Here is a 55,470-nt window from a genome sequence, read left to right as displayed (position 1 = left end):
GCATGGTCCGGCAGCCTGTGCACCTGTGGTCACCCACCTTAACCTAGCTGCTTTTCTTTTAGCTGTGGTTGTTTTAAAATCAACTGACCAACACTTCTGTCTCAAGGTCAGATTCATGCCCAGGCCCCCTTGGCCTGAGGAACAACCCAGCTGCCGGCTCACTGGGCAGCAGTTTGCTTTCAGACCCCTGGAACATGAAGGTCAGAGGGTGGATGTGTTTTTTCTCTATGGATCCCAGACATGGAGAATGATATCGGGGCACATAGGAGCAGTGGTCACCAAGGAGCATTGCGTTGCTGCGGCCACTTTGGACAGCTCAGAAATGTGCACAGAATGGAGAGTGCTTCTTGCCTGGAAGATCTGCTTGCCGGTGCTTCAACCCAAGATGTCCAGAGAGGTGCCTCACGTGGTTTTAACTGAGCACACGTACAGGTGCTGGGCCCTGGAGGTGAAATGTGGAATGAGGGAAGTGGCTCTTCCCTGGGGGAGGCGACACAGGAAATATGTGATCCACCATTGTGCCTAATTCCAACCAAGGAGAAGAGAAAGTTCTGAAAGGAGAATAGGGAGATCCGAGAATATGGCCAGGGTCAGCCAGGGAACTCTGCTTGGAGGAAAAGCCTCTCCCCGTTGTCTGCCCGTCCTGCGGATGCACTGTGGAGGGCAGGCATCGTCTGTGATGCCCGCGCTGCCTTGCCGATCTTCAGCTCCAGCTTCCTCCTTTGAAATGGCAAAATAACCCTCTTTCTAGTTATATGCTTGCAGGAGTCATTCTACCTACTTGCATTTGAAATTTATTACCAGGATACACCTTAAAAGTTTCATGGAACACATCAAGTGTATATTAACAATATACTTTAGTAATTTATAGTTATTTTGCCTGAAACTTTAGGATTCCCTCATCTTTTCCTCTCAGTGCTGTGTTTTGAATTGTTTCTTTTCTTCTGTTATCCCTTTGGTTTCTTCTGGCCTGTTTGTCATCCCCTTGGAAGACAAACTCTGCTTTTGATTAGGATTGCAAAAACGTGTAGGGAAAGGAACAAATAAAATAGGTTGAGTGATAAGGTTGTTTTTTTCCTACCTACTGTCACTGATACAATAGTGCTTGTTCAGTTAATGTTTCAGTCATTTGAGACTGCTCATTTGTCATTTGTGAGCTGTAAGGACATTTCCCACTAACAAGCCATCTCTAGATTAAATGTTAATCTTTCCTCTATTAATTAAACCTCCTGTTATTAAATAATGAAATGTGGTCTTCCCCTGGTATACAAGGGGATTGGCCCCAGGACTGCCCTCTTGTACCCGAATCTTTGCATACTCAAGTCCCACAGTTGGCCCTGTGGAACCTGTGTGTACAGAATGTTGGACCTCTGTATACATGGGTTTTGCATTCTGCAACTGCTGTATTTTTTATTCATGTTTGGTTGAAAAAAATTGCATATAAATAGACTTGTGCACTTGTGCAAATCTATGTTTGAGGGCCAATTATGCCACTTTCTGAGTAGGGTGTGCAGATGAGGTGAGTGCACGTGAGTCTCTGTGGGCCTGGTAACCCCCGGTGGGTGGAAAAAATGGCCTCCCAGAGATGTCCAAGTCCTAATCCCCAGAACCGGTGAATATGTCCCACATGGCAAAGGAGAATGAGGTAGCAGATGGAATTAAGGTTGCTAATCAGCTAACTTTAAGACAGGAAGATTACCTTTTCAGCAAATGATGCTGGGAAAACTGGATGTCCACATGCAGAAGAATGAAGTTAACCCCTTACATTTTACCATATAGAAAAACAAATTCAAAATGGATTGAAGACCTAAATGTAAGACCTAAATCTATAAAACTCTTAGAGGAAAATGGGGGAAAAGCTTCATGACATTGAATTTGGCAGTGATTTCTTAGGAAACCAAAAGCACAGGCAACAAAAGTAAAAATAGATAAATTGGACTTCAAAATGAAAAAACTTCTGGGCATCAAAGGACATAATTAATGGTGAAAAGGCAACCTATGGAATGGAAGCAGCTATTTGCAAATTATATCTCTGATAAGGGGTTAATATCTAGAATATATAAAGAACTCATATAACTCAACAACAACAAAACCAAATAATTCAAAAGCGGACAAAAGACTTGAATAGACACTTCTCCAAAGAAGATGTGCGTATGGACAAGGAGCGGGTCAGAGGATGCTCCACGCCACTAGTCGCTAGGGAAGTGCAAGTCAAAACCACATGGATACAAGTGAACAGCCAGATGGAGAAAAGTAAAATGACACAGGAAAACAGAAACAAAGGAAAAATGGGTACTATGAAGAAAACAGGATGTGGAGAGATCGCATGCAACCCTCATGCACGTTGGTGGGAATGCAAAATGGTGTGGCAACTGGGGAGAACAGTATGGCAGTTCCTACAAACATAAAAAATAGAATTACTATGATCCATACCACTTCAGGTCTGTACCCCAAATAATCGAAAACAAGGTGTCAGAGATATTTGTGCCCATGTTCATGGCTGCATTGTTCCCAGTAGCCCACAGGTGGAAGTAACCCAACAGTCCCTCTGTGGATGAATGAATAACAAAATGAGCTATATATGATTCAGCCTTTCTTTTTCTAAATTTTTTTGAGACAGAGTCTCACTCCCTTGCCCAGGCTGCTAATGCAGTTGCCCCTCATCGTAGCTCACTATAACCTCAAACTCCTGGGCTCAAGCAGTCCTCCTGCCTCCCAGAGTGCTGGGATTATAGGCTAGAGCCGCCGCGACCAGCCTCCATGTGTATTCTTATGAGGGTGCTAATCCAATTCATGACGGCTCCATTTTCACGACCTAATCACCTCCTGAAGGCCCCACCTCTTAATACCACCGGGTTGTGGATTAGGGGCTTCACATAGGAATCGGGGGTCACATTCAGTCCGTGGCAGTGCGCTTTATCAAGTCGGAGAAGTCCATCCTGTTGTCCCTTGTCACATCCCTTTGCCCTCCCCTTTTATAATACAGCATGTTAAACGTTTCCTCCATCCCTACCTTCACCCATAACTGTGTGCTGCTGTCCGAGCCTGTCTCCAGGACGGTCCCGTGGTCCTCACCTCCGCGTGTCACACCCTCATGCAGCCCTTCCCACATGGAATGGGGCTGGCCGGCGTCACCAAGGGGATAGTGTGAAAGCGGTGGAGCGTGGCTTCCAATCTAGGCCATGGGAGATGCTGCGGAAGCCTTGTTCTTTTACATCGTTTGCTCTGAGAGAAGCCAGCACCTTGTCATTCAGTGGCAAGGAACCGAGGCCAGTCGCCAATAGCCATGGGAGCAAGCCACCTTGGAGAGAAATCTACCATCCCCCGCAAAGCCTGGCCGATGTCTCCAACTGAAACTTCATGAGAGACCCTGGGCCAGAACCGCTCAGCTAAGCCACTCCCAAATTTCTGATCCTCAGAGACAGTGTAAGGTAATAAATATTTAGGGCTGTTTTAGGCCACTAAGTTGTGGAACAATTTATAAGGCAGCACTAGGTCACCATTAGAGATGCGGGAATTTATTGGAATCCAGCAAAGAATGGGCATGGCTCCCACACAGATGTCACTATGCTGCTGGGAGTGGCCTGAGGCCACCTGGGAGGCGGGCAGTTAGGCTCCCTGAAATATTCATTGAAATGTCTAAAATGTGCTTTAGCCCACAGCTCCACTTCTGAGGATTTATCCTAGCACACTTGCATGTGTGCATAAAGGAGACAACCTAAGTGTCCATCCACAGGGGGCTGGTTCGATCCACAGTGGAACATCCTCGCAAAGGAGCTGGACAGCTTAGAAAAGGCAGCAACCTCCTGGGCGCCGTGGCCAGGCTACAACGTTAACTCACAGCTCGGGGGCCTGGTGCAGAGCCATTTGGTCATTCCCAGGAGAGCGGGAGGTGACTCAGCAGTCCCACTCCTGAGAGAAGCTCCCATGCACATGGACTTGGGCATTCACAGCAGCACTGCTTTTTAAATCAACTTTTAATTTTGGAGTAATTTCAGATTTACAAAGACATTACAAATTCGATAGAATTCTCATATACCCCCCACCCGGTTTTCCCCTTTGATTAACAGCATACTTAACTGCAGTACCTTGATTAAAACTAAGAAATTGACATTGAAATGTTATTAACTGAGTGACAGAGTTTATTGGGATTTCATAAATTTTTCCATGAATGTTCTTCTTTTGTTCCCGGATCCAATCTAGGATCCCACATTACATTTAGAAAAACACTGGGTTTTTCTTTTCTTAAAAATAGATCTATTGAGATGTAATTTGCATACCATATAATTCACCTATTTAGAGTGTAGAGTTCAATGGATTTGAGTGTATTCATAGAGTTAGGGAAATATCATTACTAATTCCAAAACATTTTCATCACCCTCAGAGGGAGTCCCCACCCATTAGCAGTCTCGTCCCACTGCCCTCTCCCAGCCCCTGGCAACCACAACTACTTCCTGTCTGTGTGGATTTGTGTGTACCGGAGGTTGCATGTAAACGGAATCATGTAATATGTGATCACTTGTGACTGGCTTAATTCACTTAGCATAATGTTGAAAAACGTTGCTTTTAAATTTTTATTAGAGACTATTTTTTTGAGCAGTTTTAAGTCTACAGCAAAATTGAGCAGAAGATACAGATATATTTCATACACCCCTGCCCCCGCCAGCACTATCAACATCCCCCACCGGAGTGGCACATTTGTTACAATCAATGAACCCACACTGACACATCATTTACCCAGAGTCCACATTTTACATTGGGGTTCAGTCTTGGAATTATACATTCTATGGGTTTGGACAAATGAATACTGACGTGTATTTACTGTTACAGTATCGTATAGGATAGTTCCACTGCCCTAAAATCTGTGCTCTATCTATTCATCACTTCCCCCAAAGAGCATTGTTTATAATAGTGAAAAACTGGAAATCTAAAGATCTATCTACAGATGAATGGAGAAATACATTTTGATATATTCATATAACGAAATACTATTCAACTGTGAATACGAATGATTTAGAGCTACATCTGTCATCTTGGATGAATCTCAATACTATTGAACAAAATAAGCCAGCTGCAGAAGAATTCACGATTCCCAGCAACTATCATAGTATCGATGATGTCGTGGCCAACACGTAACTGAGTGGTGACTATGTGCTGGGCACGGTTCCCTTTATAGGGGTTGCTGATTTATTATGCATGAAGTAGAGAACATTTATGTAAGGTTTTAAAATGAGCAATAATACTATATATTGTTTATGGGACCGTGCATATGCAATAAACATATAAAAACATGCCTAGAGATGGTAAACACCAAGTTCAGGGCAGTGGTTCCCTCTGGGGCGGGAGGAAAGAGGGTGGAATCCGAGTGGGAGGAAGGGACTTCAAATGTACCTGTGATGTTTGTTGTCTTAAACTGGGTGGTGGCTGTGGGTGTTCGTTATTCTCCATCCTTGTGATATGCCTGATCTATTTCATAATAATTTTAAAAAGAGCAAGACTACTGCAGAACAGTGTATGGAGTGAGCTATATTTGGGTTATTAAAATGATTCATAGGTATGTGCTTGCAGATGCACGCACTAGCCCTGGAAAGGACCGCAAGGAACCCTTAATAGGCCCAGGCTTTGCGGAGAGCCTGGGGCCTGGGGAGCAGAGGTGGAGGGGAGACACGCTTTTTCCTGATACTTTTTGAATTTTGTATTGCATGTATTGTTATTAATTAAAAATAATCCAACCTGGCCGGGGACAGTGGCTCACCCCTGTAATCCTAGCACTCTGGGAGGCCAAGGCGGGAGGATCGTTTGAGCTTAGGAGTTCGAGACCACCCTGAGCAAGAGTGAGACCCCCGTCTCTACTAAAAAAAATATAGAAAGAAATTAGCTGGACAACTAAAAATATATACAGAAAAAATTAGCCGGGCATGGTGGCGCATGCCTGTAGTCCCAGCTACTCGGGAGGCTGAGGCAGGAGGATTGCTTGAGCCCAGGAGTTTGAGGTTGCTGTGAGCTAGGCTGACGCCACGGTACTCTACCCTGGGCAACAGAGTAACACTCTGTCTCAAAAAAAAAAAAAAAAAAATCCAACCTATATTCATATATTCCCTTTCGCTTTGCCAGGCAATTTCCCATCCAGAACCTCATTCCCTTCACAAAGGTCCTGGGGCTTCCACGATCGTAGCATTCAGATGAGAATGCTGAGTGGCAGACAGGTTCCTGCGTTTCTTTCCTGGTGGCTGGCTCCCAGCTGAGGCTCCTCCTGCCCTGCACGAGTTCTGTTAAATATTAAAAGTCTGTGATGGGGAACTTGTGTTTTTCCTTCATTCTGTTTATATGAAATGCCCAGAATAAGCAAATCCGTAGAGAGGTTAAGTAGATTTGTGGTTGCCAGGGGCTGGGGGCAGGGAGGGGGAATGAGGACTGACTGTTAGTGGGTACAGGGTTTCTCTTTGTGGTGATGGAACTAGATAGTGGTGACGCTTATACAACATTGTGAATGTACTTAGTGCCACTGAATTGTATACTTAACAATGGTCAGTTCTAAGTTCTTTACATTTCAGAACAACAAAAAACCAACCAACCAAACAAACAAACAAAAAAAACAATGCTCAGTGAAGACACTCCACCTGAACACACTCTTGCCAGTATCTGTCAGCTGCCCACCCATTCTCCATTATCCTCTGCTTGCTCACAATTTGTTCCTCCCCCACTTTGTTCCTGGCAGCACTGTGCCAAACTAACTGCTCACTTTCCTAGTCTGCCTTGCTTCTACGGGTGGCTGTGGACATCACCGTGGCTGATGACATGTTGGCAGACATTTCTGGGAAAGCACTGCCTTTTCTGTTAAAAGAGACAGACACAGGTGAATAGTCTTGCCCCTTCTTCCTGCTTTGGAAGAGAATGTGATGTGTAGAGCAGCAGCAGCTGTTGGTTGCCATGAGGTGGCAAGTTTCAGGGCAAGGCTGAAAGAATCTCAAACTCGGCACTGTTGAGCTGTCAGACCAAAGCCAGGGACCACCCACCCCCTGTCCAACACATAGTTAGTGAGAACATTCTTTTCTAGGTGCTAGGCAGTGAACAAAGACAGACAAAATCCGGGCCTTCCTAGAGCTGACATTTTCATGTCATATGAAAAGAATAAACCACTATTTAAGCCACTTTCAATTGGATTTTCTGTTATTTGGAGCCAACATATTAATAGTATTAACTGATACAACCATTTACTTAAATCGTTTGATCTACTTCCAGGGGTAAGAGTGAAGATGTTCACATCTGTGTTAAGGTGCCCTGGCCACACAGCTAACAAGTCCCTGAACGTGGATGTGGAGAAGTTTCTGGAGCTGGAGCCCAGACTGTACTTCCCATATAAGTCTTTCTTATATCCACCCCACCTCTCTGCACAGCCCCTACCCAGTGTCTGTCCTTGTGCGGCAGCAGGTCTGTGGTGATGTGACAACGACGGCCTCGAAGAGCTGGATGTAGGACGATGCTGTAATAATAAAAATTGGAAATTATCCTACATGTCCAACTAAAAGAGGATCATCAAGGAAATTAGGGCATACCCACTCAATGGGCTGTAGGGCCACCGCTTCCGTGAGGGCTGGGGACGCAGGCAGCCACGTGAACCAGGCTTAGTGTGTAAAGGAAAGCAGGGAAAGTGGGGACAAAAGTGTAAGTGCATCACGATTCAAGCTCAAGTAGGGGGAGACGGACGCCGGAAGACTGGAGGGGTTTCGTATGGCCGGATGCTAAACCGGCTGGCGGGCAGGGCTGTGGGTACCTGTGTATTTCTTGGTGTGCGCCTAATGTAGTTTTGTGGCTTTGAAATTCAAAACCGTAACTCTATTCAAACAACAACTTTCAAACATGTGCACTCCCAGCGGGACAGTGGGGTGTCTCAGCCCCCCTTCCGATGGCGCAGGGCACAGAGCTCTGAGGGCGTCGGCACCCTCGACAGCGCCCCTGCCCTTGGTGGGAGCCCAGCCGCTGACACCCGCCACTGGGGCACGGGGGAACGCCATCCCTGTCTCCTGGCTCCGGGATTGGCTGAAAGATGCCCCTCCTACTCCAGCCGAGCCAATCCTGGGTCCACCGTCTTTGCCAGCGATTGGCCCACGTGCCGTACGTGCCCAGCGGGCCCAGCGTCCCCTGCGCGCCTCGGTCAAACTGTGAGGCGGGCGCAGAGCGGCGGTCCGGCCGCTGGGGTGCGGTGAGGCCGCGGCCGGCTGTGCCCCGGGGAAGGTGGTCCGGCCCTCCACCCCGTCCTTCAGACCTTGCCCCACAGAACCCCTGCCGGGGAGCACGGAGCCGCGGGGCCCGCCGCCCGGGACAAGCGCGGACGTCGCACGGTGAGGACAGACTCGGTCGGTGGCGAGCTGCGGCACCGGGAAGGGGCAGCGCCGGGTGGGCGACCTGCGTGGTGGAGGGAGCCTGGGGGGAGGCGGCGGGAGCGGGCAGGGTGCATGGCGCGGGGGCAGGGCTGCCGCAGGGCCGCTGTCCAGGTGGTGATGTCGCCGAGCGCCGGCTCTGCAGCCTCGGAGGCCCGAGCGAGGGGCATGTGCCGCACGCCTGTAAGCCCTTTCCGGCAAATGCTCTACGGAAGCCGGGCGGGCCCGTGGTCAATTCTGGCAGCCTGGAACTTTCTCAGGCTGGCGCGTTAAGGTGGCCTGCGGTCCTGCCAGGCTGTGGCTTTGAGCTGGCAGAAACCCTGTTAGTGCTTAAGTCTTTAGAAGTTGAGGGAGAGGGGTGGACAGAGTCATTTGGTTTGAGAATCGGTAGTTGTATAGGCCGAGGTTGAGGCCTGGTGGAGGGGACAGCTCAGAGAAGCCTGGCTAGAGTTTGGCTGCGCATAGGCCGTTAGTCATCTCCCAGGGGTGTCTTCGCGGCCCTTGAAGCCACTCTCAGGCGAGCGTAGAGCAGAAATGTGTGCCTTCGTGCAGAAGCTGGGCATTGGGGTAAGTTACTCAAAACACCTGATTCTGGGAGGATGGCGGCGCTCCCTGCGGGTCCTCTGTGGGTGGCTCTGCACGTGAGTCCCCTGTCCTGACATTCCCCTGGTACTGCAGGGAGCTGTGGGGTTTGCCACTCGCTGACACAGGGCTGGTCTGGGCAGGCGTCTTTCCCTCGTGGGCCCCATCCCTGTGTGCCAGAAACCTGAGGCCTGTGGTGGGTGAGGGCGAGTCTGAAGGGTTTCAGCCCAGGTGTCTGTCCGCCCGAGACAGTTTGCTTGTCCTGCAGCCACTGAGGAGGGGTTCGGGAAGCGCTGCTTTCCACACCCTGGGACGGGACAGGAGAGGTGTGTAGCTCGACACAGAGGAGAGGAGGCGCCTGGTGATGTGGGGGAGCAGGGGCCACAGAGCAGCGGTCAGGGCACGTGGAGGATTCCCAGTAACTTTCCAGGCAGGGGACAAGGAGGGTCAGCATAGGGGCAGGCAACACAAGGGAGGAGTCCCTGAGCCTCTAGGGAAGTCCTTCCTTGCCAGGTGTCTGAGGACTAGATGGAGGCCACAGGAACTGCAGTGGCTGCAGCTGTGAGGGGTGAGCGGGGCCTCTCGGAGATGGGAGGGCCGTCTCTGGCGTGGAGGGCTGCAGGGTGGTGCTATCGCAGTGCACGGAATTGGCAGAGCTGCCCTCGTGAGGCTCGTCTTCCAGAGGGGTGGGTGCGGTGGGAGACAGGCGATAGTAAGCAAATAAGTAAAGAAATAAGCCAGTTGGGGGTATTGACAGGTGCCATGGGGAGATGTGAGAGTGTGTGATTAGAGTGAGTCCTCCTCTAAATCTGGTGGTCCAGGAAGCCATGCAGGCACAGGGAAGAACATCCCAGGTACCAGGAGGAGCCAGCAGGGGCAGCCCTAAGTGACCGTGTGGCTGGAGCAAGGTGAGGAGGGCGGGCAGGGGCCCAGGTCTCTCAGGATGGGGCAGAGCTTAGTCAGCTGTGGCTTACATTTCATGCTACGTGCAGCCCTCTTATTTTGTGGTCTCCTTTCCTCCCTCCATAAGGAGCCACCACACTCCCCACTTAGTGCTCTGGCTGCTGCCAGAGAGAGCTGGTCACATGCCTGTGTGGGGGAGGGGAGCTGGTCTTTCCCAGCAAGCCTGCTAAAGGTCTCAGGCTATGTGGTTTTCTCTGGGCACCATGTCTCTATCAGGGCCTTTGTAGTCACATTTTATAAACTCCTGCTTGAAAACAGAGCCTTTATTTTTAGCCTGCCCAGATGGCAGGCTCCAGGCCAGGGAAGGCTGCTGCTGCTCCCTGCCTTTGGCTTTAAGTAAAGCTTCAGAGCTGTGTGGGCCTGTTGTGCTTGTTTCCAGACTCCTTCTGTAACCGTGGGCTCCTTATCTCATCCTTCATTTGCTTGGCCTCTCTCCTCTGCCACTGAGGGTAATAGCAGAGGGAGAGGAAAGGGCTGCCCCGTTTTGTAATAACTGGCAGGGGGAGGCTGTGGGCTGGGGGAGAAAACACCATCATCTGGGTCAGGGGCTACGCCCGGCATCTGTGGTTGCAAGCAACAGAAACGGGCTCTGGCTGACTTAGGCCACAGAGAAACATGTTGGGAGTGTTCTGGGTCGTTCCCAGCCATGAGGGGGAGAGTTTAACAGGAGGGAAGGATGGGGCCCAGGGCAGCTCTGCTCCTGTGGTGAGGACTCGGTCTTCAGAGTGACTTGTTCCAGCTGCCTGTAGGCCACATGGGACGGCATCTGGTTCTTTGAGCTTCAGTTTCCTCATCACCGTGGTGATACTTACCCTATGAGAATTAAAGTAGATGCCACATGTCACATGCTCTCTAAGCCATGGAGCCTTTTACAAATGTCGGGTCCTTTCTCTGAAAACCAGAGGTTCCCTTGGCCTTGCTTCTCCTGATCTCAGTTGAGCAAATTAAGGTAACCAGATTCCCACCAAATTAAGTCTCCCTTTTCCACAACTCTGAGGTGCTTTAGCCAGGAGGCGCCTGCACCTTGCCCGGCCTCCTGAACCCTAGGCCCCGTACAAATGGCTTCAGAAGAGGGCAGGGAGAGGGAGTGCCCTGTCAGCAGGGCAGATTATGACCCAGCAACAGGTCCCAGGACACCTGATTGGGTTCTCTTCTACAGACTTAGGGAAGCTGTATGGCAAACCCTTCTCTACTCGCTGTGGACCTTGGCAGGACTTAAGTTTCCTCGTCTGTGAAGTGGGGCTCTTAGTTTCTAACTCACAGGGCTGTCAGATACTCTGTGGGTCGGTACTCTGAACAGGCCTGGCACACAGAGAGCACTGGGTGGACTGACTACCGTTCCCAGGCTGTGCTACCCCTTGGGCTCACACACAGACCTAAGCTGCCATCTGCCTTGTGCTTGTGGCCCACTCCTTGGAGTGCCAAGGGCTGTGTGCTCCTCCCACTTTCTGGGCTCTGGGGTTTGGAGAACACGTATAATTCCGTTTCTGCAAGCCTTGGGCAGGTAAGACTACAGGTGGGCAATGGCACGATGGCTTGCCTTCTAGGAGCCCGAGGACAGGGGTGCTGGCCATCAGATGCAGGTGGCTGATGAGCTGTCTCCACACTCAGTCTGGCTCACCGGGCTGTTCCTATGATCCCCACCTCATATAGGGCCCAGTGGCCATGGGCAGTGCTCCAGCTCACCCTTTGACTCTTGGACACATGCCGCATACTTTGAGCAGAGGCAACGGCACGTGGAACAGAGTGGCTGAGAAGCCTTGGCCACCTCTCCCTGACCACCTCTTTAGATTCTTGGATCATTGGCCATGTCTGTTGCCTGAAACTGAAAAATCCGGATATCCAGTTGACTTCTGGCCAGCAGCATTGTTGGTAGTCTTGCGAGGTCAACAGGCACAGGGTAGAGTTCCAGACCTGAGCAGCTTCTTGCTCCCTTGAGATATGTGTGGCAGGACAACTCAAGGACATGCTGACAGACACAGCACATGGTATTGCCCTGCCTCTGGGCATGTCAACAGCCTGAGAAGACCTGGCTGCTGGTGCTTCCATCTGGCTGGAGAGTCCCTCAGAGGTTCACTGCTGCTGCCATTGATCTGGTCCACAGGCAGACGTGGGTTCCCGATGTGTGTGCTACACCCCAGACTCATCTTTTAAGATGGGAAAGGATGTTCGGGAAGGCTGACATTTAACATTAAGTGGAGTGCGACAGCATTGAGACATTTCTTCCGTCATTTTTCTTTTAAAAGAAAAACGTGTGTTGCCATTCCTTGTCAAAAATGGAAATAATTTTTCTGTGATGATTGCCCTCAATCACTAAAAACAAATATTTTGTATATTTTTAACAAAATGTGAAAATGATCAGTACTGCTGACTTGGGCAAGCATTACCAACAAGTGCCACCAGGGGGCGACACAACACAAGGGAGGAGGGTCTGAAAGCCCAGGATTCTGGGTCAAAATGTTTTTTCTCCATGAAAATTCTCAAACATGTTTTGTATTTTAATTAAATGAAAATACTGAAGTGATATAGTAGAGAGTACTTTTAATTGAAAATTAATTGATAACACAATCTTATTTCAATTTACTTTTATTTTTAACTGAAGTGACTGTGTATGTTCCACAGTCTTGTGATGAGAAAGGCTCCAGAATCGTGTCCAGGTCTTCTCAACATTTCATAGCGAATTGTTTTTTTCTTTACGATGTGCATTGATATGGGCTTCTCAGTTCAGAAAACAAGGCACTATAACTATTTTATTAGCTACATTAATACATTGAAGATATATTTATCCTTTCATTAAATATACAGCATTTGAATACAATATGGTTTTATGCAGATTAGGTTCAAAACACCCAAGGCACACACTTTATTTTTTTCCTTTTTTTTCTTTTATGTATTTATTTGAAGGCTCATATTAAAGTTTCAGAATTGCTATGAACAAAGAGTTCCAGAGTAGAAGCAAGGACAGTGATTGTTGTAATTTTAAACATGAAATGCTAAAGACTGTGAAATGTAGAAACATGTTACAGGAACAGTAAAGAAACAAAATCACTGATACAGCATGGAGTAAAATTGAAGTGGTCAGATCTGCTGAAGTCTGAGAAACAAGTTTGGAAATTATCCGATTTCCCACAAAGCCCGGGCAGTCCCGTATGCATGCAGCTGCTGTGGTCACCCAGCCATGGTGGAATTTTCACCCACTTGGATGTGTACATGGATATCTACAAATACAGAAACACATTCCAGTTCACTAGCTGTTAAAATGCCTCGGATAAAGTTCAAGTAAAAGAAAACATCTTCCAATATTTTTTCCCCCAATAAGACAAACTAATATATTCATCTAGGAAAAGAGGTCTGGAAAAAACCATTGGACAGTAAAGTTGGGGGACATGTTAAGGTTTGGGAGAAACTATTGGAATGGTGAGGCAGGAGGGCTTTGTAAACTACAAAAGATAAGTGGATTCAAATTTTTCATGAACATGGAAACACAATGGCTGCTGCTCAAATGGCAAATGTGCCAAAATAGAAGAAACCATTCAGGAACTAAAGACAAGTTTTCACTGATGAGGCCAAAGAAGAGGTTCAATGTTTAAGTTAAAATTTGCTTTCCTAAAGTGAAAGGGGTGGCCTATGTCTTCCTGGCTCAGTTCTTTGCCAAAAGACACAAGTGCTCTCTTGCTCCAAGCCTTAGTACCTTGTTTGCTTCTCAAAACATTGTTACATTTATGTCAAGCAGAGAGGCTGCCCAGTTCTGCAACTCCCATGGCTAGAAGGCAACCAGCTGGGGATAGGGGGAGCTCTATACTCTGAGGAGAGAGATCCAAACCTGGCTCACCTCTGTGGCATCCCGGCTTCCTCCCCAAAACAAAAAGAAAAGCCCATTCCGACATTTTTCACAACTCTGAAATAATATACATGTTTCCATTTATACATTGAGAATAGTTTAAGGAAATGGAACCAAGGCATATTTTTAGCTCAGTGGGAGGAGCATTTTTACTCTTTGATGAAAGATATTATCTGGTCAATTTTATAGAGGTAAAGCCAGCTATGATGCTTCAAATAACCTACATTAGATTGCAAGTTTGGCAACTTCTTGTTTGTTTAATTCAGACAGTTTTCACTGTTTGCAATCAGAACCACAACCTTAGTGCAATAGTATATTTATTTTTTTACAGTAATTTTGGTTGCCATACAAGAGATTAAAGGATTGGGAGAAAGTGCAAATTACAGGAGTTTGGTTTTGTTTTGTTTTTTTAATAAAGTCTAAAAAGAATAAAAGCACAAAAGTAACAGCAACATAGATAATGCGAACACATGTTGTTACACAAACTATAGTGTGAAACATATTAGTATTTAAAAAACAAAAAAAAATTGTTAATGGGAAAATCAATATTTGTGGCCCACACACAAAAAGTCATTGCCAGATCAGTTGGGTGATGCTTGTTCAATAACTGAGAAAAAATTCACCATTTTATTAACTAAAGTATCACAAATAATTCACTTTGTGATATGTAAAGTTCAGCAAATCAACAGTCACATTGAGTCATTTTTATATTATATGAATTAACTTAAAATGTGCACAGACACCCTGGAGAAGGTATCTTGGCAGGTATACATAATTTACATCTTGATAGATTTGGGTTTTGTATACACGATATTACAGAAACTAGGTATGTAAATGCAGTTTATTTAAATTACAATATATAACAAAAGTTGATCTTAAAACCTGGAATAATATTAACATCTTTATATGAGCAGTTTAACATTTGTCCCACCATTAAAGAGGGTCATGGAATAGGGCCTGGTCCTTACATGTCCTGAAGGGGGAGAACAGTGGGTGGTGACTTGAATGAGGAGCTATATTGCTCTCTGTAGCAAGATCAGCAAATAGAGCTAGAGACCGATTCATCTTGGCAACGTGTTTATTGGTCAGTGCAGGTTCTGATAGATCCTATTACTTTTCTATAATAAGACAATGTAAAAAATAAACTATTTTATCAGCTGTTTAGCCAGCTTGCTTCTGGTTAGTGGCATGTGGCTTGAAGTCTCTTAAGAAAGGGAGTGACAGCCAGCTCTCACCACCTGGCTGCCAAAGTTTAATGAACCCAAAGTCACCGTGTTGTGATTGCGTACAATCTACCAGAGGTTTCTTTTATTCTCCTCTTATCTAGCATTTTGCCTGGCACTGAGCACAGAGGTAATACCAACAGTGGGCAAAGGAAAAAGAGCCATGGTGAAGTGGTGGGCTTACTAAATTTTGCACTATCACCAAATGGAAGACAAATTAATGGCCAAACCACCATTTTTACATTTTTCTAAAATATCGGGCAGCCCAGGCCACCTATAGTATCTTGGCTGGAAATTTCTCTAGAGTAATGTTTGTTCATCCCCCCGTGGAAAAACTGAAAGTACACAAAAGGTAAAACGCCTTAATATTCAATTATTTCAAGTTGGATTGGATCATTCAAATATAAAGATTGACCTGCAAAACATTTTGGAACAGGAGAAAGTCTAGACTCAGTTTCCAAATCAGGGGCGTGTAGCTGGAAAAGTTGTGTGTGTGTGGTGTGTGTGTATTTTGGTTTTATTTTTAGAGAAACTGCTGCATTGTGAATTATAACCACTTTTTTGAAGAAATTGTCGTTCAGTGATGAAGTTCTAGCAAAGATAGAAAATATAACACAGCTCTGCTGGTTCAGATGCATCCAAATAAGGTTGATTTAAAAAGGTCATACTTTTATAATTATTCCACAGAAATAGTATTATTAAATCACAAAAGTTTTTTTTTCTTTAACTTTCTAGCACTGAAGTGGCACAAAGGCTGCCTAGTAGACCAGCCACTTTTTTTTTCTTAAAATATTGTGCTTATAAACTATCTGTACAACTATTTAAACTTGCAGTAAAGAAAGAGATTTTAAATTTCTAAATTTTATGTATTCATTCTAGAGCTGTTCCAGACCTAACCAGACACTTGGTCGTGAGCATAAAGAAAAAAAAAAGAAAGAAAAAAAAATCATGTTTTATAATTAGAGATGGGCTGAGCTAGTTCTGAAATCATAATAAAACCAAAAACCTGACATTCGAGTATCCTGCAAATGTGGGAGAATGTGCTGGAAGCCTGACTGGATGTTTGGCAGCCCATGTGCAGTTGGTGACCTCCCTTGGCAATCAGAGGTATCGTTACCGGGAGCGGGGCTGCAGGGCAGAGCCTGGGGTGCTCAAGGAAGCCTTGCCGGAGAGGCCGGGCTGGCTGTCCAGGAGACCGCCCTGCTTTCCTTGCCTTACTTGTCTGCTGCTCCCCCTGATCCTGCGGCCCACCTGTGTTCTCAATCCTGGGTTCTGTCTACACTCCATACCCACTGGGTCCTCAGAGGACCTGCTGTACTGTTAAGACAAGCTGGTGGGATTCCTAGACACCCAGAGAAAAAGGAGAAAATCCCCAAAGTACCATCTTCCCTGGCCTCTGAGAGCAAAAGGACCGTCTCAGCGGAGATGCTCACCCTTGGCCGGGCTCAGAACTGAGGGCCCTGCACCCCCCAGCTCCCAGAGAAGACACCGTCTCACAGGGCAGCAGTGATGCCCACCGTGAGCTGTGCATCTTCTTGTCCTTCATGTCAGAGTAGATGCTCACCTGCTCTGGTCTTTGCTGAGCTCAACACACCTTTATGAAAAAGAATTCTGAGAGGCAGAGAAGCCCTTTCTCCATCCTGGATGGAGACTCCTGGCAGACACAGCAGCTCTCGTCCGCGAGGAGACCTGGGACCAAGGCAGCTGCACACTGGCTGGTTCCATGGCCAGGTCTCCTCTCCTTTTTGGAATCGTGACTTTGTGCTTTGGCTAACTCCATGTGCCATCTGTTTGGCCACCTTGGAATTATGCTAATAGATTTGCAGAAATAAAGAAAGAAAGCTAAGCAAAGCTGGGCACGATCCCATTCAAACCCCCCACCACTGCCAAGAACTTCATGGCCAAAGAACCATGGATGCTCATCACAGGATGAGATGGGGTAAAGAATCCGTATAGGGCAAAAAAGTTTCTCTACCTTTCAGGCCCAAGAAGGGGCACCAGACAAACACATCTGGGAGCATCTCACTGCAAGCAAAGTACAGGAGAGAGAAAGGAGCAAGTGAGCATCGGGTGTCCTCTGAGAGGCCACAGGACTGAGGAAGGCCTGGTGCTGGGGCCTAGGGTGGTGAGAGCTGCCCGGAACGCAGAGGAGGGAGGTCTCAGGAGGTATCTAGAACACACTGGTGTCTGCCTACAAGAGCAAGGATCCCGTGCGAAATCGACGGGGAGCTTCTTGGTCCCGGCAAGTGAGGTCACCTGCATGCTGGGAGGCAGGCTGGGAATCTCTTTCCATGCTAGAAAAACACTCTCTCCTTGTCCCCTGTTTGACAGAACCTGCCCAAGAAACCCAGAGAGAGATGAGGGTTTCAAGGCCTCTGCTCAGCCACACTGTGGACACACACAGTATTTCTTTGGGTACCAGGAGACAAACCCATGGAACGGGGTTGATGCTCACAGACTTGCTTGGCCATCCTAGTATTTCAGTGCAAGCCCATCTCTACTTATAACAAGAAGTCTGTAAGGGTAAAGCGCAGCCGTCCTTATCTGTCAAGCAGCTGTTTCAAAGCCCTTTCTATGTTCATTCTGTGCCCAACTCGAGTCACCCCAAGGTCGATTAGGTCTTCCTTCTGAAGGTTTGGTAAGTGACTGCCATCGATCTCATTGTCCATGAAGGTCTCCTTATGTTCACCCAAGTTTAGACTTTCCAGCCAATCTGCCACATCTGGTTTAGTCCACAGGTGGACAGGTTTAGTTGTAAAAGGCTTATTTGAGATTGGCTGTTGCAGTATCGAGGGAGATGGCGACCTGCTGCGTCCCACTGGGTTCAAGCCAAATAGGTCCCCGGAGGGGGGCTGGCTCGGAAGGCTAAAGACATCGGAGAGAGTGGGAGAAGGAGAGGCAGCAGCAGCGGACAGAGGGGCAGGCAGAATCTCTTTGTTCATCTCCGTTGGCGAGACCACAGGGCTCGGGGCACGTCTCGTTCCTGAGGTCCTACTTTCATAGTCGTGGGGCCGGCTCTGCAGGGTGATGGGCTGGGAAGTGCCAGGGCGGACAGTGAAGGTGACTGTCGTGCTCCGTGTACCTGAGACGGTGCTCATGACCTCTGGGCTTCTGAAATGGCAACAACAGAGAAAATCATTACAAGGCAGGTTACCGTGTCAGGGTGGCAGGATGCAGATGACCGAGGAAGGTGAGGGGGACACCCAGACCACACCAGAGCATCTAGTGGCAGATGTGCTCACGTGGCAGTGAGCAAATGATAGGACGGGGAGGAAGGAGCAGAGGCAGAGTTGTAGGGAGACACCAGAGCACACCAGGCAGCCCACTCACCTGAATCCAGGATGGAGGTGCTGGTGGGAGGGGAGGGCCAGCTGGAAGGTGGCCCATGAGGCCCTTGTAAGGCTCGAATAGAGCATGAAGACAAGGCCAGAATGGAGTCCTGTCCCCTGAGTGGGACGTGCCCAGTGACCTCATCACTACCCCTTAGGGAAACGGCGTGCCCCATGTCATCGAGCAGGAGGCACACCCTTGAGGAGAGAGCCTCTTCTCAACTGCCCAGCGTCCTCCGCTCGTTGCCTTGAATGGCCGAGTGCAGGGCGGGGCCTTCCCAGGCCCTCTTTCAGTAAGTGGAAAGCCGTGGCTGCCTGGGGGCACTCAGGGATTTTTAGGTAATTTTTAGCCCTTTTCCTGTGAAAGATTCATCAGTAGGACATACAGTCCTTATCAAAAAGCAGAACTCTGAAGGGAGCCCCGTTCTCCCAGTGGCCATGGGAGTCCCTGGCAGTCCCCTGTGCCCCTCCTGCTCTGGTTGGGCAGGTAAAGCCCCCACAGCTGGAGAGGGGACAGGCTTAACTCTGGGTCCAACCTTTACTGGCCCCAGTGAGGTAGCTGGATGACTTCCGTGGGGAGGAGGTCACAGCTCAGTGCTGGAAAAGTCCCTAGTCCCCACGCTCACCTATGTGGAGGTGGACTTTTCATACACCACTCCCCCACGGGTTTTGGCCAAGGCCCATGGTGGGCTTTCTCACACACCTAGGGAGGAACCACCGCCCCTGTGGGCCCTGGTGCACATTCTGCTGTCTCCAAACAGAAGGCATGTCCATCCCACTGGCCCAGGGAAAGCCACAGCCACTGGGGAGGCACAAGGGTAGGTGTGTGTCTTTTCCTTTTGGGCTCATTCACATGGATGTGGATAGACCACCCACTCCCTTCTGGAAAGATCTATCCTACCACAGGCCCCTCCTCAGGATCTGGACTCGAGAGATGTCTGTTGGAGCCCTGGCTCTGCCAAATACCGGCCCATGAGCCTCCATGTCTTCATCTGTAAAATGGGTTCCTCCCCTTCTAAGTGGTGGGACAGCTGGGAGGAAGTGCCCCGGACAGTGCGGGGAGCGGCATGGGAGTGGCACCGTGGCTGCGAGTGAAGGTGGGCGGCCACGGTGTCTCAGTGGAAGGGTCGTGGACGAGAGGAGCACTCTGGCAGCTGAGATGCCGCCATGTGGGGAGACTCCCCAGGGACAAGACTGAAGCCCTGCAAGTCTGCTGTCAGCCAGTCTTGTCCGTTTGCATCTTGATTGTCGCTGGGGATTAGCTGCTGCCCAGTTAGAGCGGCAGTTCTAAAAGTCACCCAGGACTCTGGTCAAGTGAGGATTCCTGAGCCCCTCTTGAACCTACTGAAATAGGATGGGGACAGGGACCAGGTGCCTTACAATTAACCAAACCCCAGGCATTCTGATAGACGCTGGACTTTAGAAACCACTTGGTTAGGCCCTGGTTTTTCTTCCAGGACGTGCAAAAGGCTAAGGGGCTAGAACCTGCACAGAAGCTGACTGAAAGGGGTGGGCTGGAGACAGGCGAGGCTGCCGGTCTGGTCTGCCCGTCTCCCGACTGTTCCTTTCTTTTGCTGCTGTTTGTTTTCTTTATCACTGATGTGTATTTGGGTAAAACCACCAATCAGTTACCTAGGTGCATCCAAGCCTTGTGACACTTCCCCACTTGATGTCAGTCCTTGTTACTCCAAGTATGGAATATTCCACCATGAAAAGCAAAGAGCAGATCTGAATAGGGGCCAGTGCTGTGTACTCGAGCGTCCATCCTGTCGTGAGAAGTGTTTCCAGGGGCTGGTAGGTGCACACTGCAGGGCCAGGCACCTCCACCCACGGAGTGCTCACATGCAGTTTCCTGGAGGGCTGGGCGCCCCAGGTGGGACTTGCTACCAACAGGGTGTTCCTACCTGGGGCCTGCCCATCCGCTCCCCCCGAGGAGGTGCCGGTCACTGGTTGTGCTGGTGGACTGTGTACACCAACAGGTATGAGGCAGCCGCAGGTGAGACTGAGGACTCTGCCACTGCTGCTAGGCTCAGTTGTTCAAAATCAAGAAATCGGAGCCCAGCTGGGCTTCACGTGCAGGGGAAGGGGCCCGTACTCTCTGGTGTCCAGATTTAGATTCTCAGGAGAGAAGTGGGCCGTGGACACAGGATATGAGAAAAAACTCTGGTGCTCAAGTAGGATCCAAAGATCTGCCCCAGTTCCAACCTGAGCAGGCTAAAACTGGTAGGGACTGTCGTGGTGTGTCCATCAAGATGGCCTGTCTCTGTGCGCCACAGCCATAAGGTGTGTGTGTTTTGGGGAAGGCTCACTTTTTTCACTTTGGCAAAATAAGATGATTGAAATAAGATGAGAAAGTGTGAAGCCACTGCATTCAGAGGCTATTTGTCGTGTTAATTAGGGCCAGGACCTTTGGGGAAGAAGGCATGCTTTTCGTTAAGTGGGAAAATATCCTGCAGGAACACATTTGCTCAGGTACGACTGGGGTGGGGGAGGTGACTTCGCTGGTGACCGTGCCCATGACCCTGGCTCTGGGTGGATCCACTGAGGCAGCACAGCTGAGGAGCAGCCCTGTTGCTCATTAGGCTTGTGAAGCAGAGGCAAGTTAATTCCTCAAGTGACAGCGACTGCTACAAACCTGGGCAGTGTTTAACAGTGGGTATCTCTGGCCCAGGGATGGCAGCAATGCCAGCCTCACTGTGGAAATACCCCAACCAGTCCCAGGCACGGAAGGGCTCTACAGGCAGGTGTGTGTGCGGGAAGTGAGGAGGCTCTGCAAACACCTTCGTGGGCAGCAGGAGCGAAAGACAGTGGCACACACGAGAGCACGCGGTGTTACTGCAGGCGGCACTTACTTCTGTTCAGCATGACCCTCTTCTGTTAACACCCATCATGGGAGCAAATGAAAATGACAAAATGCAATGACTTGAGACAACACTGCAAAATTAAGAAAGAAAAAAAAAAGCATCTTTCGATGGATGGAATGAAAACAGTGGCACAGACGTTGGCTGAGAATCTGTCCAAGGTGGTCCCTTCTGGAGGTCCACTTTGAAAACCAATATGGGCATCACTTTCATATTTAGAACAGGAAAATAACAACCTTGCCTTCTTTGGCTTGGGATAGTGTAACTCACTTAAAAAGAAGAAAAATATCCAGGAAAAAGTTAAGAAAGAGAAAACAGTGACATTGGAATGCTGTTAGCCTCTGCCTGAAGCCCTCTGAGAACCAGCTTACTGCTAATTCCCTAACTTGGGGCCTGAACCATGTTCTCTCTTCTGCAGCTTAGGGAGGATAAACCAACATTCCCAGTGGGGTGAGGGGAGGCCACCCTACAAGGATGAGATGACGGACAGCCAGCAGCTAATCACGGGGGCGGGCAGATGCCCTGCTGGTGCCCCGCCCAACATGCCTACAGGAAAGGACGGCCAGCGAATCTGGGAAGCCCAGCGAGGCCTGCCCTGGGCTGGCCCACCCCGCCCTCCTCCTCAGTGCGCGATTCTCTCCTGCTTCATCACACCCGTGTTCACTGGATCCTCCCGGTTGCACAGATCCTTACGTTGCTAAGCAACCACTGGGTTCCCAGGCGGAACACATGGGAATCTGATGCTCTGATTTAGAACAGACGCATATACACTCACACACACCCTGTCTTGGACTCTCACTCTCTGGCCTGCCTTTTAAATCAAATCCATATAGAAACATGAGAATTAAAAAAAAAAAAATCAAGAGGTAATTGAGACACTCGGAGATGTGCTGTTATTCCATCGGCCAGTACAAGTTAAATGGGGTGGGGGAAGTAAACGCGCAGGCAGCTTGTGCACTGTTTACAAATCCAGTTTGGCTCTTGGACAATAACTGACAGTGGGCCAGGGGCTGTTCATTGTGGCCCACTGGGCCTGCTCCTTCTGTCCCCCACACAGACTGCCTGGCAGGAGCCTGGCCCTGGTGCTGGGTCCAGAGTCCTGTCAGCATAAAATTCTCTCCTGCACACCAAGTCACACGTCTGTGTTTTAGTGACAAGCCACCATCCTGCATGTAAAATAGCGCTCATTTCCAGACTGCTTTCCAGTTGAGTTACGCTGTCTTTGTAGCCTCCTGGTAAGTGGGGCACTGAAGGCTCAGAACTGGGGCTGCTGAGTCGCTAGCCGTGTGCCCGAGGCCTCAGCGGAGTCAGCACCGCTGGCTTGCACTGTGCTTCATGTCCATCTCGGCAGCTGTCTGCACACTCAGGCCTCGCTGCCATCCGCGGGCTCTGAGCGCTGTGAGGGGCCCTCGTCTGTCTTCAGTCCTCAGTGCCTGGCCCAGAATGGGGTGTAATAAATCATTGTTGAATGAACAGTTAAGGGATGTTATGTCCATTTCCCAGATCACTTGGCTAAGTGACTTGACCAAGCTTACAGAGCCAGACCCGGGAGTGGGGTGGGCTGCCCTGGGTTCAGCAGCCCTCCTGGGAATCCAGGTCTCTGCTGGGAGGTTCACATCTAAGATCAAGGAGGCACCCAGCTTTCAGGGGGAAATGGGCACCCTGTTATACGTTCTTGCCAAATGCGTCCCGTGCAAACTGGGAAGGAAGCATCTGATTGGAGACCTGACCTTTGATGTGCAAGGACAGGTGCTCCCAGCAGACCAGACCAGCCCCTTCCAAATACGAGTCTAGGCAGTCACACTCTAACCAGTGTTCACCACATTATCTACAACTTCATTCACTGACATTATCTTAATGTTTCAGTTGGTGCCGTGAAATGATAAAACCACCCCGACGGTGCTGAGATTATGAAGCTGTCATTAGGCAGCTTCTATTATTGAGTCTGCTTTGAAGTCTGCTCTGGGACCAGCTGGGCAGAGATCATTTTTTAACAACCCAAATTGATTTATTTTAAAATCAAGAGGTGCTCAGGATGACACTGCCGAGAGCCGGTGAAGAGCCGGAGGCACCGGGAGGGAGGGGAAGCAGGTGCTGCAAGTCAGTGGGCACAGGGACGGGAAGCCGGGGCCTTGACAGTGACTGTGCTGGGAGTGGGCCCAAGCTCCCAGGCAGCCCGAACCCCCGGCAGGGGCCCCTTGTACCCGGAGTTCCAGGGAGGAATATCCTCCCCCAAGCCTAGCCATGCCTTCGAAAGGTGAAGGCCAGTCTCAAGGTCCCTTCTGGACCCACCAGAAAGGCTGACGATCTGGAGGGGACCCTGGGGGAACCAGCATATGCCGTGCCCTCTGATGGAAGCCACAGGGGACCCCCATAGCACGCACTTACTGCCCTGTTGCCCCCCACACGCAGGGTGAAAGTGAAGCTGACCTTTTCCATGGATATGTTGGCAAAGAACAACAGATTATTTTGCTGTAAAATTAGCGTCTGGTATTTGTCAATTATATCTCAATTAAGCCGGGAGAAATGATGCTTAGGTCTCCTGGGTCGTAGCTGGTTTGTTTTGGGTCAAAGCATATAAGCCAGGCAAACTGTGCTGTGTTTTTTGGGGTTCCTGAGGCACTTATCCCTGGAATGTACCTGCTTGTCTCTAGAGTGCAGGCCTGTGCCTGGGCTGCCCGTGCCTGGTTTTTTGCATAGCTAGCTCCTTTTTGTATTACAGGTCATTCAAATGTCACTTCCTAAAAGAGTCCTTTCTGCACGTGGTCACTCTAACCTGTTAGCACCTCCTAGCTCATTGGCAGCATTTGTGACATTGTTTATCCTTTATCACCCATGTCTCCCCTCAAGAATTTGAGCTCCTCAAAGGAAGAGAGACCTGGAATGTTTTCCTTGTTCGGTGATAAATTCTGGGCTCAGCATGGGGCCTGGCACATAAGAGGCGATCAATAGCTATTTGATGAATAAATGATTAATGACAGACTCTGGTACCTCACTTTGGAAGGCCCAGGCGTCCTTGTTGGTGTATTCTTGTTACTCTCCACCCTAGAAAGCAACAGTTCAGCGAACTAGGGCACCATGGGGCTGGGCCGTGGATCCAAGCCCCAGGACTGAGTGTCCAGTGGTCTCCCAGGTCTGCACCTGGAAAGTGTGCTTGCACCTGGCTCCGGGACTGTAACCAAGTGGCGAGAACACCAGTCAATGCCTAACACCTCCAGGGCTGTGAAAATCGCGTGCATCAGTAGATTTCTGAAGGTCTTTGAAAAGTAAAAAGCACAGTGCAAGTGAAGGACACTGTAGCTGGGCTAGTATTTTCACGCGCCCATTCTAGTGTGAGAGCTCCAGGCTGTCGCTGGCACTACAGGTTCACCTTCTTAACTCTGAGCTCCTGGGGGAGGGCAGGGCCGCAGAGCACCAGGATCCTGTGCTGGGACACCCCCCCCCCCCCCCAGCTAGCAGTACTGCGGTGGGGCGGGGGATGGGCAGGGAAGCCCACAGGCTAGCAGCTGCAGAGGGAGAGTCCCCCGAGTCTCCATGGAGACTCATGCTCTCCCCAAACCACGGCTTCCGTCACTGACCTGTTTGCTAATCGCTTATTCCCTTCAAGGTGAGATTACCTCCTGGGTGGATGATCAGGCTGGGTGGCCACCAGGACGCTTTTCCCAGAACTGCTGACTCCATTCCTGGCAGGGTGTTTTTAGCCCAGGCCTCAGAGATGCCTCTAGTGCTATGTACTAAAGAAAACTACTTGACTGGACTCCTTTCAACAGCATATTTGTAATCAAGACATCTCCAAATTCCACGTCATCCCTGATTTCAGGGAAGAACTTTTAGCAGCAGAAACACATTCGTTGCTCAAGTTAAATCAAATGTGCCCAAGAAAGCAAGGATCTAGTCATGTAATTTTCTTCTTCTTCCCTCAATCCTGTCCTGGGTTCTAGCAAGAAGTAAAAAGAAAATAATCTCCCCTCAGAGTTGTTGAGAAAGCACCCAAGGGTGAAAGTAACTTTAGAAGGGTCAAGTTCAGCTGAGGTTTTTGCCCACTTAGTGAAGGAGCAGCTGTGGAACAACTCTGAAAACCGTCCCTTTCTTGGACAATCAAAACTTGGTCCTGTGGAAATGGATTTTTGCACCACTGCTTGTCGTTTCAAAAAGCATGGCCGGCTTTCAATTTTCCCTAGAAAAACTCATTTCTTTTTCCTCAATAGGAATTCCCTTCATCCAATTTCGTGCCTCATTTTGCCCATGGCCATTCACAGCTTTTAATTTTTAGATGTATTTAAAGGGGTGGTGAGCCCCAGCTGGGAGCATGCCGGGTTTGTCTGATCCAAATGAGCAGATACCAGGCCTAACAACGAAGGCAATGCCCCAGCAATGAGACGTGCCGGGGGTACATCTGCGTCGGGAAAAGCGGAGTCGGGTGCTACTTGTTGGTGAGAAAGACGCACTCTGGGCTGGGGGAGTGCTTCGTTACGCCTTCATAACTCTGTTCTGGACTCACTAGTGGTTGTGCTGTCACTCCAATTTGCCCTTGTCAGCATGTCCTGTGGCTGCAGCTCACATCCACTACGGCCTTGCCTCAGGTGCTCAACATGGTGAGGTCATAAGATCCAAAGAGTGAGGATTAGAGTGCCTAGTTCAGTGTCTAAAGTGAATGACCTCCATGTTCATCCTCTGGCCCCATCCACAGGGCCATCCTGTGCCTGATCCAACTCCGAGTATAACCCTTGGCCAGTAGCAGGGAGGAACGGACATGGCCTCTGGGAGCTTGGCAGCGCCAGTGACCCTTAGTGACTAAGCCTGCCTGTCATTAGCCACGGGGTCACCAAAGAGCCATGGTGCTCAGCCCAGCCCAAGGGGAGTTAGAAGGCCTGAGAGCTCTCTTGCCCTCGGCAATCTCAGCCTTGCAAATGTTCAGTTAGATAGTTGGCCTTTCCTCCAAGGTGATCCCTGCCTCCTGCTGGAGGTCAGGAGTTGACCCCGAGCCAGCCCAGTTGCAGGGCTAGTTCTGTGCCTTCCAATGAAGTACCCCTGGCCCGGGGGCTTCAGCACTCTGACCTTCCGTTTCCTTGTCTGCATGAGCACAGGCCCTGCTGCCATGGTACCTGTGGAACACGATGCCTGGCATTTGGTGAGTGCTTAACAGGTGTTAGCTAATGATCTTATTGTAAATGAGCTGCATTACAAATACTAGGATGGCTGGGAAGTGGCTGTCCCTGGCAACCATGCACCAATCCAGTTGGAGGTGATCGTGCAGCTATTCTCCTTAAGAAATCCAGCAGGATTCTGCCCCGTGATGTCTGCTCTGAGCCCCTTCCTGCCTAGCGTCATCTAGAGAAATGCAGGGCAGGGAAGCCCTAGAGACATGTGCAAGTTGGAATCTTACTCTGTGAGCACCCAGGAGCTCATCCAGCCCAAAAGTGATCAGAGGGCGTGAGCTATCCAGCTGCTTTTGAGAGAGAGGCCCGTGGAAGAGGTCCCTGCACTCACCAGGTGGGAGTGCTTGGGGGTCACAGCTCGGTACAGGCTGCCCCACTGGCCTGAACAGTGAATTCCTTCCTCCAGCCTCAGAATCGCGCCCTTCCCGCTGTCCTTACTGTGGACATTGCTAACACGGGAAGCAGGAGCCAGAAACCTTAGCCCGAGTCCTGGCTCCATCTCCTACTGGCCATGCATGTGGACAAGCTACTTAGCCTCACTTAAAAATGGGTCTAGTTACTACTCACCTTCCAGCTCCCCAGTCGCCATAGGGATTATTCACCCATGTGAAAGTTGTAAAGTGTGAAACACTAAGTCTTCTTAATTGTTATTTTCACATAATGTAATGACTAAAGAACCATATCATTATGTAATGGGAAAGGGCAAAACTAGTCGGTTTTTAAGATTTCCTTGAGACGTTTGAGTATATAACATTAATATTTGTAGCTATGTATGTACAAATGTCTACCAGAAATGGAATTTTTAAAGAATTTCTCTTCAACTGGAGGTACTACGTGAATGTCACAGCTGGCGGTGGGTGCCTCATTCAAAGACAGCGGTGTCAACGTCTTCTCTAACTAGGCCGCCCGTCAATACTCCTCTGAGAGTAATGGGAGCCATCGAGTAGTTTATTTACATCCACACAGAAGACAGCTGGGAAAATTGTGGCTCTCAGCCTGCCTCTCAAGACCCCACTGTAGTGTGGTATCACTGATTAATGGACTTAGTTGTTTGACTCAAATGCCTGCCCAGCAGGAGTATGAAGAAAGACTTCATTAGTCAAAATGATGAAACCCGAGATCAAACAGAGGGGGAGATGGCAGAGCACTGCCACCTGGGGAACAGCAAAGTGGCGCACGTCTCTGGTGATCTCGGGAGCAGATGGGGCTCCGGTGGCAGTTGCCCCGAAGCTGCAGACAATTGAGGGCCCGTTCTAGACAGAGCCTCAGACGGGGCCTCCAGGTTGGGCTTAGAAATGATTCCTCCTTTATTCCCCCTCCAGTTCCAATGGAAACAACTTAAACCCCGCATGATGCTCTGAGTGGCGACTCGGGACAATTGGAGGCTTTTCCTCCCGGCGTCTGCCCCTGGAATAGGAGGGGCCGGCAGGGAGGGATGCATCTTACTCTGAAGTCCCCAGTAAAGCCACAGCCCAGCACCTCCCTGCCCTCAAACCTGCCCGTGAAGGGAGGGGAGAAGAACCCATACGTGCAGATCCCCGCCTGCCCCCCAGCTGGCGTGGTGGCTCCTGCAACCAAGCTTGGTTGGGCCTTGGTGTGGCTCTAAATGGCCTTTTAGGTGGTCCTGGCAAAGATGTGGAGGGCACAGAGGAGAGAGCAGAGCTTCTCTTTGGAAGCCAAGGCGCAGGTGGCTTCGTGCGACCTCATCTACACGTCTGTACGAGGGAGCACCATGTCCTGTTGGGATGCCTGTGGTCATCACTCTGCTGTCCCAGAGTCCAGGAGCATGAGAAAAAGAAGCGCGGTTACTGGGTAACAGATGTGGCTAACACAAGAGGCTTTACGGATCCCCTCTTCGCGTCCACCTGGGCTGCTCCCTGAGGGCTTTCCTGGTCAGCCCTGGACAGTGTGCACACAGAGCACTGTGTGCCTGAGCCGACCGCGGGACTTACCTTGGAGCGAGGCTGGTGGACTTGGCTCCCGTCGGTGAATCCAGACCTTCCCCCGGCTTTGCCGATTTCTCTCGGTTCATTTGCTGCAGGATTGAGTTCAATTCACTAATAACATTTGCCTTTGGGCCTGAGAGAATTGGGCTTTTGACCTCTGTGACATCGCCCCACAACTTAGAGGTCCTTGGCTGGATAACCTTGGCCATCCCGGGCTGGGCACTGCCCGGTGGGGGCGGGGGGGGCGGGTGGGGGGATAACAAAGCTATCTACATCCTCTTCCACGAGCGCATCTTGGTAAAGTGCATTGCTTTTGTGAATTATGGGCTTCATTTTTGGCTTAGGAGGTACTGGGGGTTTGTCAACCATAAATGCTTGCCCATCTGCATAGACTGTGCAGGTGTCCACGTTCTCCCCGCCCTCAGAAGACAGGGTGGAGATGCTGGACACTGTGGAGATAGTGCTGGTCGTCTCGAGATGGTGGTCGCTGCTACTCCGGCTGTCCACCTCCTCGATCCCAGAGTCGGTGACAGCGTCAAAGCTCTCAGGGGGTGGCAGGAATGAGGCAGGCAGACAGTTTGAAAGACCGGCTGGCTTCTTGCTGTCTGCAGAGTTGGTTGGTTGGCTGGAGTTCAATGAAGGGGGCTGAGGAGTGTCGTTTTTTTTCTGCTTGACCAAGTCCGTGAGAGCGGGGACAGAAGCAGCACGGTCGTCGGGGATATCAAAACTATTTGCAAATTCCAGGGGAGGAGGCAATGGCTCTGTAAAAATAAAATCCTCATCCAAGTCCACGGATGCCAGAGGGGGAGGAGGGATGCGGAATGGCAAAATCACCGCCTCTTCCATGGAGCCGGCCGCCACAATGGTTCTGCCGGGCGCGGCGGCGGGCTCGGGGGCAGCGGAGATCTGTAAAGCACCTTCGGTTTCGGAAACACCTTCTGGCACCTCAGACAGCGAGTTGTCCGGCTTCATGTCCACGTCTGCTTTCTCGTCCTCTTCCTCCAGGGAGTCCTGCAACTTGGTGGCGTCCACGGTGTGGACCATCAGCAGCCCGGCCGACTTCTGCTGGGACGTGTCCACGATGTCGATGAGCATGTTCTTCTTGTCGTCGCCTCTGCGGTCCCTGCCCAGGTCAGTCTCGTACTTGTTCTCCGTCTCCTGACGCCGCAGGGGCCCCCGGGTATTCTGCCTGGTGACCGGAGGGAAGCCGGTTTCTGTGCTGGGCCTCATTTTGGTGTCGACGTAAAGAGGTTTGTTGAGGTCAGCCCTGGGGGCCTCCCCCCTGGGTCCCTGCTGGGATTCCTTCAAGGCTCGGTCCCTTGCAGAGAGCGCCAGGGCCAGTGGGGAGCTGGGGCCGAGCAGCCTCCCTGTGAGCGGATGCACGTAATTCTCAGGGCCGGCTGCGCCGCTGCTCTTGGGGGGCGCCGCCGAGCTGCTCTCGGGCCCTGTGGCTTTGGATGTGGAATTCAGTGGCCTCCCGGCCTCACCCTGAGCACTGGCCTCGCCACCACCCACGAAATGGTTCTCGGGCTCCCTGGGTGCTGCCCCTGGCACTGGGGACGACAGCTGCTCGGCGCCATCCTCATCGCCAAACCCGCCCTCCTCGGGGAACTTGGAGGGCCGTGTCCTGGGAGCAGGTGGCCCCAGGCCCACGTCCTCATCCCCCAGGTCTGTGGAGAGGAAGGCTGGGGAGTTCCTCCTGGCTTCCAGCCGCTTCTCTCGGTCACGCACGGCCCCGGCGATGGCGGCTGCGAAGGGACTGCTGACGGTCAGGCTGTCGTCGGGCCGCAGCTGGCCTGGCTGCTCCGAGGCCTGGGGGTCGATCTCCATGCTGCTGCCCTGGCTGCTTTTGCCGCTGCTGCTGGTGGACGGCTCCTTCACGATGATGGTGGGGATGGGGATGGAGCACGTCTTCTCCGGGCTGTCCTCCACGTTGGACTGCTTCACCAGCATCCCCTTCCGCCGGGCGGGCTTGGCAGGGACGTAGACAGCTTTGCTCGCGATCTTCCCCACCTCTGAGTATGGGTTTTCAGGCATCTGGCCTCTCTTATTGCGGAAGGTGGCCTGGGGGCCGGCGTTCCGACTGTAGAGGTCATCGGAGTCTAGGGAGTAGCGGTCTAACTCTCTCCTGTAGAACATTCCCTTTTCCCGCATCATGGTGGCCACCGTGTCAGACCTCGTGGCTGGGGACACCTTGGCGGCAGAATTCTGATTGAATGCGGGCTTTATGGTCCCATAGACTCTTGGAGTTGGGGACTTAGGGCAGTTGTAAGCAGTGGGGGAAGGAGGTGGTGGAGACGGGGGCACAGACTGCGGTGGCGGGGGGATATCCTCAGAGGTGTCTGGCATGGACAGGCTTCTAGTGAACTTCAGCATCGGAGGAGCCAGAAACTGTCTCTCTTCCTCTGTTATTCCTACAAGTAGAGAACAGTTTTAAGTCATAACAATAGAAAACCCCACTAAGTTCCTAGGATTGTGCCGTATACTACAGCTCCACAAACTCACACAGTCAGATGATGTACGCTTGTTCATGAGACACAGCACAAACCACGATGCCAAGTGGTTAGTTATGTGGCCCATTCTGAGCCAGAAAGAAAAGAACGAAAAGAACAGAAAAGGCACGAGGATGCAGTGAGTGTGCGCTGCTGCTGCGGTGCTCTCCCGAGTGCGTGTGCACGAGGGTGCAGTGAGTGTGCGCTGCTGCTGCATTGCTCTCCCGGGTGCGTGTGCACGAGGGTGCAGTGAGTGTGCGCTGCTGCTGCATTGCTCTCCCGGGTGCGTGTGCACGAGGGTGCAGTGAGTGTGCGCTGCTGCTGCGGTGCTCTCCCGGGTGCGTGTGCACGAGGGTGCAGTGAGTGTGCGCTGCCGCTGCATTGCTCTCCCGGGTGCGTGTGCACGAGGGTGCAGTGAGTGTGCGCTGCCGCTGCATTGCTCTCCCGGGTGCGTGTGCACGAGGGTGCAGTGAGTGTGCGCTGCCGCTGCGGTGCTCTCCCGGGTGCGTGTGCACGAGGGTGCAGTGAGTGTGCGCTGCCGCTGCGGTGCTCTCCCGGGTGCGTGTGCACGAGGGTGCAGTGAGTGTGTGCTGCCGCTGCATTGCTCTCCCGGGTGCGTGTGCACGAGGGTGCAGTGAGTGTGCGCTGCCGCTGCATTGCTCTCCCGAGTGCGTGTGCACGAGGGTGCAGTGAGTGTGTGCTGCTGCTGCATTGCTCTCCGGGGCACGTGTGTGGTGTGGGAGCCGTGTGAGGAACCCGAGAGAGTTGCTGAGGGAGGGCAGCTGACCTCGGGGCTGCATGTGTGTGCGCTTTTGCTCTCCTGTTGGGGCAGAGTCTGTCTAGATTAGGAGGCATCTGTCCATCCATGCCCTTTCAGGCTTGGTAATGGCCCCTGGGTGGGGGTTTAGGGCTAGGGGTGCTGAGGTTGTCACCTGCCCATCTGAAATGAGGGCAAAGGGCACAGGGCTGCAGGTGCTGTTGCATCTGCTTCTGTGGCACAGATAGTGGCAGTGCCAAGGACTCTGCTCGCTCTGATCCTGCCTAGACTTGCAGGGAGGCCTGCTACCCACCAGCAGAGCCATCTGCTTGTTGGTGGCCCTGTGTGTCACTGTGATGGTATCTTCTAGGGTGACATGAACCTGTTTTGTTGCCTGACTTCTCTGGACCACACTGCGTGCGTCTCGGAGCTCCCTGGGTCCTGGGAAGGATGGCTGTGCGTGGCCGGCTCAGAGGAAGGGTCGCACTGGCTCTGGAACATGCCCCTGAGGGGAGGGAGCCCTCATTTTCTCTTTAATCAAAGACTCCAGCCCAAGCCGGGAGCAGGATCCCAAGCAAACCCTCAGCTGAGGGGCCTCAGTGAGCCCCTCTGGGTTATCATGGAAGCTCTAGAACTGGTCCCATCTAAGACCCTCTGGAGCAGGGGCTGAGGGTGCAGCAGGCTGCCACGACCATGACTGACCAGGGCCCAGGTTCAGCTGACTTGGCAGAGTCAAAGTCAGGTTCCGTGAGTGGCCCCAGTGAAAGCCTGTGGGTGTTGAGCATGTGAGGGTGTGGCTGAGGCTGTGGCCTGAGGGTCTCTGGATGTGTTGCTTGGGTGTGACTGTCCAGACTGCCCGACAGTCCAAGACACAGAAACAGTAGCAGAGGGCACTCCAGGGGGAGGGGCAAGGCACGCACACACACACCGACAGACACGCAGGATCGCACGTCAGGGGCATGCAGGTTTTTCAAAATAAATTACTTGAAATAAAAAAATTCCTAGGACAAACTACAATAATTTATTCCAATGCAAACTTCCATTTGATAAGGGTATTCCAAATTTAGCATACTCCTTGTGGGAAGATCTTTTGGCATCTCAAAGATGGTTGCTAAAGGCATTCTGCATCAGCCATTCACTGCATGTTGGTTGCCCGACAGTTCCGTTCCCAAGGAGTAATAATTTAGGAATACACCTTATAAGGTAAATTAGGTTACATTCAAATTACAGATTCCAAACTGTAAGGATTCACTGACCTGATAGAAAGATTCTGCTGTCTGACAGGAGGAAATCGACTGTTATTAACCAGTAAAAGAGCCAGGGATTCAACATGGCGCATACGCAGCTCTGCCGCGGCCCTGAGCTCGCTGGCGCTGGGTGGGTTTTACACACAGCAGACATCACCTCCACTGTCACTTGTTTAGTTACTGCCTGCTGTCATTCACCTCAAACTAGTAACACGCAAGTAGCCAAGACGCATTCCCAGAACTCCCAGTGCAGTGACCCCGGGGCGGGTCCAGGCTGAGCCAGGGTCCCCAGGGCTGCCGGTTGGCTCTTTACAGGGCGGGGCCCAACAGCGTCTGCTGGGGCCTTTGCTTCTGAGAAAATTTACGTGAGAAAGACAGTGCCAGATTATCGCACAAAGGGACAGTCTTAAAAGGTCAAGTTTACCTTTGCCTGTAACAGAGTCAGTAGAAATAACTGTGACATTAACAAGAAAGGTAAGCAGTTTGCTACAACACACAGTACATTATTTCATTACAATTCAAGAACCTGACCCAACCACCCTTAGAAGTGTGTCCGTTGAGCTCATCCTCCAGAACATGGCAGTGGCCTGGGGGTGTGGGAGCCCACTGGCCTGCCCACTCCGAGCCATGCAGGGTGGGCTGGGGCTGGCCTAAATCACCCCGTGCACCCCCCACCTTCCTTCCTGGCATGTGACCCCTTCACCCAAGGGTATTCTCACAAACGACTTGGCTTTAGGATAGAGAAACCACCCTGGAGTTTGTATCCATGGGGGTGGGGAAGTTTCACACCACCTGATGTTCAAATGGCTACCTGGTGGGTGAACCCGGGTTCCTGCCCTCTGGGGGGTGGGCTGGTGGGGACTTGCTGGGGGTGGGTGTGCCAGGGCAGCTGTGGTGGGCCCAGTGGCCCAGGCTCCCTGAGGGGCTCTGAGGCTGCGTTTGAAAGCCAAGGGGCAACTTCTGTGGGTGCGGGTCACGCTTCTTACCTATCGATTTCTGCCTTCGCATCGTACCTCGAGGGATGCCCAGAAATGGGCCTTTTGGGCTCCCAGGAACGGTGGGCGTCATCACAGCAATGCCTTGGCGCTCGTACACGGACTGCAAACCAGAGCCCAGGGTGAGACTCTGCCTGGACCAGCCCCACCCAGGGTCACAAAGCCCAGAGGGTGATAAGGTCCAGTCTGTCACTGCCGCTCCTCTCTGTGCCTTTCCTATTGGCTCCTGCTGGCGTCAGCCTCTGGCCCTGTTTAGATGACAGCACACCCTGCTCCGTGGAGCTGGGCTCTGCAGTGACCCCGCTCACCAGACTAGCTGTGCAGACGAGTCTGGGAGCATGGGGCCAGAACAGATGGCCTGTGGGAAGGGACACAGAGCAGTGCACAGTGGGGTCCGACCCAGGTCCACACCCCAGCTCCCCACGTGCCGTGGGACCTAGTCAAGGCCTTAAAACAGGAGCCTCTGTTGTCCTCCTATAGAACGGGCTAATAGCGCCAGCCCCACAGCGTGTGTGAGGGTGCACCAGGTACTGGGTGCTGCGTGGATGAGCCCAATGTGCCTGTTAGCATGGGCGAGCTTCGAGAGTGCTCTGGAACATGGCTCCGAGTCTGCAGCAGTGGGCTGTCCCCAGCTTTCCCCCTCCTCGGCCTGCTCTAGGAGGAGCCTAGAACTTCCCTTCACCCCCTTGGAAACAGATTCCCTGTGCCACGTCTTCCCAATTCTCTCCCTGCCCTGGGCTGTGGCCTTGTCTGCAAAACTGAGGTTGCCAGTGTGATTCTGGAAAAATGTCAGATGTAGATCCCTGGAAACATTCGTATGTAAGCTTTTGACTCCAATGTGGAGGTGCAGCCTCACCCGGGCTCTGCAGCCCTGAGGCTGGGGGGGGGAGGGGACCCTGGTCCTCTGAGGGGTCAAGGGCAGCTGTCCCATGAGGCTAGTCAGGGGTCGGGGAGCATCTGAGCTGAGGGTGGGGGGCAGGGCCGGTGGGGAGGGCTGACTGCAGCTCCGAGTGCAGGGTGTGCCTCGCAGGGCACCAGAGGGGAGGGGAGGGGACGAGGTGTGAGGGTGAGCATTTAATTTTAATCATTAACAGTTTTGTTTGCTTTAATGCATATTACATAAAACTCACATCAAATTTATGATATTTATGGGTGTTATTTTTTAAGAAAAGGCTAAATTAAACAAAGTGCACCTGTTTCAAACTGATTCAAGAGAAGAGTAAGTAAGTAATGGTAACAGGTAGTGCTGGAATCTGGTACCAGGCACAGAGAGCTACGTCTGGAAAACAGAGACCACGTCCTTGTCCTTGGAGGGAAGGGGATGTGGCAAGGGCCGCCTGCTCTGAGCTGGGCACCTGGTACATCCGGCAAGCTCTGAACCCAAGCACTTCCTTCTTGGCAGTTACAGTTCCGAGTACGACTGTCGCCCAGATCTCAGAGCGTGTGGCCCAGCGTTTGTGCAGACGCCTCTGCCTGTAAGGGCCACTGCACTCCTTCCACACGGGAATGCTTCTGTGCCCTGGTGGACGGGGAGCCAAGGTCCCTTCTGTCTGAAGAGCACAGCCGAGAGCTCAAAGGTCCTCAGCTGGGCACGTGGTGGGGGGTGCCCTTGAGGCTGAGGGCACTGAGCGACCGAGCCGAGGCCAGGGTGGTGGGTAGATGCGTGGTGAGGCGTGGGCACTAGCATGGGCTGTGCCTCCACTGTGGGTCTGCGCTGGACCAGGGTGCACGTGCTGTGGCCACTTAGATTTGGCTCCGTCTGGATGGCACAGGGAGTGTGAACCTCAGCTGCTGAGATGGCCACCTCTGCTCCTGCAGAGCTCCCCCCAGGCCCCTCCCCCACAGTCCCCGGGGGGCACGGCCACTCACGTTCATGTCCGAGACAGCCGGGAAGCACCGGCTGGTGGGCCGCTGCTTGATGGTCGCCACCCTTGGCTCCACAGCCATGTTCTCGGCAGCTCGAGAGGGCTTGGAGGCCGGGACTATCTCGTCGGGTTTATCTGCAACATAACCATGGGGATTGGAGCAGGCCCCCCATAGTCAGCGGAGGCCGAAGCTTAGTGAGGAAAAGGAAAAAGCGCAGCAATCACTCAGCATCTGAAATCATGCAGGTGGGCATTTGCCCCACTGTGGGGAGCGTGCACGTGTCTCTCTGCCACATGCGTCCCACTGGAGCATTGTCTCATTCCCCAGACTTTGCCCTGGGGGGGACACATTGACACAGGCTGGGGTGGAAGACCCCCAGCAACTTGGCCTCCTCCTCGGGAAGTGCTCAGCCCACCCCGGGTCCCGAAACTCTAGGCCGTTTCTTTAGTGGAATCACTTTGTTCTTATTAATGGTACTTTTGATAGTATTCACTAAACCAACTTTTGGAATTTTTTAAGACTCAGAAATGCGGTTCTTTTGCAACCAAATGCAGATGCCAAGGTGTGAGGACCCCATACCCAGAACAGGGGCCACCTGGACAGTGCGGGTGTTTAGGAGCCCCCAGAAGTCTGAGCATGTGCTGCACAGGGAGGTCCCCATTTATTTCTCCCAATAGAACATTCCATTTGTTTTTGAAAAAGAAAGCCAAAGCTTAGTTATAAGCGATCCCTAGAAATTAAAAAAAATTTTAAAAAGAAATTTAAAATATTTACTTTTTAAATTGAAAACTGAAGCAAATCCTAGAACTATCTGATGCCCTGGCTTTATCTCTGGGATGTCTGGGATCAGGCACAGGGTCTGTCTGGGGCTGTTACAGTGCAGGGACCCCCATTCATGGAAGCCGGCAGAATCAGTCTTTGGGTCCCTGTATGGTTTTTTTGTGTTTTTTGGCTTTAAGAAACGAGGTCTCACTCTGTAGCCCAGACTGGAGTGCAGTGGCTCGATCTTAGTTCACTGAAGCCTTGAACTCCTGAGCTCAGGTGATCCTCCTGTCTCAGCCTTCCCAGTAGCTAGGACTATAGGCACATGCCACCACACCTAGCTAATTTTTTTTTTTTTTTTTTTTTGAAACAGGGTCTCACTTTTGTCACCCTGGCTAGAGTGCAGTGGTGTTGTCATAACTCACTGCAACCTTAAACTCCTGGGCTCAAGTGGTGCTCCTGCCTCAGCCTCCCAAGTAGCTGGACTACAGGCGTGAGCACCACAGTTGACTAATTTTTCTATTTTTTGTAGAGACAGGGTCTTGATATGTTGCCCAGGCTGGTCTTGAACTACTGGCCTCAAGCGATCCTCCTGCCTCAGGCTCCCAAAGTGCTGGGATTACAGGAGTGAGTTACCATGCCTGGACCCCACATGCACCGTGGAAAAGGCTCTACGCAACTCCAGCTGTGCTTGTGAGATACCACTGGCTGGGATGAAGCCAGTGCAGAGTGATGCCTGGTGGGTACATCCCATTTTGGATCCTGTGAGGCACAGCACTTGCCTTGCCCCCCAGGAGAACACTCTGCTACACGCCTGAGGCCTTTTGCTAGGCAACCCTCATCCCACTGCTGGGGTCAGTGGCTCCCTGTGAAGTGCATGCCATCAAAAGGGCTCAGACCCTGAGCCATGAGGCTGGCATGAGAGTCAGGGAACTAACCAGAACCCGGGGAGAGAGGCCCACGTCTTCAAGTTGTTTTTAAGATGCAGTGGAAGTCACTTGTAACGGCAGCTTCTCACCAGGACCTGACCCACAGGCAAAGCCCTCCAGAGCCACAGCACTGCTCAGTGTCACCCAAGACAAAGGCACCAGCCTCCCCCAAGTGGAAGAGCAGGGAGAGGAAAGGGGGTGGGCTGGAAGTGGGGGACGGAGTTGGGTCCCCACTACAGCCCCTCAACCTCATAGAGCAGCTGACACGTACACAGCCCTGACACCCGAGGAAATGTTTCCATGGTGAATTCCGGGTGAAGGTGCCTGATGCCAGGCCTGTGTTTTAGACCCGGGGTTGGCTCATGCCTGTTCTGGGATGGCCCTTGGCCTCAGGGCGGTTTTTACATTTTCAAAGAGTTGTGAAAAGGAGAAGAAAAGGAAGGAGAATGTGCAAGAGACCACGTGGCCTGCAAAGCCCGAACAGTTACTATCCGGCCCTTTACGGAAGGCGTTTGCCGACTCCTGGTCTGCACCGTTATTGCAGTCTCCTCGCAGCAGGACGCTGAGGGGTCACACAGAGCAAGGAGGCCCAACCCTGTCCTGCTCTACTGGCCGCCAGGCACGTCTCAGGCACCCGCCCCCACTGCGCGCTCCAGCTTGCAGGCTCACCTGCCCCACTGCTGCTCCCACCTCCTGGCACCTCTCCTGCGACTCTGGGCCCATGAGCTCTTCTGGTTCTTTGATTTGACTGATGCCTCCTCCATGGGGGAGCATCTTGTCCCCTCTAGGGAGGGCAAGCACCTGCCCCTTAGGGAACTGGTCAGGCCCAGCGAGGAGAAACACCCGACTCCCGTTTCACGTGGCAGTGGTTACACCCCAGCCGCAGTGTCCTCCCCTGCACTCAAGGCTCCTACCTCCCACCGCCCAGTGCCTCCTGCAGAGCGCGTGCTACCTGTAGCTGCCTCTTCCCACCTTCTCCCCTCGGCTAGAGTCCCTGTCCCCCCCACTGGGCTATATGTGCCACGTCCACCTGCCAACAATCCCAGCGCTTTGCTTTCTCCAAGGAGCTTTTCCCCTTAGAGGTCTGGGCTGGGACTGAACTCGTTTCTGTGCAGGTTTCTCCAGCTTAGCTGCATCTGCCCAGGCCTTGCTCCCCCTTCACTCAGGCTCAGGTGACGCTTGTGTGGCCTGCCTTGGCGAGCTGACTGACCAGCTTGTTCTGTCCCTTGGCAGTGGCTGTTGGCTGAAGTGTGGCTGCTGGTGTCCTCCAGCAAAGGGAGGGTGAGATCTCCCGCCAGCACTAGGGAGCTATGACCCACAGCTGCAGTGAGCCACTCGGGGACCCACCAGCTCCTCCCGATAGTTGGTTGGGGCCCTCTTCTGATCCCAGTGGAGGGCGAGGCCCGAGGGGTGTGCAGGAACATGGGTCCAGAGGGCATGCCGTCAAGTTAGGGGAAGAACAGCTGCAGCCCAACAAGACATCTCATGGGGCCGTTTCAGATGGCAGGTTCTGGGGCGGCTGCAGAATGCAGCCTGTCCGGTCCTGTGCGCAGCTGCTGACAGTGAGGGGAGCCCTCCCCGCGTGCAGGTGAACCAGGGCTGTCCTCTCGCTCGCGCCTGGGCCGGATTCCATCGAGATGTGGGAGAGGTCATCAGAGCCAGGAACACCTGGACATCCCTCCTGGGCTAACCTCTATTTTAAGTTATTTTAAGCTCTGAAAGTAAAGGTGGCGGCCGGGGTGCCCAGGCAAGGGAAGGTTGTCAGCTTTGAGCACTGATGGAGGTGCCAGACCTGTGAGAGGCAGATGGCCACGCCCTGCAGGGAAGGCCCTGGGCATCGGCTAGGCACATCGGGGTGAGGGACTCTAGGGTGGAACAGCTCTCCTGTGATTAAGATTTAAACCAGCCAAGTCTTCCAGAAGCTCCTGTTTCCACCTGGGCCCTTCCAGAAGCCATGAGTCTGTTTCTTTTATATTAACAAACCCCAAAGCTGATGGGCTGGTTCACTTCTATCCACAGCAGGCTACCAATCTTAGGATCTCAGGGCGTGTGGCAGGCACCCTGAAAATACACCTCGAGTGAAGGGTGTGCCCTGGGTGAGGCAGAGGCAGCATGGTCACCAACAACAGTGCCTTGCCCAGGTGGGACTGTTGAGAACCTAGCTGTAGGGGAGGGATTTTTCCCATTTTGCAGAGAAAAACATTGAGGGTCTCATGCTTAAAGTCAGGAAACTGTGGGACCAGGTAGGAGCTGTAGCTGGCACTGAGGTCACCCAACCCTTGTGCCTGTCATGTAGATAGGGGTTCCCAGCCCTCGTGGGCAACAGCAGCAGGACACTTATTTGCAAATCGCTAGGTCACCGTCAGAATAATCTGCCTTGTCTGGCTGGCTGAACAGTGAAGGGGAGGGGACGCTGTTGACATCAGTGTTGCCATATCAGAGGGGTAGGCTTGGCCACGTTATTGAAGGCACATCCCCTGGAGCAGCGGCCACCTTGACTGGGGATGTCCTTGTCTCTGTTTTAAACCTTCCCCCTCCTGCCTCTACCCTTAGCACAAATGTTCTTCTGAACCAGAACACGTGAGAGCACCTTGGTTTGTTGGTGTGGTAGGGTCGGGGCCACAGTTCCCTTTTAAGTTAGAATTTGTGTTGTTCGTGTAATTCAAATGAAAAGAGGGAAATCCCTGCGTGGGTCCCCTGCTAGCCCTTGTCTCTTGGATATGCTGGCCAGTGGGAAGCTGGTGGCCTGGCTCAGCTCAGCTCTGTCTTTGACATATTCTCTGCTGGAACCTGAAGGCTTTTAAGAGAAGCTGTCAGACTGCACCTCCTGCTTTTCATTCTAGGCGTCTACGGATTCTGCTTGATTTATAAAAGCCAGAAATTGGGTCTCTATTCAGGTACTCTGGATGAAGGGGATTAGGGAATCCAGCCCCCTGCAGTCTTAAAATGAAGTACTTGGTGACTGAAAACAATCCTTAGACATCTGCCAAATCTTAAACAATCTAGCAAGGAGCTGATGGAAATTCTCCAGCAGTAACCCTGCATTTTGATTCTCTAAGCAAACTTATGTTCTCTTCAGAAGACAGATGTGATGCTAACCAGCATAAATTGCCAACTTCTGGACAGAGGGAAGAGCGTACTTTGGGAGGGGAGGTGGCGGCTTTGTCACCTGCCTGCCACCAGTCCCCCAGCCCGTGAGCTGACTTCAACAAGAGTACCCCCGAGAGAGTGCAGAAAGCAGCGTGCCCTGTGCCCTCAGCAAGTCACAAGGGAGTCACCAAACTAATGAAACCACCCCACTGGCCATGCTGAGGTAAGGTGTCCCAGGACTAGTCTCCTGGTTCCCCAGGTAGAAAACAGGATCCCACTGAAGCGACTCTAGGTCCAATGTCCTGTGAGTTCCTTTGCATGTAGCCACATGCTGGGTGAGCCCAGGCCCCAGTCACTCCTCAGAGCCATCCTGGGGAGAGCAGTCCCGACCAGACCCTCCAGAAACGTCCAGTGAGACCAGAACTGAGCCGCTCAAGCCCTTCCGCTTTTCCCGCAGTCAGATCCACGGGACATTCCTATCAGCCGAGATGTGCGGGACCTGTTAGTGCTGCTGATGCTGCTCCCTCCCCTGGTGTGACCTTGAACCTGTGGCTTTGCTCACCTCCCCTGTCTCAGGTGAGAGTGCAATGCGGGATTTCCTCTGCAACACCATTTCCAAAAGGAAAACAAGAACATACACAGCACCAGATGTTAGAGGACAAAAGCCACACGTGTTAGAAGCACCGGCTGTCGCCAGCTGGTGGCCTGTTGGCTTAATCTTCCACAGAGGCAATGCAGGAATGGGAAGGGCACGTCTGGATGCTGGTGGGCTGGTCCTGGCCTGCGAGGGATGAGTCTGGGTGCAGGCGGAGGTGCCTGGCAGGGAGGGGCCGTAGTCGCCCCATGTGCCCAGGGCCAGGGGCCTGTCTGCCCACCCCTGCCTCCAGGTGGCTTCTGCCTGTGCCCCCACAGCTGTCCTGGGCCAGGATGCACTCACGAGGCAGCACGGGGGTCGCTCACCTGGAGCCTGAGCCCAGCATGGTGTCTGGGGACTAGGGCAGGTGCTCAGTAAGTACTTGAAGACTAAATAAAGGGGTTTTAGAGACAGAGAAATGAAGACTCGGCATCACTAATCAGGGTGTAGCTTAGGGCATGGGTCGAGCTGGGATTTGAGCTGTTTTACTATTATATTAATTTCCTGGGGCTGCCAAAACCAATGACGACAAACTGGGTGGCTTAAAACAACAGAAATTTATCCTCTCATACTCTGGAGGCTGGAAGTCCAAGGTCAAGGCATGGGCAGGGCCACGTGCTCTCTGAAGGATCTGGGACGGGGGGGCGGGGGGGGGGCGTCCTTCCTGCCTCTGCAGCTCCTGGTGGTGGCTAGCAATCCTTGGTCTTCCTTGGCTCGGTCCTTCCTCCTTTTAGGGAGGTCCCACCCTAACCCAGTGTGACCTCATCTTGGTTACATCTGCAAAGACCTACTTCCAAATAAGGTCTCATTCGCAGGTTCTGGGGGGACATGAGTTTTGGGAGGACACTTTTCAACCTGGTACAACCATAGTGGCCTGACTTTTCCCACGGCAGCCCTTGTGGAGTAGGATGGAACTGCTCAAGAGGCTGAGCCGGAGCACGTGCTGCATAGCTCCTGTGTGCCACACACTTGCCAGGTGCGATCCCGTGGGACTGGGAGTGGCGACGGGCAGCACCCGCTGTGCGGATGAGGAGCTGAGGCTCAGGGCCTGGCTGTGTGCGTGAGGGTGGGCCCCAGCTGGATCCCCTAATGCAGTGGGGCCAGGGGCATTTAATCACAAATTTGCAGCCAGTTTTCTCTGCTATTCAAACGGAATGTGGATCTCCACTCTCTGGGACTCCTGCCTGTCCCCTGGTGGATTCCACCTGGCCATGCAGACCATGGCATCTGTCCTCTGATCTGCCAGAGGTGTTGCTGGTGGGGGAGGGTGGAGTGGATGGGGCTGGGGTCCAAGCAGGCCACAGGTACCCACGGAGGCTCGGCCGGCTCTGTCACAGTGGGAGCCCACGGTGGGGTGTCGTCTTCAGGAAGGTCTGCTGAACAGAGAGGCTGTTCTGGTGAGCTGGGGTTTGGCCTTGGATTCAAGGGGAGTTCATATAGAAATGGAATCCGTGACCCTCAGAGAGAAGGGCGTTCTCTGTGCTGGAGCCTAGGAAGCCCACCGGGAATTCCATCGCCCACGCCAGCATTTGGGATAGAGTGAAGATGCTCCTAAGGCCCCGTGCTAGGGTTCCCTCCCACTCCTTGGGAAAAGCAATCTTGAGTTGGGGGTGCTTCTTTAATTGTTAGGGTATCTGTCTCTGGCAGCCAGGGGGGCAATCGCCCTACATGCGGGTGGCTGCTTGGAAGGGGCGGCAGCTGGAGAGGTGTGGCCAGAGGGCCACACAGCTCCCTTCCCTCCCCACGCAAGGCACACTTTCTCTTGCTGTGGGGTGGCCTGCTGGGGAGCAGGGGCTTTCTGGGTGCTAAAGGGAGGCAGCCTCTGCCCCTGGGGTCAGGAATACAGCCAGGGGGTCAGAGTGCAAAGGCCACGTGCCTGCCCAGCTGTGCCTGAACAGAGTTCCCTGGAGGTTTCATGGTCGTGATGATGTGGACACAGTTGAGGGAAGAAACAGGACGCGTAGGGAGGGATCACAAACAGGAGCAAAGCAGATGGAGACAGGATGCGTTCCAGGGCTGGGGAAACGAGGTGACAACACAGGGCTCGTGGCACACTACAGACTCCACGTGGCAGTCACACAGGGGGTTTCTGTTCCACAGGTGTGACGGGCAGGGGACTACACGGACATTTGCTCCTCCCTTACCCTTCTTCCTCCGCACCGAGGCTTGCAAACAGAAAGGAGCGCCGTGAGCCAGTGGATGGCACCCCCACACCCACGCGGGGGCCAGGGCGGCTGCAGACGCAGGCTGCGCTGTCTCCAGCAGCCTGGCCTCCGGCGGCTCCTTCCCCTGTGCCCTGCTCGTAAGCCTGCCTGGCGGAGGAGAAGGGACGCCTGCCCAGGTGGGACGTGGTTTCTCCCAGAGCAGTGGGGCTCAGGACGCCCTGCATGGCTGAGCTGGAGCCCCCCCTTATAAAGAGGAGCTGTTGGCTCATCCCTCTTAGGGAGCCCCATGATAGGCCTCTTAGAAGACTGAGCCTGACACTTGCCACCTCCCTTTAGAGGAGAGCGTGTGGCAGTCCACACTTCTGTTGCCCATAAGGTTTGGGGCATGTGGAAACTGGGCTCTTCCTTGCGGGGCTGTGTTTGAACAAGATGAGGGCAGGGCAGGGCAGGGGCCAGAAAGAGAAGCGCTTGTGGGGGGTTCTTCTTTTCTAGAAGACCAAGGCCTTGTGCTGATCGGCAGTCGCCAGCCTCTGCCAGGGAAGCCCGGTCCACCACATCACCCGCAGTGTGCACTAGAGGCCCCGGGAAGGTGGCCCCTCGTCCAGGACAGCAAGGAGGAAGGAACCCCATCAACTCCCTGAGCTTGGTTTTGTTTCTGTGCCCATGTGGGCTGCCTTCACTAGCCCTTATCCCTGCTTCCGGTGGGGTGGGCATCTCCACCACCCCCACCCTTGCTCCAGAACCATCCTCTTCCAAGAGGTGTTCCTGGGCTCCATGGCGACTCCCTGATATGGCATTTAACAGCCACCACGGCCCAGGTGGCTAATAGGCCCCATCTTGTAGCCTGGGCTACAATGACTGAGAGCCTCTCTCTGTTCCTTGCAGACCTTGTAAGAAGGTGCTGGGCGCTCCCTAAGCCTGGTGGGCAGATAGATCTGCCAAGCCTGCCACTGTGCCAGGTCCCTGGGGCTGGGGCCTTCTGGTCTGAGCCCCGAGTGGGCATAGGGGGAGCTTGCATAGGCCCCGAGGCTGGTGTCAGTTGGGGTGCCCCAGGTAGCAGGGGGAGCTGCTTACCTTTATCCACTAGTGAGAGGCCCAAAAATGCAAAACAAAACAATGTTAGATCAACAGGAAAGAGGAAAGGCAGAACCACAGCCCACAAGGCTCCGGCTGGAGAGGCCAAGCATAGGGCAGTCGGGCATGCAGGGCATTCGCAGATGCCATTGCTGGGGGCAGGAAGGGGGCAAGCAGGCACGGGGTCACGTGCAGGCTGGGGTGGGCTGGACGGGCGACTCTTACCGAGCTCCTCCAGCTCTGAGGTCATGGACTTGGAGCGCAGGGTGAGGGCTGTGGTCGGCGCTCGCTTCGGAGGTGGGGGAGCTTGATGGCAGATGGAGACAGGTGTGACAGCCTGGCTGCAGTACACCCCCCTCCCGCCTTTGCCTCGAGCCCACCCTGGCCCTCGAGCCTGCAGTTTTCTGTGGGGAGGCCAGGCAGACACCCCTCTGTGGGCAGGTCACGTGGCTCCATTTGGGCTGTGGGGATCAGGGGTGGGCAGGTGCGCTCAGGATGGAGAAGGACGGGCACTTAGGAGGGCAGGGAAGGGACAATGAATGGGAAGCACAGCAGAAGGGACACTGTCCGGCTGTCTGCCTGTGCCTGCTGGTGACGGGGGGCACAGATGGTTCTGGCAGCCTGTGAGCCCTGAGTCAATGTCATGGGCCCAATTCTCGGGCTCTTGGGTGGGTAGGCTTGGCTAGAGCGAAGGCCCCTGCCCCACAGCTGCCCTTCCCACCCCGGCAGGGCACGTACCTTTCTTCCTGGCAGTGTCGTCCGGGTCCAGATTCCTGGTCACCGTGACCACCTTAAGGACAAGGTGATTCCCTCCCTGGCGGATCATGTTCACCACCTGCCTGTGGCCAACTTTGACGACATTCTCATTGTTAACCTGTGGGAAGACAGGAAGGGCGGGGTCCGTGAGGGCCAATGGGAGAGAAGGGCCACATGGCACCCACCTGAGCAGACAGAGTGGTCTGAAGAGGGCAAACGCAGGGAGGTGTCGTGAGACCAGTCTTTTTGGAAGCAGCGGTGCTTTCAAGGAACCAAAACAAATGCCACTGTGGCTGAGGAGGCTGAGGAGGCCAGGGAGGCAGAGCTTCCTGTAGCCTGGCCCTTCCTCTGACCCACAGTGGTCTCAGCTGAGAGCTCTGCAGCTGCTATGGTGCATGGCCCAGCCCTGATTTAACCCGAGCACTCTTAGGTGGTCACTTACGCCGGCCTAGAGCGATTTTCACGGCCCCAACTACCTGCCAAGAGCCAGGGAACCAAGAGGTTTGCAGGGTCAGGCTGCAGCACTCTTTCCACTTCCACAGAGAAGAGGAAACATGGCACTGAAGTGCTTCTCCCATATTTTGGGAACACACGTCACACCGACACAGCCCCTTTCCTCCCCCAGCTCCCTCCCGCCCGGGGGCCTGGCTCGACAAGGTGCGAGAGGAATGGTGCCTGGACAGCTGCCCCAGCGTCTCAGGGAGGGTCAGTGGCTGCCGCACCCTGGCCTCTGCCCGGCACTTAGGAGCTCGTGGCCCCTTTAGAGTCTGTTACCTCCCCTGCCCTGTCGTCCCCACTGTGGCAAACATGCCTGGTGCCGAAACAGACTCGAGGTGGCATCCCACAGGCAGAGGCAGGGCTGGCCCTCTGCCACGTGCTCTTCTTACCTCCCCAAGCAAAGCCCGGCAGCAGAGCATCCTCCACTCACTGCCCCACACCACTCCCTGGAGGAAGGTGGGGACTGGCGGGTGTTTGGCTCTGGCTACGATGTGCACAACCTGAGGGTAGTTTTTAAACTTTGTTATGAAAGTGCCCTGGCCCCATTCCCTGTCCACTGAACTGAGCCCGACAGGTGGGCTCCGGCACCTTCATCCCTGCAGCTTCCAAGTGTGAGCGCTGGCCTGAGGGCACCTGTGCCCAGCACATGCTGTCTCTAGTTGGCAGCAGGGACGGTGCAGTTTCCAGTGACTGTACGCACCACCTTGGCTGTAAACAGAGAAGGAGCCCTGAGGCCATGCCCCTCAGCGATCCCCAGCCATCATTTCTGTGGTGGATTGTTTAAGAACTTTAAAACTCTGTTAACTTTTCTTTTCACCAAAGCGCAAGTGTGCTCCTTGGTGAACTTTCGCAACTGACCCCCGTGCAGCCAGGCCTGGCTCCCCGTGCTGAGGCTGGTCACACTGGGGTGGCTGCAGAGCTCCGAGAAGCCCAGGGAGGGGCAGCCCTACTGCTGTGGGACAGCTTGTCCCTGTTCACCCCAGTCTGGTTCTACAAACACCCTTGGTCCCCCTTCCACTGCCCTGCAAATGCCGTCTCAGGGGAGGACCAAGCCCACCTAGTTCAGGGTGGCAGCGGCCGTCACTGCAGAGGGACTCCTGGAGGCTCTCCCTGTCACTGATTTTCTCAGAGTATAATTAGGAAACCAGAGGAATTTAGGAAGTAAGGAAGCCCGATGGAGGGAGAGAGCAATGAGAGTTCTCTGAGGGCAGAAGAAAACGGCCCAACTCAGCCAGACCTCAGCTCTCGGGACACCGCTCGCCCCCTACCATGAGGCTGCTGTCTCTCTGCTCCCTCCGACCAGCACAGCAGAGGCTCACTCAGGAATTCCTTCATTCATTCACTCATCCAACCAGTATTTTTGTTCTCAGCATCCATTAAATGCCAATCTGTCCCTGCCCCTGGGAGAGTATGTTTTCACCGGGAGTCATGACAAACAGGAAGTGAACAAATATAACCTCAGGCATGCTGAGTGCCACCCGAGAAGACAGAGCGGAGGAAGAAGAGAGCAGGCGTGGGAGCAGCACCGTGGGGCCCGGCTCCACTGGGGACGCGTGCTCTGGGCGGAGTCCCGAGGCAGAACAGCAGGCATGAGCACAGGACAGCAAGATGGCTCAGTGGTGGCCGGGGCAGCAGGAGAGGGTGAGGAGGTAGGTTTAGGACGATGGACCACTCTGCGTTGGTGTGGGGAATCAGTGCTAGGGACAAGGGTGTGGCAGGGAGATGGGAGAGGCAGTCAGAGCAGGAACTACGATGGCATCCCCAGGGCACAAAACAGATGGGGGGGCAGGCTGCCTGGGCTCAGACGCCATGAAGCCAGCACAGAGGCTTTGGCAAGACGACATGGCAGCAAAGAGCCTCTGGGTGCCTGTCCCCCAGACCCCCGAGGGTCAGCCCCGCACAAGGCCGTGGTGGAGAGGCGAGGACGCGGCCCCGCTCTGGGCAGGTCCCCAGTACAGGTGTCGAGGAGACTGCAACGAAAAAGTGAGTACTGCCTTGTTCATGCCGACCAGCGCCTGGGGGTGTTTTCTGCGTTTCTGGGGGTGTGCTCTCCCTTTGCACTTCCTACCTGAGGTGCCCTGGTCCATCCTTCCTGCAGCAGTTGTCATTCCCATCTCAGCTCCTGGTTAGTGGCGCTGCCTTCATGCCAGCCCTGAGGGCAGGCTTCCATCCCATGCCCTCCCAGGAGAGCTGCCTCCCCCAGCAGACTGCGGCAAACGGCAGGAAGGAAACGGGCTCCAGCCCCAGCAGTGCCACCTGGCCATCCACACACATCCCAGGATGTTCCCCTCCGTCCCCATCCAGGTAAACCTGAGGTTGCCAAGGGCCAAATTCTGCCCCCACGGTGCTTCAGTCAACTTTAACTTGGCTGTCAGCATTCAAAGAGTACGAGCCCTTTACATAAGAAGTCCAGAATTTGTTTCCGTTGAAAAAAACAGAAAACCTGACACCCAGGGGCCTGGGCCTCCCACTCCCACATGGCAGCCTCCCCCGGCCCTGATGGCACCTTCCCAGCCAGAGGAGCCACTGGATTTGTGACTCCTGCCAGCCACCATGGAAACACAAACTGATGATCACTGCCTTCGATGCCATCTGCTTTTAGAATTTTGGAAAGGGACAGATTGAACTCTGCACATTGCCGGTCTCAAAATCAGTCCAGGGCCATTCGTGAAATTCATTTTGATTTGCTCGGTAACCTGCAGGTGACCGTCTGAGCTTCCAAGGTTCAGTCTCCTGTGCCAGAGCTCGGATCACACAAAACATTGACCTTGTGCCTGAAGTCTTTCCCCCACAGAGGGAGAGGAGAGTCTGCGAGGGGCCTGCAGTGGCCTCTCTGGACATGAGGATGTGACATATTGCATGTCAGCACTCTGCGAGTTCCCCTGAGCTACAGGTGCACACCCAGCGGGTGGATGTGGCTGTGAGGTCTGGAGAGTCCCTGAGGGTGATCCCCTTGCTTACGCTGGCCCAAAGTTGGACTGGCAAAAGCCAGTAAAGGGGCTCCTTAAATCTCACATTTAATAAAGAAACCTCAGTGTTTACACCAGTGAAAAGCATTTGTAACTAAACTGTAGAAACTGTCAAAGCATTAAAAACATCCACTTTCCCAAAGCGATGGGTTTTGTGGTTTCTCTGGGTGTCCGGAGGCTCTGCAAGTTACTGAAGACCAGTGGCGCCTGCGGTGCACATTTGTGCGGCTTGGGTTTTGTTGCCAGGGCACAGACCACAAGAGCATGCTGCGGGGACCCCCGTCAAACAGACCTCAGAACAGGAAGCCCCTGGGGGAGAACTTGGCTGCACTGACAGCCTGCGCCTGGCTCTGACCCTGGGCGAGGAGGAGAGCCGAGAGTGCCAGGCTTGGGTTAGGGTGCCCATGTGCTGGCTGAGCACACACCTGCCTCAGCTCAGCAGAGACTCCGTCCTGACCCTCTGCCCACACGGCTCACCCCTCCCCCACTGCTCTGCCAGCGCATGCTCCCTCTCCGTGTCCCCACTCTTGTTCTGGACTGAATTGTGTCCCTCCCAAACTCACATGTTGGAGTCATAACTCCCAGTGCCTCAAAGTGTGACCTTATTTGGAAAGAGGGTCTTTGCAGACAGTTAAGTTGAGGCCATTTGGGTGGACCCTAACCCAGTTGACCGGGGTCCTTATCAAAAGGGGAAGTTTGGACACAGAGACACGCACATAGGGAGATTGCCATGTGAAGATGAAGGCCGAGACGGGGGTGGCGCTTCTATAAGCCAAGACAAGCTAAACAAGCTGAACAAGCCCTGGCAGCGGGGGTGGGGGGTGCCTGGAACAGTCTCTCTCTCAGCCTCAGTGGGAACCCACCCTGCCACCACCCTGATCTTGGACTTCCAGCCTACGGGACTGTGAGAGAGTGCCTGTCTGCAGTTGAAGCTGCCATCTGTGGCATTAGTCACAGGGCTGGGGCCCTGCCAGCCTCCATGCCGAGAGCTGTGCTCCCCCGTGGCCCCGGCTGCAGCCTTCTTCCCCCTCCGCCTTCAGAGCTCACCTCCCCTGGGCCCGTGGGCTGCACAAGGCGCCAACATCTGCCTGATGCGAACAGACACTCATTGGGCCAGAGCCTTGTCTCCTTGTCCCGTGACCCCCTAGGCCCAGTGTGGGGACACTGGCTGTTGGCCTCGAGCAAAGATGGCCCAAGTCCCGTTCATCCTGTGAGGAGGCTCTAAACCCGGGGCTCTCTGCTCAGGGCTTGCATGTGGCACTGTCCCTGGCACTGCCCACCTCTGGGGGGGACCCTGTTCCCAACGTTCAGTTTCATGTTTTAAGCATCGGTTTAGTTTTCAAATCTCTGCTGCTTCTTTCTGCACAAGCCACACCCCCAGCTCCCCCTGCCCCTTCTGCTCCATCCTCCCCTCTACCACACCAGCCTTAAATTCTCGTCCTGTTCTGTGAAGTAAATAAGGTCTGGATGGCGTCCTTCCCAAGAAGACAACATGTTACACAGCAAGGTCACAGCCGTGTGCTGTGTGGCTTTGGGCTTTCGTGGATCTGCTGCCAGTGTGCAGGTGAGCACCCGATCAGTGAGGCACAAGGATGCCGCCCAGCGTGTGCTCCGGCGCCTGTGTGGATGCCCCTGCCAGAAGCGCGGGGCAAAGGCACGTGAGCGGCGGTACAGTTCAACGCGGAATTAACTGGCAAGACCAGCACTAACCAAGGCGAGACTGGGAAATTCGGTTACATTCCCCTTGCTGGTACAGCAGAGACCGAGGAACAAGGCCTTAGAATCCTTAGAATCTCTCTGCCTTTAAACAAACCTAAAATGAGTTTAACCTGCAATGGGACTTTGGAACCAGTACAGTCCCTAGAGCAGATGCTGCCGATTGTTCGTGTGGGGTGACAGAAACTCCAGAGAAGGGGAAATGCTGGCTGTTCCTCACATGCTCCGGTTGGCGCTTGAACTGTCCTGGGGTTTCGGTGTCCCTTAAAAAACCTGGACCTGCGACTCTGGCACGCTGCCACCTGGGGGAGGCTTGTGCACTTGGTCACTTGGCATACAAGGCTCAGGTAAGGACCAAGGCACGGAGGGATTACTCCTGTGGAGTAGAGAGAAAACTGCTCACAAATCACAGACTTAGTTAACTGCACAAAAGAGTAACATGCTTTGCACGCACCGTCCCTACATACAGACGTGGAGATATTTATAGCAGGTGTGACTCACTGCCACATCCAGGTAGATGGCAAGAACCCAGGCCTGGCGCCAGCCGCAGTTCAGGGAACTTGTGTGAAGAGTGGGGCTACATGCCTGCCTTCGTACACCATTCTCCCCTTCTGCTTAAGTTATTTAAAATATCAAAATCGTACATGCCCATAATTTAAAGAAAGAGTTCTACCAGCCTTGTTACAAAAGGACCCCTCCCCCCCGCCAGCCCACTCCTCACTCTCGAAGCCTTCAGTGGATTATTTTTATATTTATCACTTCATCTTAAACACCTGTCTGTTGCTGCTACTTGGTGTTTAGATCACATTATCTGTTGACACACCACTGTGGGAAACGATTTAGAGCTTAGGGTTTCTCAACAGTGGCATCACTGTGACTTTGGACCAATTAATTCCTTGCAGTCGGTGTGCATTTAGCAGTGTACCAGAGTTCTACCCACTAGAGGCCAGCAACAGTCCCTGCCCCCAAGTGTGACAGCCAAGAACGTTTCCAGACATTGCCAAGTGTCCTGTGCAAGATGCCCTCAGTTGAGAACCACCAATGTAGCTCTTTTTCCTTTACCCACCCCTTCTGTTTTTCCAGTGCCACCGCCATCCCGATATATCAAAGTCTTAACTAGATCAACATTCGGGATTTACATTATGACTAAGCAGTAGCTCCTCATAGCTAAAAGCATACAGTATACTATGATTACTTAGTTGTTTCCTGTATGTTTTGTTTTCTCTGGAGCAATATAATTTTGTTTGTTAATTTTCTATGTACTTAACAGTAATTCAAATCCAAACACTTTCCTAATTACATAAATCTCTTTTCAAAGTCTTCAAATACTTTAGGTCTTTTAAGTTTGTCTTCTTGAGGAAATCTTTCCTGAAGACTTCCAATCTGCTCTGAACAGTCAGGATTCAGTGTGTTCCCCTGCTGTCCCCATTACAGTCACGCTCAGGATTCCTTTGATTCCCTCTTGTGTTAGGTCTCCTGAATCCCAGACTTCATGTATGTATTCGTTTATTTGGTTTAAGACCTTATTTTTGGTAGAGGACATCTTCAAGTAGCTTCCCAATAAAAGGAGTCTGGAGATACAAAGACATTGCCTATTGGAAAATGGCTTTATCTGCACACTTTATGGGTAGTTTGGGTATAACATTTGAGATTGGAGGGTGAGATAAAGTAAGCTTCTAAGATTAACTCTTCTCCAGTAGCAGCTATAAAGTCTGGACAAAATATAATCCCTACCCCCAAACCCACACAAACAAACAAATTCTCTGAAGGCTCTAGAGAGTAAACAAAGGCAGGTGGATTCTGGATGGAAGGTGAAAATTAGAAGCTTTGGGCCATAGACATGGTGTGGTATGAGCCACATGCAGCTCCCGCAAAAAACTGCAGCCTTTCTGGCTTGGGAAATCAGAGGACAGCCCAGGTTGGCCACAGCTGCCTAAGTGAGGGGAGAATTCCAGAAGAGAGAGAGTCAGAGAAGGGTAGTTCCGTGAAAGGTGTGTAAGCTTTTCCCATGTCTCTGGTTGATGTATGAATTGTGCATACATAGGGAAGACTCAAAGAAGCTTGCAGATAAGGCTAAAGAACCTGAACTGAAATTTGAGCTGCTACCACTGCAGGCTACACAGAGTTTGCAATTTGAGTCTAGCCAAGCTAGTTATCAGCTAAACCAAAAACATCAACACTCATCAGAGGAATGTGACAGAATCCAGAGTGGCCACAGCATAACATTTACAATATTTGAATACAATTCAAACTTACTGAACAAACCCAGAGATGACCTGGATGTTGCAATTATCAGACAAGGACTTTAAAGCAGCTATTATAACAATACTCAATTAGGTCAAGGAAAATATACTCATAATGAATGAAAGATAGGAAATATCAGCAAAGAAATTAAAAGAGATTACATGGAATTATTAGAGCTAAGAAATGCAATATCTGAAATTAAAAAATGCCTTAGATAGGCTTCACAGAAGAATGGATATGGCAGAGCTCAGAGTCAGTGAACATGAAGGTACATCAATAGAATCCAATATGGGCTGGGCACAGTGGCTCACGCCTTTAATCGTAGGACCCTGGGAGCCCGAGGTGGGAGGACTGCTTGAGCTCAGGAGTTCGAGACAAGAGCAAGACCCTGTCTCTACTAAAAATAGAAAAAATTAGCTGGGTGGGGTGGTGCACGCCTCTAGTTTCAGCTACTAGGGAGGCTGAGGCAGGAGGATTGCTTGAGCCCAGGAGTCGGAGGTTTCAGTGAGCTAGGCTGACACCACTGTACTCTAGCCAGGGAGACAGAGTGATGCTCTGTCTTAAAACAAACAAACAAAAAACACCAATATGAAGGAGGCAGGGGGAGAGAGAGAGAGACTGATTTTAAAAAGAGAACATCAAGTATTAAGGACTTATCGGACAATATCGAAAGGTTTAAGAAGGGGAGAAAATTAGAGTCACAGAAGAGAGAGAAAATGGGTCAGGAAAAATATTTGAAAAATGATAGCCAAGAACTTCCCCAGTTAGTTGAAAGACATAAATTTACAGATTCAGGAAGCTCAGTGAATCCCAAACAGGATAAATACAAAGAAAATCATGCCTAGGCGCATTATAGTCAATCCAATAAAAGCCAAAGACAAGGAGGTGTGAATCTTAAAGACGCCAGAGAAAAGTGACACATTATTTACAGAAGAACAATGGTTTGAATAACTGTGGACTTGGCATCAGAAGGTATGGAGAACTTCATCCTGAAGAAGACACTGGAGCAACATCTTTAACATGTGAAAGCAAAAGAACTGTCAACTAGAATTCTGTATCTGGAGAAAATATCTTTAAAGAATGAAGGCAAAATAAAGACCTTTATGGATAAATGAAAACCAAGTTGTCTGTCGTCAGCAGACCTGCGCTATGGGAATTGCTAAAAGTTGTTCTTCAAACTGAAGGAAAATGATACTAGATCTTTGGAATGAACGAAGGGTATGAGAAAAGGTAAATACCTACATAAAATAGAAAAAGATTAGTTTCTCTCAATTTTTAAAAATAGATATGACTATTTGAGGCAAAATAACACTTTTTTGAGTTAATAAGCATATAGATATAATACATATGACAATTATAGAATAAAGGCAGGCAAGAGTGAAGAAGATATACCTATAGGGTTGCCAGGTTTTTATATTTGATGTGAAGTGCGAAATACAAACTCTGTTAAGGATGTATACTGTCATCCTAGAGCCGCCAGTGAAAGAGTGTAGAGGTACAGCTAAAAGCCAGCAGATGAATTAAAATGGAGTTCTGAGAATAGTGAAATAATCCAAAATGAGGCAGAACAAGGGAGAAAAGAAGAAAACAGGAGATAAACAGAAAACAAATTTGTAAACCTAGATTGAACATCAATAATTATATTAAATGTTAATGGAATAAAACTCTAATTAAAAAGCAGATCTTATAAAATTGGATAAAAAAGAAGACCTACACTTGCTGTCCACACCCTTCCAACACAAGGACACAGAGATTGACAGTCAATAAATAGAAAAAAACAGCCCCTGGGTGAAGCGGCTGCGTTACCATCGGACAAAATAGACTTCAACCGCTAGAAAAACAGTTTGGTAATTCCTCAAAATGTTAAACACAGAGCTACCACATGACCCAGAAATTCCACTCCTAAGTATACACCCAAGAGTGCTGAAAGCATATGTCCCCATAAAACCTATGTACAAAAGTTCGTAGCAGCTTTATTCATTCATCGAGCCACAAAACAGGATGAATGAATGGAGAATGGCTGCCAGTGGACACGAGATTTGGGGGGTGGAGTGGTATTAAATACATATCACTAAGTGAAAGAAGCCAATCTGAAAGTCCAAAGAGCGTCTGATTCCAACTACATGACATTCTGGAAAAGGCAAATCTATGTGAACAGTAAAAACTTCAGTGGTTGCCAGGGGTGCAGGGGGAGGGAGGGGGAGGGGAGTAGATGGAACAGAGGATTTTTAGGGCAGTGACGCTGTTCTGTTTGGTACTACAGTGGTGGATATGGGACATTATATATCCACGATTTCGCTTGGCAAAACCCCTAGAATGTACAACACGAAGAGTGAACCCAGTGTGAACCAGGGACTTGACTTAGCATTGGCTTATCGGTCGTTAACCGTCGTGGCACTAAAGCAAGATATTCAAGACAGGGGAGTGGGGAGGGGGGTAAGGGAATGTATGGGAACTCTGTACTTTTCATTTCAACTTTTTCTATAAAACTGCTCAAAAAATAAAGTCTACTAGTTAAAAAGATCATTTGTGTAGCTTTTTATGATAGAAAAAGTCCAACGTTACACAAAAGCAGAGAGAGATCGGAACCACTGCAGTCTCTTCCGCCAGCGTCAGCGATTACTAATGCACCAGTCCCACGTCCTTCCCGCCCGGCCCTGCCCCTAAAGCACTACTGTGAAGCACATTCCGGGCGTGTCGCTGCATTACCTGAAAACAGTTCACACGCTTTTTATTAAAAGACAAACACTCTTACTAAAAACAAACACAATACCATGATCACAGCTAAAGGAACTCTGACGTCCTTGTACCATCAACTACCCCACTGCAGGTTTCCCCAACTGTTCAGGCTCACAGCTGGTTTATTGAGTCTTGAGCAGAACAAGATCCACACACTGCGTCTGGCTAGCACATCTCTGAAGTATTTTTTCATCTATTGGTTTTACCTATTCCTCTTTTATCCCTTTGCTGTTCATTTGCTGAAGAAACCAA

General features: G+C 51.9%; 1 protein-coding gene and 1 long non-coding RNA gene across 2 annotated transcripts; one reads left to right on the top strand and one right to left on the bottom strand.

Moving 5' to 3' along the window:
- Nucleotides 1-14,067: 14,067 nt before the first annotated feature.
- SHANK2 (SH3 and multiple ankyrin repeat domains 2) lies at nucleotides 14,068-46,198 on the bottom strand. Its single transcript, XM_045557075.1, is given in 9 exon segments — nucleotides 14,068-18,101; nucleotides 28,292-28,527; nucleotides 28,529-30,699; nucleotides 33,768-33,879; nucleotides 35,646-35,776; nucleotides 44,522-44,602; nucleotides 45,035-45,170; nucleotides 45,940-46,050; nucleotides 46,139-46,198. Coding segments are annotated over 9 exon segments (3,609 nt in total). The 3' UTR covers nucleotides 14,068-17,530.
- A 578-nt stretch (nucleotides 46,199-46,776) lies between these two features.
- LOC123642793 lies at nucleotides 46,777-48,629 on the top strand. The gene is made up of 3 exons (XR_006736516.1): nucleotides 46,777-47,199; nucleotides 47,429-47,854; nucleotides 47,989-48,629. It is a non-coding gene; the product is annotated as an uncharacterized LOC123642793 (long non-coding RNA).
- Nucleotides 48,630-55,470: the final 6,841 nt, after the last annotated feature.

The sequence above is a fragment of the Lemur catta genome, chromosome 7, assembly GCF_020740605.2.
Source record: "Lemur catta isolate mLemCat1 chromosome 7, mLemCat1.pri, whole genome shotgun sequence".
Lineage (NCBI taxonomy): Eukaryota > Metazoa > Chordata > Mammalia > Primates > Lemuridae > Lemur > Lemur catta.
This window is presented reverse-complemented; position numbering and strand designations above follow the sequence as displayed.